The sequence below is a fragment of the Nipponia nippon genome, unplaced genomic scaffold (assembly GCF_047370975.1).
Source record: "Nipponia nippon isolate SJK-2023a ecotype South Korea unplaced genomic scaffold, ASM4737097v1 scaffold_4, whole genome shotgun sequence".
In the NCBI taxonomy this organism is placed as follows: domain Eukaryota; kingdom Metazoa; phylum Chordata; class Aves; order Pelecaniformes; family Threskiornithidae; genus Nipponia; species Nipponia nippon.
Genome location: NW_028262358.1, coordinates 103180249 through 103252337, shown reverse-complemented (window position 1 = coordinate 103252337; position 72089 = coordinate 103180249). Strand labels below are relative to the sequence as shown.

The 72089-nt window shown below is 36.3% G+C and overlaps 1 long non-coding RNA gene across 1 annotated transcript; it reads right to left on the bottom strand.

Moving 5' to 3' along the window:
* Positions 1 to 50703: 50703 nt before the first annotated feature.
* LOC148053459 (uncharacterized) lies at positions 50704 to 63657 on the bottom strand. The gene is made up of 3 exons (XR_015708821.1): positions 63506 to 63657; positions 53069 to 53142; positions 50704 to 52619 (listed from the first exon to the last, which is right to left on the bottom strand). It is a non-coding gene; the product is annotated as an uncharacterized LOC148053459 (long non-coding RNA).
* Positions 63658 to 72089: the final 8432 nt, after the last annotated feature.

The following is a 72089-nucleotide window of genomic DNA, read 5'->3' as shown; positions in this document are numbered from 1 at the left end:
TGATGGCATTTCTAAATGCAAAAAACCCCAACTTTTGTATCTTGTACAACTGCCAGTAGTGTCTAACTTAGAATGCAAGTGATGTAGCATCACAAGGTTACTACAGGAAGGCAAAATAACGCTACATATATTGCAGTATCCTGACTCTGATCATGAACAAGATTTACTTGGAAGAAAGAAGTTACACAGCCACAGACATCAAGTCCAATAATTTTCTACTGAAACAAGTGTTTTCTTAGCTTCTCTACAACAACAAAAAAAAGTGAGTTCTTTGTTTCAAGATATAAATAAATAATCTGGTTTTCTGAGCTGTATGTCTTATGACTGAATAGACTGTGAAAACATGCAAGGCTTCTCTGGATGCAGTTAGAATCAGAACTATTTTGTAATCATTTTTATTAAGTTGTTTTTTTATGGGAAAATTTGAACTTTTGCAAAGTTACATAAGCCTAATGAAATGTTTCTAAAATGTTCCCTAGGCTGGCATTTATGGCAAAGCCAAAACAAAGGAGGAGCTGCGTGACTAGAACCCATCTTAGTGCCATCTGCCTCCGTCACCATGCTGAAAGCTGCTGGAGTCTGTCTTTCTCTGCTTCTCTGGCCTAATCTGTTCCACTTTTTTCAGGGGAATACAATCTGGATCCATCTCCCACATTAAAGGAGTACCTCAGCTACTGAGTATACAGATGATTGTCTCTGATTCATCTGTCACTTCCCTCTCAAGAAAAACAAAAAAAGAAACACTTCAACCAGTCCTTAAAAGAAAGTATTTACAACTTTTGCCTGGTTAGAGTGCAGCAATATTTTAAAAGCATTAAATGTATCATCAGGCAAGGAATACAATTTCCCCTCCAGTCTACTTTTCGTCTGAATTATTCTGTAAGACTATGCACTCCATAATATATAATCATTGTAGTATATATGACCAAAGTTACATTCAGTCACTTCTATCTGTACTACTACTACAAAAATTATTTATATGTATTTAATTTGTGCTTTTTTGAGCCATCTTAACTTCTTGATCTCAAATATATCTTGAAGCAATTAATTCTAAAGTTTAGCTAAGTTCATTAAATACCTTTTGGGTTGTGTTATTAGAAGGTATAAACAGAATGTTTGGTCCTTTAAATCACACTATTCAACATTTTTTCAATATTTGTGTTATAGTCTTTCTCTTTATCATTTTTAAAATAACCTTTTTTTTCAGATTCTTTTCATAGTGAAATCTTTCCAAGCTTTTAGTCTTTCTTATCATCAGGCTTGAAATCTGCTCTTTCCTACTATATATAGTTAAGGAGGATGACAAGAACCGAATATAGCATTCCAAGTAATGGAAAATCATTGTTATAATAATCTCATCATATTTTTACTGGTTGCCTTTTTCTGACTAAAAGAAATTCTCATCATGTCCATAAAAAGGACAGTTCTCTTGAGATAATAATCTAATACAAGATATTAAAAATATATTAAAAAGTGCACAGACTTTGTGAGCGGAGATACTAGCTTATCTAACAGCATAGGAAGTATCCTCACCAAATTTTATTACTGACATTTCTTCTAACCTAATACTTAAAGTATATAAGATCAAGTATATTAATTCCTCTCTTGTACCAAAATATGATGTACTTCTCGTGGAAATGTGCATTCCAAGAGTTCCATTCCTTTCATGATATTTATTGTGCTGAGGTTTCATATATTTTATTTTATTTTACTGTAAACTTTCACTTTCTTTTTGGGCTGAATGCTGCCATCATGTGAAAGGTCATATTTGTATCTGACAGCAGAATTTGACTGCAAGAACAGTAGTTCATGAAAACGAAGTTTAGTTTCCTATTGTTGGTGTCCGAAATGACAATTGTATTTCTTTTTGTCATTCTATTACTCAGGCAGTTTCTGTCAAAACTTTATAACTCTCTGGAGAGAGTTCACTGTAAGCAGGCAGAAAGAATTTACTTCCTCTAACAGTAGCATAGACTTATGCTCTCCAGGCATTTTTCATGACATAAAACATATTCAGCATTATAATTTTATCAAGAACGACTTCCTATTTTGTTATAGTGAGGTTTTTTTCATTGAATATGCCTGCTTTGCTTTTATTTTCTTCTCTTTTACTGTTTTTAGCAATTTAATGCTTCTGATGTGGTATATGACCTTTATTCTCAGAGTTGTATTAGAGCTACTATATCCAATCATATCTCTAAAATAGATGTCTCTTCACTATTCTTTTTATGCTATAATTCTTTTCTCATCTTTCTGTCACACTTATTCCACTTGTCACTTCTTGGATCTCAGTTGTTAACTTTTTGTAACTTCTGCTGTGCACTGCTAGGAATCCAGGTATCTTTGAAAATCTAACCTCAGCCATGTCGGACAATAGGAATTAGGTGGATTTGAGACTTACATACTTAAAAAATATCTAAATAATCTAAAATCTAAATCTAAAATCTAAATCTAAAATCTAAAAAAAAAAATCTGAAAAAATAGATATTTTATTGAAATGTAACAATAAGCCTACTGTTCTATGGAATAACTGACATGTTGTAGGACAAACAAAATGAATAAAAAATATATCTTTTTGTTTTGTCTCATTGTCTTCATACTCTTCCTAGCTCCTTTAATTGATCACAGTAAAAGCCCTCACAGTAAAGCTGGGAAATAACAGGAAACAAAGTTATGAGTAAGAAGATAGTCAGAACTAAACTGGGAATTTGAAATGCAGGAATGTCTGAATGGCAGTGGAAAAATGTCAACACAACTTGACAGAAAAGTAGTCCATGTGCAGCTTTCATTTATACACTTACAGTTTCTCATTAGACTTTATATGTCTATAATAAACAGTAAGGGTTTGTTACTATTGGGCAAAGAACTAGGGTATGCATAGTTTGTAAAATGGCATACAGCTCATTACTCCTGCATAAATTGAATCCCCATTAGTCTGACGATATCAGACCTTTGTGCAATGTTATTCATTATAGGGTTCAAGACCATAAGAAATGATTAAGGATCATCTACTCTGACCCTCTGTGTGTCAAAAATCATTACAGTCACCTAAGCTAGCCAATATTCAGCTTAGTAATTTGGGACTGAGGAAACCTTTTCTTTGACTAAAGTGTATCTACCACGATAGCTTCCATCACTTCTTAACTGCTTGTACAGACTATTTAGACAAGAAGTATTTAAGAGAAACTCTTTCCAGTGTACCAATTTCCTTGTGGTAAGAGAAGATTTTATACAAATAAACCCGTCACTTTCTTGTTCTTAAGAGGAAATTCATACTTGTTTATAGAAGACTAGAACATTGTCAAAAAGTCTAATTCTCTGTTTAAGTACACTGAAGTCTGAAACTGAAATTACAGGGGCAAGGGAGATGAAAAGGCAGTTGCATTCAATATGGTTATTGGCTATTGCCTCATTATTGGCAAATTTGATTGGTTTCCAGGAGGGGGAAGCATCATGTCATTGTACTTCATGTTAAAAAGCAACTGTGGAACACACAGAATATTTTATTTTTATTTCTCTTGAACACTTTAAACAATTTCTGCACTGACAAATTCATTGAATAGTTCTAAAATAAGTGTCATTCTGTTTGATTCCTTTTCTTAAAGATTCTCTCTATGAGCATTGATAGAACAAAAACTTGTTCAATCCATCTTAGCACCTCTTGATTCAGTATTTACAGGCAAGCTTATCCATCCGTGCTTTCCCAGCTTCTCCAAGTATCCAAAATAGAAATGTACAAGACTATGAAACTTGTTTGTAATAAGGAATGAGACAAATAAATAGATTATACTGTCAAATAATAAATGGCTAAGGGTCTATATGGTGTATATGAACTTGCAAAGTGTAATTTGATGATATTTTAAAAGTAAAGCTATGATTACTGTGACAATGTCAAGAAAAGAGCCTTAGGTTGTCAAGAGAATGCTGTAAGATACAAGTTGGAATTGATTGCAGCAGCGTTATACATTTCAGTAACAGGTTATTGACTTGTGCACTGGTTTGTGATGAAGAACATGGAGACTTTCAGCCTGCAATAGTATGTGACCCTCACATGAGAAAGTGTGTATTATTCCTCATGACCAGAATAGCCCTGCCTTAAGGACTTACTTCTTTTAAACATGCATTAGTATTCTTTCTTAGTGACATATTCTGTTTATAATATGAAGTATGCCTGGAAGGTAATTTCTCTGGAAAATATTAACTCTGGAATATCACTGAGATTCCCTGAAATGTGAAAATATATCACTATACAGTATAAGGTTATTCTTTTTTCTGGAATGAACTGGGAAAACTTTTATTCCTAGGAATGTAGCAAACTAAGCAACTCCTTGTTGCACTGTCTGTGGTTAAAAATACCTTGATTTTCATAGTCTACTAATTTCGCTCACCATTAACTGAATCCTGCCCTGTAAAATGCTGTGTATTTTCAGAAATAGCCATGTCATTTGAAAGAGCACTTGCGATCTTTTAAGACTGAAAACTAGTGGAGTGAGTAGCAAGTGAGGTCAAGAGTTACTATGCCTGTCGTGAATAACATGGTATATGCTTGGATCTAGCAAACATTGGCTTCAAAGGGACTACTTTGATGTGTAAAGTTAAACCCTCATCTCAGGTAGGATTGAGTCATTTGGGCAGCTGAGTTTTTTAAAAAGCTTCAACTATCTTCAGTCACTTCCTGGTGATGATTTTTGGTGAAATGAATATAATCTTACTATCTGAATGTGACCAGAATTTTTTCATAGGAAAATCTAGGTCTTTTTTAAAGCTGTGTACTAAGATGCAAGTTTGGAAAGTGAACCAATGTTTTCTGATTCATTGACAAATGAACATGTCCTGGTTTCAGCTGGGATAGAGTTAATTTTCTTCCTAGGAGCTGATATAGTGCTGTGTTTTGGATTTAGGATGAGAATAATGTTGATAACACACTGATGTTTTAGTTGTTGCTAAGTAGTGCTTACACTAGTCAAGGACTTTTCAGCTTCCCATGCTCTGCCAGATGCACAAGAAGCTGGGAGGAGGCACAGCCAGGACAGCTGACCCAGACTGGCCAAAGGGCTATTCCATACCATATGATATCATGCTCAGTATATAAACTGGGGGGAGTTGGCCGGGGGGCAGTGAATGCTGCTCAGGGCTGGGCGGGGCATTGGTTGGTGGGTGGTGAGCAATTGCATTTTGCATCACTTGTTTTGTATATCCTTTTAACATTATTATTTTCTCTTCCTCTGCTGTCCTATTAAACTGTTTTTATCTCAACCTACAGGTTTTACTTTTTTTTTTCTAATTCTTTCCCCCATCCCACCGGAGGGGGTGGGGAGGGTGAGCGAGAGGCTGTGTGTTGCCTAGTTGCTGACTAGGGTTAAACCACAACAGAACACTAACAGTTTTCCATCTCATTGTAGCTAACAATTGCAAAATTCCTTTAACAAAGAAGCCTGTCATAAACATGTCATGTCATGCACAGCAATGTCCATTTTTGTGCTTAACTTCTTTCTCAAATTTTGGGTTTTGTAGGTGTGGTGGATTGACCCCAGACAACACCCACCTACCTTCTTTCTGACTCCCCTCTCCTGTGGAACAGGAATAAAAATGAAGGGAGGTGAAAAGACTCTTGGGTTGAGATAATGACAGTTTAATAAAGAAAGCAAAAGTTGTGCACCAACCATGTGAATGGTTTTGTGAGACTGACATTAAAGAAATTAAATTTTCCTCAGTCTCATGAGCATAACTGTATGCCTGACTACATGAAATTATGTGGAAAAAACTATTGATAACATAAGAACGAAAGACAAGATACTTTGGAATCAACAAAATTAAAGGTTATAAATAAAGAAATGTGTATGTTATTTTGTTAGCCAGACTAGGAAATTTTTCCACATCTAGGTACTAAAATATAGTAACCTGGTTAACACTCCTACTTTTACGAGATGATGAATTTCTTATCAGCTGTGATTAAGAAATATGATCACAAAAGGACCCCAGTGTACAGAGAAAGTGCAGGAGACCCGTTTGCCCTACAGGTCCAAGTGGGAAATACTGGGCTGGGTGGGTCTGTCCCAACCTCCAGATGAAAAGGAGCCTAAGGTGAGACCCTGATGTTTTGATGATTTGCTGTTTGCTGTCTACGTTGTGATAAATCATTACTAATTTTCAAAGGAGCTGTTAAAAGTCCCCTTAAGTACACAGTGTTTTAAGGTCCTTGAGGGAAGCATCTTGCCAGGCTTATATGTTATCATGTAGGTTGCCCATACATGCTTAATAGATAGGAGTCTGCTATCCAGAAATCTGGGTTAACATTTCAAGTAACTGCAAAATGCACCCTCGTGAGGTAAGGAGGAAGTGAAACCCCTTTGCATCTTAGTCACTGACCTTGACACTGTGAAAGAGTAATTCGACTTACCATGAATTAATGGCATTTTTCTGCGGTTTGCTTGTAGCTGTAGTCTCAGGCTGAGAACATTAAGTCCAATTAAGGACTGCAGAAGTATTGACTGGATCCAGGATAAATGTTTGCAACATCTTCTCTACCTACAGGTGGAAAACATCAGCCTGGTCATTTCAGCCATTTGACAGACAAATTGACAGCATCCAAGGTTACAGCTCTACCTGAAGACAATAAACATGACTAACAAAGGGATGACCTATAGAGTTTTGATATGAAAGAAATATCCTTCAGCATATTTTCTGACTACTTGCTTCATTCCTGCCATGTTCAATACTAAATAAACCCTTGTGACATAATGGAGAAGTAGGTCAGCACCTTATAAAAATACAGCCACCTCCCTCAGGTACTGTACAGCAAATTCATCACTCGTGTAACTGTACTCCATGGAATTACTATAGGAATGAACAAGCCAGATAAGCAGTATTTTAGTAGTAGTGTGGTCCAATTGAACCTTTATAAATTGCTAATGAGCTAACAAGGAATTAAAATTTCAGTTTTCAAAACTGAAACAAGAATTACTTTATAGATACTGTGCTAATATGCTGCTGCTCACATCCCTCCCTCAGCAGTGCCCCAATTCTGTTCAAAAATATCAATATATTGCACACTGAAAAAATACATCATTTTTAAGCATGTGGAGCCTAAGACTAAATTTGTGATTTTGTGCTAAAAATAGGCCTATTTCCTATTAAAAATTGGAAACCCATACATTCACCTTGTTCTGATCATATTAAGACAAGGTATTGTTGTTTGATGGTGATAGTAATACTGCAATGGCATTTTCTGTTGGTATGACAAACCAACTGAGGTGGTGTTTTTTTTTCTTCCTTGCTGAATTTATCTGCATATGTGAAAAGTAATCCACCTGTTTAATTACATATGCACATGAATGAGAAAAAAGAAATAACTCAAAGCTAAGGAATTAATACATTTCTGATATGGAATGCTGTGGTGTCTTTTCTGGAACAGGTGTCACGTAAATATCGAGGTTGTCAGTCATTGTCAGAATATTTCAGTCTATTGAATTGCAATCATAAATAACCCCTTTGGGACATATTTACTGATTTTAAGTGCTTTACTCCACAACTACTCTGTGAATTTGGCCCTCCAAAGTACACCAAGTGAATATATGTGACCGTGGTATGCTCTGAAATCAGACAACTTTATTTCTATAATCAGTTACTGCATCATTTTATTGCAAAACACACGTACTAGAAAACTTTCTTTACTGGTTAGAGTTTAAATGTTTCTTATTTTACTCATTTGCCTAATCCTGATGGGTCTCCATTACAGTACAGAAAGATTAAAGGCAGGAAAAGTTACCTCTTCAGGAGCTTGCATGAGTGGAGGAAGAAATCGTGTTCAGTAACACTGTTCTCGTGCTTTTCCATTTTCTTTGCTTGCTAGAGTCATTGATAAATGGTTAAATATGAGCCTAAGAAGGGACAGAACTGCCCTGATGCTCCCAGAAAGCCCTAATTACTTCCCTGTGGATAACATGTGCCAAAATGATGGCTGCCGTGGTTTTAATAATGAGACATGAAAATTGTAAATTATGTACCAGTTTGCATTACTTTACTAGAAATTAATGTCTTTTACAAAGATCTAGTTGTAAAATACAGACCTGAAAGATCTATTGTGAGAAGTTGTATCTTTTCCTCTTTCTGATATTTGTTCACAGACTTCTTTTCCTCCAAAATTAATTAGCTCAGTAATGATCCAGCAATCATTAAAAAAGAATCTGCCTTCTTCAGAAGCTACATTCTCCTCAGTAGCAACAAATACAGGATCTGAGACGTCACTGACCTTTACTCTTCTTCCCCTACCACCCTCATAATTAGTCATAACAAATGACGGAAAGGGTGTAACAAATTACTAGAGAAAATTGTTGAAAAAGGACACATCACATTTGTTAGATCCTAGGCACGTTTTGCTATATTAGCTGCTGTAATTACCAACTCTGAAGCATATTATTATAATGAAAGAGGGAATGAGAAGCAGTGGTTATTGAGCAGTGTATCTGACAGAGTGAATTTATGTACTTTGGGGCCCAATCCAAAATTTATTGAAATAAATACAAGTGTTCTCTGGATTATGTTTGGACAATATTTAAGTAAGACTTACTGACAGACAAATATTGTCCAAGCAGAAATCAACCAGTAATAACTACCATCGTAGTTTTTTTGCCACCATATGAGTAGTTCAATGGATTGCATCTTAGTGGAAGCTGGTTTTGACCTTGTAATCTCCAGATCTTGTTCCTTCTGTTCAGTCACTCGGAATAATCTGTTACTTACATATGACACAGATTTTAAAATTTACTATACTGATCTACTGAAATTAATTTGCATTCTGAGTTTGGTTTAGGATATTTGGATAAATATTAGATTAGATAATTTATAGAATTCCTTGTAATTTCTGTAATATTGATAGATTTATTGTATCCTGACAGAAAAATGTTTTGTTTGCTATCAGATATACCCAATGAGAAAGATTGTACATGTACAGTAAATTTGTTATTTCTTGTGTGAGATGACAGATAAAGAAAGCAAAGTCTATAGAAGGAGATGTAAAGAAGAAAAATGCAAAATGGTCACCATGGAGTAATCAATGTGATATTTTTGTATCCTATTTTTGTCCAAAATATTTTACTTCTTAAAGAAGTACTGATAGATGTATTGACATTCCATTTTAAAATAGTAAATATCCAGTTTATCTGAAGATAATGACTCCCTCAAAGTCCCACAAGGGTCTTTAGTGGTTGTTTATTTTACAAGCAACATTCCAGATTCTGTCTGGATTGTGCCTAAATCAGTAAGGGTACATCCCAGCTTCATTTGGATTAACTTAGATTTGATTTAGACTGTAATAGAATTTTTCTTCATATATATAAATATATATATATATACAGGGAAATTACAGTATGATTTAGTAACAAATAATATCACAAGAATTCTTTGTATTTGCTTTTCCCAAACCAAAATCAATTTAGCTTAATCTGGCACAGAAAACTTGGACTAACTCTTCCTTTTTACATTAATTTAATTTTTAGGAGTATTTCCAGGGACAGTAATTTTGTATTGCTCATTCCTTTTACCTGGAAAAAGACCAAAGTTTGCAATTCTAGAGTTAATATTTTACATTTTTTTTTTACTGATTACGCATCCTCTCCTTAACTGAAATTTAACAAATTATTTGGTGCCTGGTTTTATCCTGGCTTTTAACTAATTTCTAAGAAGCTGCCACATATGTTGGTTTGTATTTTTAACATTTGAGAGCATGAAAATATATGGAAAATATTTTTGCATTGTAGGTTGCACAAGTGTGATATCTTGTTATTCTAATAACTCCTTTTTCATCTAGACCTAGAAGTTCTTCCATAGCCATGTCAAATGTGTTCCTGTTCAAAACAGAAACTAATAGTTTTTCACTCTCAGGTAGAAAATAGGTCACCTCTGTATGAAATGGTAGAAAATTACGCTAAACAGATTTATTCTTCCATTGGTACACAGGGCAGTTAGGGACAGAGCAACATCATGGGGCCCAGGAAACCATGACTCAAACTAAAGAAAATATCAGACTTAAACTTAGATTTTTGGCTGTGTTCCAGATTTCCCTTTCTGCTGCATTACATACTATTTATATCATTGTTTCAGAAAGCAATACTTGCCTCTTCTTTCACTTTGAAATGACATTGGGTCTCTCTGAGCAAAATATGTCATTCTGTAACAAATATACATCTTAAATTTTACTCCCTAATATTTAAGTTCATTTCTCTGCTGTCCACATTTCTGGCTGAGTGCTTCCAAATGTCTATTGGTAGATGGTATTAATATGCTAATGCAAACCTGTTTCTTTGAAGAAAATGGTCATAAAAATCATTAATTCATTCTGAGATAAGAAACAAAACCTCAACAGATGTTCTAGTTAATATTCAGATACGTATTACTTTGATAGAAGTGCTTTATCACTTATAAAAAAACTTACATGGTGAGTGTAAGGAGATTATAAGACATCAGCCACCTAATAATGAAGGTTAGGTCATGGATAACAAAGTTACTATAAGTATTTGGAAAACAGAAATAGTAGTGCAAATTCTCACTATGTAACTTCAGCGATTCCGAAAGTTTAAAGCCAGGACTGTTCAGTCATCTAATCTGTTGTCATATATCTATCACAGTTCATTAAATTTCATTCACTTATTCCTGTGTTGGCCCAGTCATTTGTGAACTTCTGCCAAGTCTTCATTTTGGGAGATGTCTGACTATATTTGTAAGGAAAAGTGGAGTCCCAAACTCCATTTATATCTCTGCACATTATTGCAATATAAATATACAATATTAAAAAGGCTAACGTACTCTTACAAAAGTGGTCTAGCTGTCAGAGTGCAGTGAATAGCAAAAGTAAAAATAAAACATGAAGTACAGTGAACTCTATGGCACCACAGTCACTCTGTATCCTCGGAGAACTCTATCAACAGACTGTAATTTAATCAATCTTTATGTTTCTTTTCCACTGGATCAAAAGCAGCAATACTCATTCCTAGAGGAAATCATATCCTGACTTTTTAGAGAGGAGGGTTGTGTTATTTCTATGACTAATTTATGACTCCATTATTTTATAGAGGTATATATCACTGACACTCCAAAGAAATGAGGTTACAGATACTGAAATGTTCTAAAGCAGTATAATATAAAAATATAGAGAAGTCAGTATTGTAACTAGAGAATAATTTGCTTCCTTAATTGCAATTTCTTTGATCAAGGTCAAAATTGTAATGGACAACATTTAATTTTAGAAGTATATTCTTGAAATCATGCCTTTCTGGGTAGAGATCTTATGCTTCTCTACTAATGAGAAATAAAAACGTAGGGGTGAACCTTTGCCAAAGTCTGATAGATATCCAAAACAAAGCATCCCCAATAATTATAACAGCACCAGTATCAAACTAAGGTATTCATATGTTTGTATGATGTTACATTTCCATGTGTTTTATAGATGATAAATGATGCTTATAGGGCTACAAAGCGAACCAACATCAAAGGTAAGATAGCTGATGTTCCTCAGCATCACTCATCTTTCCTCCTCTGTCTGTACTATGCACCTGAGAAAGAAAAATATGCAGAGCTATCAAAAAAGAAATGTTAAGACAGTTTTAAAAATAAGTCAACTGAAACTTCAAAATAAGCAATCTTTTAAAGGGTTTCTTAAAAGGATCCTATGGAGAATCTCTCAGATGTAAAGCAAAGTTATCACATTAAAGGAATATGTTTTCATATTTTCATAGAATCATAGAATCATTAAGGTTGGAAAGGACCTCTGAGATCATGGAATCCAACCTGTTAACCTAACTGCCTGGTCAACCTCTAAACCACGTCCCTAAGCACTACATCCACACGTTTTTTGACTACTTCCACGGACTCTGATTGTACCACTTCCCTGGGCAGCCTGTTCCAATGCCTGACTACCCTTTCGGTGAAGAAGTTTTTCCTAATAGCCAACCTAAACTTCCCCTGCCGCAGCTTGAGGCCATTTCCTCTCATCCTATCACTTGTTACTAGGGAGAAGAGACCCTCACCTCGCTACAAACTCCTTTCAGGTAGTTGTAGAGACTGATAAGGTCTCCCCTCAGCCTCCTCTTCTCCAAAATAAACAACCCCAGTTCCCTCAGCCGCTCCTCATAAGACTTGTGCTCTAGACCCTTCACCAACTTCGTTGCCCTTCTTTGGACATGCTCTAGTATCTTGATGTCCTTCTTGTAGTGAGGGGCCCAAAACTGAACACAGTACTCGAGGTGCGGCCTCACCAGTGCCGAGTACAGGGGCACTATCACCTCCCTGGTCTTGCTGGCCACAATGTTCCTGACACAAGCCAGGATACTATTGGCCCTCTTGGCCACCTGAGCACACTGCTGGCTCATGTTCAGGCAGCTGTCAACCAACACCCCCAGGTCTTTTTCCACCAGACAGCTCTCCAGCCATGCCTCCCCAAGCCTGTAGCGTTGCATGGGGTTGTTGTGACCCAAGTGCAGGATCCAGCACTGAGCCTTGTTGAACCTCATACGGTTGGCCCCGGCCCATCGATCCAGACTGTCCAGGTTCCTCTGTAGGGCCTTCCTACCATCCAGCAGATTGATACTTCCACCCAACTTGGTGTCATCTGCAAACTTACTGAGGGTGCACTCAATCCCCTCATCCAGATCATCAATGAAGATGTTGAACAGGACTGGCCCCAACACTGAGCCCTGGGGAGCACCACTCGTGGCCAGCTGCCAACTGGATTTGACTCCATTCACCACCACTCTCTGGGCTCGTCCGTCCAGCCAGTTTTTAACCCAGTGCAGAGTGCACCCATCCAAGCTGTGAGCAGCCAACTTCTCCAGGAGCATGCTGTGGGAGACAGTGTCAAAGGCCTTACTAAAGTCCAAGTAGGCAACATCCACAGCCTTTCCCTCATCCACTAAGAGGGTCACCTTGTCATAGAAGAAGATCAGGTTGGTCAAGCAGGACCTTCCCTTCATGAACCCATGCTGGCTGGGCCCAGTTGTCCTGCACGTGCCGTGTAATGGCACTCAAGATGATCTGCTTCATGACCTTCCCCAGCACCAAGGTCAGGCTGACAGGGCTGTAGTTCTCCAGATCCTCCTTCCAACCGTTCTTGTAGATGGGTGTCACATTTGCTAACTTCCAGTCAGCTGGGACCTCTGTGGTTGACCAGGACTGCTGATAAATGATGCAGAGTGGCTTGGCCAGCTCCTCTGCCAGCTCCCTCATTATCCTCGGGTGGATCCCACTTGGCCCAATAGATTTGTGTGCATCCATATGGAGGAGCAGGTCGGTGACTGTTACCTCTTCAATTATTGGGGCTTCATTCTGCTTCCTATCTCCATCTCCCAGTTCAGGGGCTTGAATACCCTGAGGATGATCAGTCTGACTATTAAAGACTGAGGCAAAGAATGCATTAAGTACCTCACTCTCCTCATCATTTGTGGCAATGTTTCCCTCTGCATCCAACAAAGGAGGGAGATTCTCCTTGGCCCTCCTTTTGCCACTGATATATTTTTAAAAACATTTTTTGTTATCTTTGACTGCAGTGGCCTGTTTAAGTTCTAGCTGGGCCTTTGCCTTTCTAATTTTCTCCCTGCATAACCTAACAATATCCTTGTAGTCTTCCTGAGTTGCCTGCCCCTTCTTCCAAAGATGGTAAACTCTCTTTTTTTTCCTGAGTTCCAGCCAAAGCTCTCTGTTCAGCCAAGCTGGTCTACTTCCCCACCTGCTCGTCTTTTGGCACATGGCAACAGCCTGCTCCTGCAACTTTGAGATTTGCTTCTCGAAAAACATCCAGCCTTCCTGGATTCCTTTACCCTTCAGGACTGCCTCCCAAGGGACTCTGTCAACCAGACTCCTAAACAGTCCAAAGTCTGCATTTCTAAAGTTCAGGGAAGCGGTTTTGTTGACTCCCTTCCTTACTTCTCCAAGAATTGAAAACTCTATCATTTCATGATCGTTATGCCCAAGACAGCCTCCAACCGTCACATCGCCCACCAGGCCTTCTCTGTTCATAAACAGCAGGTCCAGCAGGGCACCTCCCCTGGTTGGCTCGCTTACCAGCTGTGTCAGGAAGTTATCTTCCACACACTCCAGGAACGTTCTAGACTGTTCCCTCTCTGCTGTGTTGTATTTCCAGCAGATATCTGGTAAGTTGAAGTCTCCCACGAGAACAAGGGCTAGAAATCGTGAGACTTTAGCCAGCCACTTGTAGAATACTTCAGCTGTTTCTTCATCTTGGTTGGGTGGTCTATAACAGACTCTCACCAGGATATCTGCTTTGTTGGCCTTTCCCCTGATCTTTACCCATAAGCACTCAACTTTATCATTACCTTCATTGAGCTCCATACAGTCAAGACACTATCTAACATATAGAGCTACCACACCACCTCTGCTTCCTTGCCTGCCCCTTCTGAAGAGCTTGCAGCCATCCATTGCAGCAGTCCAGTTGTGCAAGACATCCCACCATGTTTCTGTAGTGGCAACTACGTCATAGTTTTCCTGCCGCGCAATGTCTTCCAGCTGCTCCATTTTGTTATTAATGTAAAATAATTACTTTGTCTTTAGTATAAATATATGAAAAGCTTTAATCACATCACCACTCCAGCTTATGGAGGAAAAAATCACTACAGAGAACAGTCATACTCCTTGTATTTAAACTGCTTTTTTCACTATGAAAGGACACTAGTTTTAGCAGGAAGTGAGTTTAAAGGACAGGTATCAGCGATAACTCTGTCCTTGACCCAAAGAATAGAGGGAGGGTTCAACAAAATGTCTGCCTAATCAATGGTAACTTCTCACTCTCCTGGCCCCTTCTACACATACGTACCTCAAAATCATGCAGCACAATAGCATAGAATATTTTCTCTGGAGTCTCCCAGCTTTGGGTTTAGTTCTTGAGAGGGTTTCTAAACAGAGATGCTTCTATTTATGGATGAAGTTACATTCTAATGTGTTAATAATAACAATAAAAAAATAAAATGAACTGTCAGAGAGATGAACAATATTTTATATTACAACTAAAAATACTATGCAGTTAAAATTGTTAACTACATTTCTAAATTATAGAATGTTTTATTTTGACAGTTTCTAATAACAATTTTCTATTGCTCTTGATGTGATATTTTCAATTTTAGAACTATGGTATTTTTAAGTGAAAAAAATATTTATTTATGAAGAAAAACAAGAACTTTTTTTTGCCTTGGGTCAAAAGATACATTTTTGTCTCTATCAAAAGAAATGTTTTTCAAGTTCTTCTTTAAAAGTCCTAAACATCGTTGGTCCTGTTCTCCCTTGCTTTAATATTCCTGACATCATAGCTTCCAAAGAAATCTTTCTCTTCACCTGTGACATCAGTGTTGCAAGAGGTGTTTGTTTTCCTGGAGAAGAACAGGTTTTTTTCCTAATCGTATGTTGAAAGTTTGCAGTGAGAGATCTCCAGTTTCATCTTTTTTCTGTTTTTTTTTTGAGGACAAAAACTAAAATAAGTCCCCTCCCCCTGTCAAGTTTCTACTGTTGGCAGTTTTCCAAAGTAAGCTACACTCTGAAATGGAGCACACAAACAAAAAACAAACAAACAAACAAACAAAAGCCCTGTGTTGGTTTTTTTTTTCCTCTTTGCTAATTGCTAGTCAGCTCACTATCATAGGTGATTGATATATCCATTGCTATCAATTAAAGTAAACATAAGTTAATTCAGATTTAATTTTCAGATGACTAAAGGAAAGCAAGCAAATGTACTACTGTAATTGCTGTCCCAGCTACGCAGCTTAGGATAATCTTATTCATAAGACTTTCTGAAGTAGCACACTTTGTTTGATGTTGTAACTTGACTTGTACACAGTGTATAAAAAAGGAGAGTTCTCATGCTCTAGTTAATTAATTGGATTATGCCTTCAAAAGGATTGACACTTAATATGCCCTCATTCTAAGCATTTTTAAAGAAAGTTTGCAGAATAGACTTCAGAAGAACAACGTAAAGATGAACTCTCAACTTGTGCTATAAAGCAGTCTTCTTTGGAAAAGGCAGTTCTAGAGTGCAGGAAACAATGTTAAGGAGAAGGTGAAGTGCCATGATTTTATGAAGTGTAGCACCTAAAGAAGAGATAAATCCTTAGTAGCACTACAGAAATCTCACTGTTGTGATTCCTAACTTCCTTGTTTGTGAATGGCTTCTTTTTTTCTTATCAGATAGAATTCAGGCTAAGGGATTGATCAAGTATACCTTGGACATCAGTAAATATGAAGTATTAGACACAGAATCCTAAAACCATTTTTACTAACTAATTATAGATTGATATTCCTTAATACATTAGTCTCCAGTCCTACATAGACTCAGGAATTGTCTAAATATTAATTTAGCACATAGAAGTAGACATTGAATCTAGCTGGACTAGCATAAAGAATTCTGGAAAACTGATAATACTGCCTCATCTTGCATTGTAATTTTCTTTAGAGAAGCTCTATGTTCTCTACTCATAGGCATGAACACTGTGTCCTGAATAACTCTGAAAACAAAATAAAAAGTTTAACTTATTTCCATTTTTTTCAAATTTTTCTGTCACTTCTCTTGACAGAACACATATGAAGGACTAAAAGATAAATAATTTCCAAAGATCTTTGGACCTGTAAAAATTACAAATAAACACTGCAATATTGCTCTGAAATCCCAATGATCAGAAGAATTCTAGCACATTAGGCATTTCATAAAACCTGTTAAAATTTTATTCCTTGGATTAAACTCCCTACCATTAGCCTGAATAATATTTCCCGGCTATGTGTTTCTGGGGGAGGTGACAGCACAGAGTGTTTGTTTAGACCTATACACATCGAGGGGATTGTTGCACATTGTAATATATGTGAAAATGTTCACATATCAATGGAATAAATATCCAGAACGAGATCTAAACTAGCCTGAGGGCAGGAGAATAACATTTTTATTTAACCTTTGTTTATTAATTCTGGTCTGGGGAGGGAAATAAATGGGTTTTGATGTTTCAGGCAGCTGAAGTACTCAAAACCTAGACTTTTACTTAAACTTTGTGGACTATAAAATGCTTGGGGGCAGAAAGAATGGTGCTTTGTAACTCAGAATTGCTGCAGGACAAGAAAACTATAGTTTTATCATGAAAATAATATTTAATGCTACATATTTTATACTGGCACAGCACTTTCCATTTCAAGGGATTGTGAAAGTCTGCATGCACACACACTACTCTGTAACCTGACATTCAGCACAGCCGAGAGGAAGAAAAAGATATCTTCTTGTCTTGACAGCAGAGGCATGACTACCCAATATCAATTTATCTGCAATTCTTAATGAAAAGTAGGGCAACTGAAACACCTGGTATATAAGTCCTTTTTTCAGAACACAGAAAGATCAAAATAAACACCAAGTCACTAAGCCTAAGAACTGCTCCAAAGCTGGGAAAAAAATTAATAAAGTGATTAATATTTAAAACTTGTCTAGAAAGAACTCTGTTCAATATTTATAAGGCATCTTAAAACTGTACCAGAAATGCTAAATACTGCAGAAATGCTTAAAATCCAGAATGCAAGTCTGTGTCACTAACACCCTTTTACTTAGACAGCTTCCTTGCAAATTCTTGTAGGAGATACACTTTTACATATAAAATCCTTGTCTAGCAGAACTCCATCTCAATTGCTTAAATAGCTGTTGAAGCACCAAAGATATTTACTAATCACTATTATGTAAACTCTGCAATGACTATCCTGTCATTTGGTTTACAGAATGACAAAGAATATAAATCCTCTCATTTCACATTCCATTTTTGCCCAACGCTGATATAAAAGAATCAAAAAGTAACCATTTTACAATAGTTCTAAAGGAATTTTAGTTTGGAATTAAGAACAACTGATTTGTTTCATTAAGATAGCCAATGAATGAGAACTATAAAACCCAAGAGATTTATGGATTGATCTTATTTTGTCCTCCCACTTTCTGAATTTTGTGGCTGCTATATAAGAACTGATAATAATAATTTGGTGTTATGACCTCTTTGAACCCTGTAGATATCTCTGTGAACTCACCTCAAGTCAGCATCAGCAAGATGCTCTGAGGGCAAGACATTGTCATAATACCTTCAATACAAGAGCTTTCTGGAAGCTTTAGCTAATAATGGGAATAACCAAATCACTGAGTTGCCACTTCTGGGTGTTAGGCAGGATCCACACAGAATTGATGGCAAATGATGACAACAGGAACTTCTTAAAGCTCTCCATATGGTTACTAATTTTATATTTGAGGACTGTATTGGGAAATACATCTATTCAGTTTATGGGTAAGCAATGTCTAAGACAGTGGGGTTTCTTGAATGTTTCAGTAGGGTGTCTGCTTCTCAACTCTCTGTTCAGTTTCATGAGGAAATCTAAAATTTCTTCACATCATCTGTTGCTGAAACCAGACCAGGATCACCTTACTCTTTATCCGTAAGCAGGTGTTGATGTGGTATGTGGGTTTGCCATTCTATGAAAATAGATATTTTATTTACTTGTAAGCCTTTGGCTTTTGGTGATTATTGCACTATATTCACGCAAAACCTGGTGAAATAATTGTATGATATGTGAGAATGGGGAATTTAGATACAAAAGGATAAAATGCAAAATGACCTCTAATTTTGGGTAGCTGACAATAAGTATCTAAGACCACATTTCCAAAGTTTTTAATTGATATATTTAATAATAATTTCCATTATCTATCCTTTCATATATCTTGTAGGTGAGAAGCCAAAAGGCTATCACTTCAAGCCTCCAGAAAATGAAGCATCCGGTTTCCTGACTACCCTGAAAAAGTTCAAAAAAACCCCATCTTAACTCCAGACCTAGTTCATACTAAGAATAGTGAGGCAGTTATTAAAAAAACCTGTATTCTAGTTCCAGTTCCCAAACTAATCCTTATCACAGTCAAATCACATTTTTCCTAATGTTAGTCTAAATTGCTTTTAAACCCTACCCACTTACTGCAGCATTCCTGTTGGTCCTGAATACCACACACAATTAAACTTTTGATTACAAATAATGTGGTTTTGTAGTGCAGTTAGGTGGTTTCTTTTAGGAAGAGGCTGCCAGACGAACAAGTAATTTAAAAGCTCTCTCTAATGTTCAATTAATAAGGATTGTATTAAATTTTTCAGTGTCCACTACCTAGTGCTCACTTAGAAAATGCTCTAGGAGATATCACTTATCTGACATTCAGAAACTCTCACTTCATTACTTTTCTATACATGTCTCTTTATCAAGGAACTTGCAGTTTAGTCACTAAAAATACTTTTGCTGAAAGTAAACCTCTCTGAATGAATGGCCCACTGATGAGAAATACAGGGTCTGGTATACAGGACAAGAGAAGGTAAAAAGATTGCCAGATCCCCTGTTCTCTCTATTCTTAGCAATATTGCTGTTCTTGGTATTCTTCCCCAATTTTAATTACAAAGTAATTGACACAACAATAATTCCTGAAATTACTAATATACTTCTGATACCTGATGTCACAGTATGCAAAAGCAACTTAAAATGCTTAATTCTTGCCCATTCTTATCAATATAATCCATTTTAATTTAATGACTATAGTTTTAAAAGCCATTTCAGATATGCAAATATATGAAAACTTTATTGTTCGAATCTCAATGAGGTTTAAGTACAAACCATAATCTGACAAAAACAATAGTGTTTAGAATTACAAGCAGATGTGAAAAGAATAAAATAGAAAACAATTTTCCTGCTAGGACACTTTATATTGTTAAAAGTTTGGAATAAATTATGTCTTTTGTCAGAATCAGGACACAAATTTTAAACATAAGCAAACCAAAAATGTAGGTTATAACAAAAAGTAGTTGATATTCTATGCTTTGAAATACTAAATAATCAGTACTTAAAACAGTGAAATCTGCTAAGCTAGGACTTCACTCAAAAACCTGAGATCTTATCATATGAAATTCTAATTTTTCATAAAGTCTGAAAAGGGGAAGAAGAGGAAAAAAAAGCTATCTCTTTGTTAGAATTTTAAGCTACCCATATCTGTTCTGTAGTACATGCACAATGTGCTAGATGTGGCAAATATGTAATTTACCATGTGATCATATCTAACAAATCTATGAATCTACTTTACCATTCATTCCTAATAGAGATGTCAAATGGCCTAAAAAACTTATAGTTGAAACTATTAATAGATATAAAATAGGTATGAAGTAACAATGAAATGTTTGTGTTTCACAATAAACACTTTTATCCTATTGACTGACATACCATTGTTGTTTTATCTTCCAAATATTTAGGTTTGTGTAGGGTCCAATTCTGCAAATATTACACTTGTACAAACATATTATGTATAAAAAAAGAGTATTTGTATAGCAATTGTATTGTCTTAAAGGCTAATATAAAGAGAATAGACTTGAATCATAGAATCACAGAATCATAGAAAGGTTTGGAAGGGACCTTTGAAGATCATCTAGTTCCAATCCCCCTGCCATGGGCAGGAACATATTTCACTACATCAGGTTGCTTAAAGCCCCATCCAGCCTGACCTTCAACACTGCCAATTATTGGGCCTCCACAATTTCTCTGGGCAGCCTGTTTCCGTGTCTCGCTAACCTCATTGTAAAATACTTCTTCCTTATGTTCAATCTAAATCTACCCTCTTTCAGTTTAAAAATGTTGCCCCTTGTCCTGTCACTACAGGCCTCTGTAAAAAGTCTTTCTCTGTCTTATAAGCCCCCTTTATATATTGAAAGGCTGCATTAGGGTCTGCCTGGAGCCTTCTCTTCTCCAGGCTGAACAACCCCAACTCTTTCAGCCTTTCCTCAGAGGAGAGGTGTTCCAGCCATCTGATAATTTTCATGGCCCTCATCTTGGACCCACTCCAACAGGTCCACACCAGTGCTGGGGGCCACAGTGCTGAGGACAGAACTACAGGCATAGTAGAGGGGCAGAATCGCCTTCCTCAGCCTGCTGGCCACACTTCTTTTTATGCAGCTCAAGATACAGTTGGCTTTCTGGTCTGCAAGCACACATTGCTGGCTCATGTGCAGTCTTCCATCCTTCAGTATCCTCAAGTCTTTCTCTGCAGGGCTTCTCTCAAGCTGTTCAGCCTTCAGCCTGTGCTGATATTGGGTATTGCCCTGACCCCGGTGTAGGCCTTGTACTTGGCCTTGTTGAAATCCATGAGGTTCGCCTAGGCCCACTCCTCAAGCCTGTCAAGGTCCCTCTGGATGTCATCCCTTCCCTCTAGAGTATCAACTGAACCACTCAGGTTGCTGAGGGTGTACTCAATCCCACTGTCTATGTTTGACCAGGAGCCCTTACTGAACCATGTCGGTCTTCTGCCTTTCTTGCCCAGTTTCTTACACATGGGAATCAAGAGCCCTTGCACTTTATGAAAAATGTCCTTAAACAGCTGCCAGCTCTGTTTAGCTTCTTTGTCCCTGTGGGCAGTTTCCCAAACCTGAACTCTGATCAACAAAACTGTGTTAAGTCAGCATGACTGGTGCAAACTGTTTGAAACCTAATTTGGATTCACCTGTAAACATAAACAACTACAGTATCTTGAGTACAAGTACACTGATCAGCTATTCCTCTGTCCATAACGTCTGTGAATTTCATAGGTAAGAGATCACTATTTTTCAGACTAAAAAATCTAACTTTTGTATACATTGTATATATAAGATATTTTCAATTATTTAATTAATTCCAAAGGCAACTAAATAGATGTACCATCCCCGTGTGTTGAGTTTACATGTCAAGGTTTTTGTAGCAGAACCGGCTGCAGGAGCAGCTTCTGTGCGAAGATGACAGAAGCTTCCCTCATGTCAGACAGAGCCAATTCCAGCTGGCTCCAAGACAGACCCACCACTGGCCAAAGCTGAGCTGATCAGTGACATTGGTAGTGTCTCTGTGATAACATATTTAAGAAAGGGTAAAAAATGCTGTGCAACAGCAGCTGGGATAGAGGAGTGAGAATATGTGAGAGAAACAACTATGCAGACGCCAAGGTCAGTGAAGAAGGAGGGGGATGAAGTGCTCCAGGCACCGGAGCAGAGATTCTCCTGCAGCCTATGGAGGTCCACAGTGGAGCAGATATCCACCCTGCAGTCCATGGAGGACCCCATGCCACAGCAGGTGGATATGCTGTGAAGGAAGCTGCAGCCCGTGGAAAGCCCATGCACAATCAGGCTCCTGTCAGGAACTATGGCCCAGGGGGGACAGACACTGATGCATTCTTAGAGGACTGCACCCCATGGAAAGAACCCATGCTGAAGCCGTTCTTGAAGAACTGCAGCCTGTGGGAAGGACTCATGGGAGAAATTCGTGAAGGACTGTATCCCATGGGATACACTGCACAGTGCAGTAGAAGAGCATGAAGAGAAAGGAGTGGCAGAGACAAAGTGTTATGAACTGACCACAATGCCCATTCCCCATTCCCCTGCACTGCTCAGGGGAAGGAGGTATAAGAGTTGGGATGGAGTTGAGCTTGGGAAGAATTTTCTTATGAAGGAAGATTTTTTTTTTTTTAAGAAGATTTTCCTATATTTAAAATTTCAAAGGCAGTCATTGTTTTCTGCATAGATTCCTTATTTTCATAAACAAGACCTAATCTGAATAGCGGATGTTTGCGGTCAGCTGTCAGGATGGGGCAGTTATCTGTCTAATCTGAAATAGAGGTAAGGGGAAAGACTAGGTAGGCTTTGTTTTTCCTATGAAATTTCTCACCAATTTACTCCAGGATCTTGGGCCATTGCCTGTCCAGTGCTGTGCACATGTTAGTTTGCTCCCTCACTGATTGCCTTCCTCTAAAAGTAAACCTATGTCTGAATGAATGAATACTTTGCTTTAGGATCCAATTCAGAAATACATTATGCATGTATGCATATTATGGATATGCATTGTGCTGGGTGTGACTCCTAGGGACAATTCTCCAACAGTATCCCAGCAAGCCTTGTGTTTCCATGTGCTTTCATGCATGTGCTTTCATTCTACACTTCAGGACATGCAAAACAGCAACATACCACAAAATATTTTTGCAATTTTTGATCCGAGAGTATCATTTCAGGTACTTTGAAATGGAAATTACATACACAGAGTTATCTTTTGAGGCTCATAGAGCAAAGCATTAGCACGCAGAAAAAATGTGCTAAGTGCTATTCACTGTAGATACAGGCAGTCCACTCCAAAGAGAACTTGCTTTATGCTGAGACAACGTGTGTCAGTTTATGTTAATTGGCTTAGGGGTCAACATCCTCCCTTTTTTGGTCCACAAAACCAGCATAGACAAATCCAAACCTGTGAGATCTTGCATAAGCAGTGCGGAGGAAGATATTACACAGCTCAGTGGTTTAATTACTAACTTTTTTTCAGGAAGTTGTTGATATAGAGGACTTCAAGACAACTTTATGCTGGAACACTTGGAAGACTAAAAGTCAGCAAAGTTCAGTTCAGTTTCTTCATCATGATAACCACATCAAATAAGTATATATCTTCATGATAAAGGCATTTTTTTGTAATATTTTCTGCACTGATTCTAGGCCAAGTGACTTTATATTTAAAGGTCATGCCAGGATTTACTTTCAAGCTGTTGGTGGTTAGTTTGACCTCTGTAAGCCAATGCAGAACACCAAAACAAATGCCAAATGGAAAAGTGTACTTGTGTACTATTGACTGTACCCTGCAATGAGCAAAATGGCAGACCTGGCTACAACTACACATGGAGAAGGCTGAGGTACTCAACAACTTTTTTGCCTTGGTCTTCACCAGCTAGTGCTCTAGCCACACCACCCAGTTCACAGAACCCAAAGGCAGGGACTGGGATAATGAAGTACTGCACACCGCAGGAGAAGATGTAAGGAACCTGAATGTGCACAAGTCTGTGAGAGCTTATGAGATGCATCAAGGGTCCTGAGGGAACTGGCAGATGAAGTTGCTAAGCCACTCCCCATCATATTTGAAAAGTTGTGGCAGAAGTGGTGAAGTTCTCAGTGACGTGAAAAGGGATAAAATAACCCTCATTTTTAAAAAGAGAAAAAAGGAAGACTGGGGGAACTACAAGCCAGTCAGTCTCACCTCTGTGTCTTGCAAGATCATGGAGCAGATCCTCCTGGAAATTATGCTAAGGCACATGGAAAACAGAGAAATGACTGGTGACAGCCAGCATGGCTTCACTAAGGGCAAATCGTGCCTGACAAATTTGGTGGCCTTCTGTGATGGGGTTACAGCATTACATATGAATTTCTTTTTCTGGGGTTCTTTAGTCTGGAGAAGAGGAGGCTGAGGGGAGACCTTATTGCTCTCTACAACTACCTGAAAGGAGCTTGTAGCGAGGTGAGGGTTGGTCTCTTCTCTCTAGTATCAAGCGATAGGACGAGAGGAAATGGCCTCAAGCTGTGCCAGGGGAAGTTTAGGTTGGATATTAGAAAAAACTTCTTCACCGAAAGGGTAGTCAGGCACTGGAACAGGCTGCCCAGGGAAGTGGTTGAGTCTCCATCCCTGGAGGTATTTAAAAGACGGGGTAGACGTGGTGCTTGAGGACATGGTTTAGTGGTGGACTTGGCAGTGCTAGTTAACGGTTGGATCTGATGATCTTAAGGGTCTTTTCCAACCTTAACAATTCTATGATTGTATGATTTGTTGTTCTGATGTCAGCTTTGGGCTAGCTATTAATACAAAGAAAATAAAGTAAATGTGTCAATCAGTTTTGGACAAAGACTGTAAATGTACTGTACTTGTACAGAGACTGCCTTACATACTGATTGGCAGAATTGAACTTTCATTTTTTTTCTGAGTTGATTATCATGGTCTTGGAAGACTTAAATAACGAATGTGAACATTAAGTGAATCAAGTTCTATTTCTAACTGAAGTTATAAAAAACAGTTGAAGGTATAAAAGGAGCTAAACTATGATAGATGTGGACATACGGAAAAGGCTCATCTATCAGCTGAGCAGATTCTCCAGGCCATACCTTTTTACCTTTCTCCAGTTTAATCTAACCAATGACAAAATGTTGCGATACTGCATGTATGAACATACAGAGTTCACATTCAAAAAGATATGTTTTATTCAAATAAGTATGCATTTAGTTTATAGACTTGAGCAATTAATTTACCACTACACTTATTCAGCAAAACACAGTGTGAAAAAAACTATGATTGCTTATGAAACTGTGTGAAGACACCTTAAAAACTCACATACCTATGTGCTACTTATCAGCCCTCACTTTGGAACACTTATCTGCAAATTAGCAGCCATGGTTTCTCATGATGAGGGAACGTGGGGGTCTTTCTGATCAGAAATATAACCTTGCAGGAGAAAAGCCTCCACCACTGCTTTTGTATCAGCAGTATGAATAGCAGACAACTTCAATTAATGATGCTGTGGAAAGTGCAATATTTTTTGTATTAGCTAGGCCTGATCCATCATCTAAGATTTTCTCACCTCACCCTAATTTGCAATCATTAGTTTCTACTCTCAGCAATTAACCACAATGAAAAGTACCGAGAGTCCGTAAATTACGTAAATGCTGAATAGTATTAGGCCTGTCCAGTAAAGAGAGATAGTGCAAGCAAAATTCTCAGAAAAGGCTAAGAAACAGGAAATGCTATTATCCTTCAATTGCAGATGGGGATGAAACACAGAAAAATTAAGTGATTTGATGGAAGTCATTTAAGGTGTTGGGTTTTAACGGAGAATTGAACACAGATTACTAAGCTAACAACTTAAAATCAGCCATTGCTTCTCCAATGGGCTGAAGACATTGCTTCCACTTAAAAAATTGTTAATTTTTTACTTAGTAAAAGAACTTTTGGTAAAGACATGAAATGTGTTTCACAAAGCCATGTATAACCATATCTTAGTCACACACATGTGGGCAAAAAGCGAATGGTAAAAGGAATAGAAGCATAGAAAATCAAAATCCCAAATCCTTTCACATAATAAGTAAGCTTAATTAATTACCCGGCAATAATGTTGCACCTTTCTGGTCTTGGTCTAAGTAGACAATAAGAGATTGTGCCTAAAATAATATTTTCTTTCCTTTATGCGGAGTCTGACTGAATATGTACTTGTTCTTCCTGTAATCAAGTGTCTGTCTTGTAGCCAAGAACTCTCTCAGCTCACTTCCCACCTCCTTCCATTTTCTTTCTCTGGTCTCTAATCCAGACTGCTTACCTAGTTTTGCTGTCCTTCATATCTCTGACATTTTACATAGTCATCATCCTCTTTGAAATATACGATCTATGATTAGATATTTTTGTTCTATTTTGCTAGAAAGTTGCCTTCTGATTTCATTAAGATGAATAGAAATTTACAAATAAGAAAAAGAATTTTTAATTTTATTTTTTTTTTTACCAATGCAATGACATGAGAACTTAAACTACTGGTTTATATGCCCTGGAAAAGGAGAAAGGTTTTTTAGATTAAGTCTAAAGTTTCTTTCCTAAAGTCTGGTGTAATTTTCAAAGCTTCTGACTTCTGATAGTATCATCTCATGGGATGGTGAGAAATAAGTAATCTGAAATCTGGAACAGATCCTCTGAATGGCTCATTTCTAGATACCATTTCAGGTACTCCCGGACAATATTGTCATTAGCAAATCCATTTGTCTTTCAATTTGCTATGGATTTTTGAGTGCTGACATTTTTCCCCACTTGGTATTAATATAGCATTCTTTTTTAATTAGGTGTTAGTTTTTAGAAAGAAAACAACATGAAGTACATAGCAGGAATATTTAATACTCCTCCCAAATTACTTTCTGCTGTTTTAGTGCATAATTTTTTCCTTCATCCTCTGAAACATTAGACTTGTTCTATGAAATGATGCAATCTTACCAAATTATCTTGAAACATAATGGCTTATGTTCTCACATACTGATTTATTCAAATATATTTGTCTGTCTGTCAGGGTCCTTACATACTACGTCTCTATTTTAAGAGAATAGTATAAGTATACAAAAGGTCTAATCCAATGTCAATGAAGTCAACAGAAAGAACCCAATTGACTTCAGAGGTCTTTGGATCAAGCCATAGCTCATTACAGACATCTAATGTTTTATTGTTGATGCAAATCTTAATCAGACAAATTAAGATATTTATGCTTTAGCTTCAGTTGCAAGGCATAAGAGACAACTTAATGACATGGTGTTTAGGTTTTCAATAAAAAAAGTGTATCTAGCAACTTGAATTTTAATAACTGTCAGCTTAAATTAAACTGGCAATAAGCTTCAAAGAAGTTGTCTACTTACTGGATTGTTAAAGTGTGTTATAACTCTAAAATTTCACACAGGTAGTGTGGCATTTCTCAAAGCTTTACACGGATAAATAAGTTCCATTATCCTCTTTTCCACTGAGGCATTGGCTTGTAAGATAGAAACATAGAAATTACATCTCCCAAATATTAGAAAGGTGGTTTTGTGAAAGTGTCCTTCTATTGATCTCTTAGCTGTACATTGGAAACACTTAGCAGTGACTTCAGTGGCACAAGGATTTCAAATACTACTAGTAGATCATTCTCAGACATGTTTCCTTTTAAAACTTCTAACTAATAGCAGACAGGGAATACAGAGAATGTTCAAACATCACTTTCAATGTACAGCATTCTTCACTCCTTTGTGTTTGAAGACACATCTGAAGCAACCAGAATGCGTTAAAGACTGCTGAGTCTGCATTAAGAACTGTTGAATGTCCATAAATATCTAGTGATATCAAGGCCATTCTTTGCCCCAAGATTATTTTCTATCTTAATTATCTGTGCAGGATAAGCACATTAGGGAATGACAATGAACTAAGGACAGAGGAAGAGGGTAAAAGGTTTGTAAAGAAATCATAAACAGCAAACATAATGAAACTGAGATGGAAATGTGGCCAACCCTTCTCTGCCCTCAGAAATATTTACCTATGAGGTAAAAAACATGCTTGGAAGACAGCTACATTTTTAAAAGGTGCACAGAAAATGAACAGTGCAGTATCTGAGAACTCTAGTCACACATTACAAGAAAAAATTCAATTTTTTTCTGCATATGCATGGAAACTGCATCATAAAACACTGAAGTTTATAACCCTATTTTCTAGAGGGTTCTGATGGTGCAACATTCATAAAGTCATAGAATCATAGAATGGTTTGGGCAGAAAGGGACCTTTGAAGATGGATCATCTAGTCCAACCTCCCTGTCAAAGACAGGGAAATCTTTCACTAGATCAAGTTGCCCCATGCAGCCTGACCTTGAAGACTGCCAATGGTGGGGCATCCACAACTTCTCTGGGCAACCTGTTCCAGTGTCTCACCACCCTCATTGTAAAAAATTTCTTCCTTATGTCCACTTTAAATCTACCCTCTTTCAGTTTAAAATTGTTGCCCCTAGTCCTGTCACTACAGGCCTTGGTAAAAAGTATTTTTCTGACTTTCTTATACCCCTCCTTTATATGTTGAAAGGCCATCACAGATCAAAGTCTCCTTAATCTGAACTACACTGATACCTAACCTACCACAATCAATGATGGTTGTTTCTCTGGGCTACCAGGGGGAAAAAACTGTCCCACTGTCTTTCAAGAGATGTCCAGATATGAAACCAGGAAGAGAAAAAATGCTCAAATCTTCTCCACTCTCCTCAATTCCTCTATGAAGGGAGTGTGATGAGCATGTATGGAAAAAAGTGATATTTCTGAAAGAATGGTAGAATTAAGACAATATGTTCTACAGTGGCACAGAATGAAAGACCAAGGATAGCATGTGCTGGGCTATTTCTAGCTATACATCTCTCTCTAATGTTACTTAACAGTACAGTGCACATTGCTGATTTTCTGTCTTTCTTTTTCTAGTGCCAGGCTAATGGCTCACTGGAAAGGACTGAGGGAGCAACAGCAGAACTGATAAATGGTTTGAAAGACTTAGTTTACGGTAATAGCTAAGCAGCTTGCAGCCTATTTTTTAAACCACCAACTTATAGATCAAGGGCAGAAGTAAACGATAAAATTAACCATCCCTTTTGGACTGATTGTGGGAATCTCAGTGCATCCTGCACAAGAGAGAGAATGCAGACATGCATGCGTACTAGATTAAGCAGTAACATTTTAGGGAAAGGAAAGGAAATATTCAATATGTCTCACTATGTAAGCTTTTTCCCCACCCTAATATCAGTGATCTCTACAAACCTTCACTAGTGTACAATTAGAACCTAGAAGATGTAGGTATGCAGCTAAATAGACACAAGATATATCCTAGATAGATAGATAGTTTCATCTATCATATATACCAGGGACCATGTATCATATATGGTAGGTATCTATCTACCTGCATACTTATCTACATATATATATATGACATATACATATATTTAAATCTAACATATACATATGTTAGTTATATAAAGAGATAGGTAGATGTATATCTACCACAGAATCATAGAATAATTCAGGCTCGAAGGGACCTTAGGAGGTCTACAGTCCAAACACCTATTGGAATATTATCAGTAATGAAATCAGACCAGGTTGCTCAGGGCTTCATCCAAGTGAGTCTTAACAACCTCTAAGGCCAGAGACTAAATGGTGTCACTAGACAACATGTTCCAATGCTTGACTGTCTACAAGATGAAAAAAAAATTTCCTTATAGTAAGTCTGAACATCTCCTGTTTCAATTATGCCTCTTGCCTTCCCATGCACTGCTGTGAAAAGACTGGCCTGCCTGGAACAGAGATTCCCCTGCAGTCCATGGAGAAGACCATGGTGATGCAGGTTGTCCCTCTGCAGCCCATGGACAATGACAGTGGAGCAGACATCCACCCTGCAGCTCATGGAGAACCCCACACCACACCAGGTGGATATGCCCTGAAGGAAGCTGCAGCCCATGGAAAGCCCATGCACAACCAGACTTCTGGCAGAAACTGTCCCCTGTGCAGAGAAGCCCACACAGGAGCGTGTTTTCTGGCATGAACTGTGGCGTGTGAGGGATCCACACTGAAACAGTCTGTTTCTGATAGGTCGTACACCATGGCAAGGATTCATGCTGGAGCAGTTCTTGAAGAACTGCAGCCCATAGGAACGACCCATTCTGGAGAAGTTCATCAAGGACTGTCTCCCATGGCAGGGACCCCTTGCTGGAGCAAGGGAACAGTGTGAGGAAGAAGGAGCAGCTTGGGGATATGGAGAAGGTATTTTTAGGTTTGTCTTTTTTCTCACTATACTTCTCTGTTTTTATTTGACAGTAAATTAAATTAATCTTCCCCAAGTTGAGCCTGTTCTGCCCATGACGGTAATTGGTAAGTGATCTTCCTGTCTTTATCTCAACCTATGAGCTTTTTCATCTTATTTTCCCCCTCCATCATGTTGTGGAGGGGGAGTGAGAGAGCAGCAGCTGGGTCTGGCAGGCAGCCACGGTCAAACCCACCATGTTATCACAGAAGGCAATCAATCAAGTTGATCAGGTATGATTTACCCTTAATTAATATTTCTGATAAATTTCCTCTCTTTCATGTTCCCAGATATGTTCTAGGGGGACTCGCTCTATGCCTTTCCCAGAGATCCTAGGATCCTAGGCTGTACTAGTAGAGATATACGTGGCAGAAAAATGATTAAGATTAGAGAAAGAGGAGTTTTAGGAAGATAGCAATTTGCAGATAAAGCATTTAACACAGATCGATCTGTAAAAGAAAAGATATTTACCATACTTATAGTTAAGGTTAACATTATTTGTTTGCCCTACAAATACCATTAATTAACCATCATTATGTCTCTAATTTCACAAACATGTTGCAAGAAGATATATTAGGTGAAATCACTTGCTGAAATGAAATGCGACTCAGTAAAATAGGTTATAAATCTTAGCAAGTGTTATTTTAAGTTTTCTGAGATCTCATCAGGCAATGTCATGTCACATCACACAGTAAAACATAAATTTGCTTCTTGTTCTAATATAGTGAATACATTTGATGGTATACAGTGTTGAGGACCTCTTCCTTTAAAAAAAAAAAAAGCAATCCCACATTCTGTTGTTACTGAAAGAGGAAAAAAACCCCAACAATTTAATCTCCCTTGCATGCTAAAAGGGAAAAATAACCACTCCCCACCCAACATATTTTTAATCTTCCTATTTTCCAACCACCTGAAGAGAAGGAAAATGCGGGAAACTGGCATAGCCTATAGTTCCTATAGCTCAGCTTTCCACAATTCCACAAGCCTAGTAAGATTGAAAAATTTGCACTCCCACCAAGTAAGGACAGGTGACATACTCCTTATCTCAGTAGTTCTGTGTTTATGGGAAGTGGCTGCTTAACCCTGAGTATGCCAAGGAGGGAGGGACTTGGGAGCTACTAGAGCACCGGCCCTTTCAACCATCCCTCAAGCACAGTAGATCAGAGATGAAAAAAAATCTATAAACCATATATACTGCATTCTAAATCCCACACCTGCATACTCAACTCTGTCTTGTAGTCAGTAATACTTAACAATTTACCAGAATCCTGCAGGTCTGATTTTCAGTATGGGCTTTAGCACGTTACAGTATCACCTTGAGATCTGAACTCCTTAGCTGCTCTGTTAGAAGTCTAGTTCCCTTGATGACTCTCTTCACACTCCAACACCCACATGAAAGTTGCTTCTGCAGAAGCTTTCTCCTTGAAATACCTTGATTTTGTGTTCGGTGTGAGCAATTTGATTATAGATCTCTCCAGTGTTACCCTGTATTGTTCTGTTCTTCTCAGTGGATAAGACAGGCCAAGAACAAAAATATTATGTCCTTTCATGTATTTTTAGAACCATTTCAAAAAGTGCACATTCCACAGAGATGGGAGTATATTTTGATTCTGAAAAAAAGACAAAAATAATCTTTGTTCTCAAGAAAAGGTCATATTTTTAATCTTCCCTCCAAAAAGGAAAGAAACTCATTACTTTTAAGGACTTAATAGAGAACAATTGTTAAGTTTTCTTAAGGTGTATACTCAAAAGGAAATAAAAAAAAACCCAAACCAAAGCATACAAGCAGGAAGCATATATACAAAGAGAAAAAAAGGTGGATAAAAAAGAGAAGAACGAATGTTAACCTTGTGAAAGCTCAAGACAGAACAAATTAGGAACATTTTCTAAAAGGCTGCTGACCATCCCCTAAGAAACTGCTGAACTGAAACACCTGCAGCAGTTATAAGACATTTTGCCTTTCTTTCTGAGAACCTATTAGATTGACCCTTCCCTCTAACTGGACTCTGAAAACTTTTGTGTTTCTGCAATATTTTTCCGAAAGAACACTAGCTCCCACTGTCTATAGAGATAGTTTGGAAGGCAAAATGGCTTAGACAAACAAGACACAGTAGGAATATATTGGGAATCCTCTAAATACACTTCATTAAGTGGAGAAGTGATGAATTTAGTGAAATATTAGAAAAATTCAAGTACATATTCTGGCATTTGTGACATGTATGCACTAAATCTAATCTAAAGTTCTATCTTAATGAGACAAGGGCATTATCCATTAATTGTCAAAGGGTATATTAACTTAGTTAATGATCCCACCTTTGATAGATGTTCTTAGAAATCAAATTCACTTCTTGTTAAGTTAGACTCAGTAACTCATGTTATGGAAAATCTGTATTTTGAAGTTCTACAGCAGAGTATTACATTTATATACAGAGAACTTATTTTTAATCAGCCTTTTTTTTTTTAACTTATAAGTTACACAAGATAGGCTGTGGAGTTGCTGCTAGAAAATAATCTCTTCACAGTAAAGTACATATAAAAATTTAAATAAGGCTGAACTTCGCTGTACATAGTTTAGGCAATAATTCAGCAAGGCTGAGTTCTGAAAAATAGGTATCTTCTTTTATACTACTGCCTACAGTAAAAATTGAGTTAAAATACCAAGGGTAGATTTTCAGAATTAAATACAACAGTAAATGTCCATTAAATGCTGTCTGAATTCTAGCTTACCCAACTTTTCTATCACTTGCTGCTTTCACATTCACAAACAATTTGGTTTCATCTGGCTAACAGAAGCAGTGGTCTGAGTTTCAGAGCCTCTTCTGTCTTACATAGCTAAGACCCTCAGCTTGTACCTGAAGAATTTTGAAACATTATGTTCAAAAGCTGTGATATTTTACCAAAGTCTGTGCCCACAAAAGGATCTGTAGACGCATTAATGCTCTGTCTTACATTTTAGTGCCTAATTCCCAGAATTCTGAAACTGAGGTGGGACACCTAACTTTACTGTCCTATATCATAGAATCATAGAATTGTTTAGGTTGGAAAAGACCTTTAAGATCACAAAGTCCAGCCATTAACTTAACACTGCCAAGTCCACCACTAAACCATGTCCCTAAGAACCACAATTACCCATCTTTTAAATACTGCCAGGGATAGGGACTTGAGCACTTCCCTAGGCAGCCTGTTCCAGTGCCTGACTACACTTTCGGTGAAGAAGTTTTTCCTAATATCCAACCTAAACCTCCCCTGGTGAAACTTGCAGCTATATGGAGAGTATAGAGGCCAGCAGAGTAGTCAACAGCACACACAGCCAACAGCACACACAGCCAACGTGAATGACCAAGGAAAGAATCATGAAAAAAATTTTCTGTGACAGTGGGAAACACATCGGAAACTCTCCACAGCATGTGTGTTCATAAACATTCTGGGCAATGTGAGAAATTGTCTTGATATTTTTTACTTTAAGATGAGGAAAGAGGTGGGAGTTAGAAAAGGAACACAAGTACCTTCCTCTCTTTTCCAGCCTCTGAAATTTACTGCTGTATGCATTGGTTTCAGTCTTACATTCCTTCATATCAGTCTGGGTTTTTTTTGTTGTTTTTTGTTTATTTGGGTTTTTTTTGTAGAAAAAAGTAGACTTTTTTGTGATTTAATTTAATGTAATAATTCTTTCAAATTTGAAAGTAAATCAGGATTACTTAAAAATCCAGAACTCAGATATACCATTGCTATGTGTGAGAAATAAAAATGGAAAAAAAGGGGGGGGGGAAGGGAATGAGGAAGAGAAGGGATATAAAAATATGTTGAGAAAGAAAATGGAGACATGAAGGAATAAAGAAGGATAAAGATGAAAGTATGAAGAAGGAGAATGGAACAGAAAATTTTATTACACAGAAAAGCTCATTTTGAGGAAATTACAGCTAAAGGATCAGAAATGCCTATTCTTTCACTTTGGATTAGAACTGAAAATATACTAATATCTTCTTTCATTTATTTATCTTAAATGTTCAAATCTCTATTTTTGTATTTAATATTAACATTTCTTCACAAGGAGTAATTGCAGAGAGAAAAATAAAGATTTTCTTTGAGCAACAACATGATTGTGTTATAGGTAAGTTATAGTCTTACATCTGTTCTGTTTCACCACTAATAAACAGGAATTTATCTTGCCAATGATATGCATGATAACTCCTGGTACAAGTTTATAAAACCACCTTGATCTCAAGTATACCTACCAGGAGAGCTTAGTGATATAACCGAAGTTTTAAAACATTCTCTCCTATGTGGTATTAAGTAGCAGGAAACTAACCAAGAAAAAGAGGCTATTGTGATGGAGGCTTTGTTACAAAACACCTTAATAAATCCTATTAAATTTATGCTTGTGTAGAAGTGTCATGGTTTAACCCCAGCCAGCAACTAAGCCCCACACAGCCACTCTCTCACTCCTCCACCAGTGGGATGGGGGAGAGAATCAGAAGGGTAAAAGTGAGAAAACTCATGGGTTGAGATAAAGACAGTTTAATAGGGAAAGCAAAAGCCATGGACACAAGCAAAACAAAACAAGGAATTCATTCACTGCTTCCCATAGGCAAGCAGGTGTTCAGCCATCTCCAGGAAAGCAAAAGTCCATCACCCGTAAGGGTTACTTGGGAAGACAAACGCCATCACTCTGAACGTTCCCCCCTTCCTTCTTCTTCCCCCAGCTTTATATGCTGAGCACGACATCATATGGTATGGAATATCCCTTTGGTCAGTTGGGGTCAGCTGTCCCAGCTGTGTCCCCTCCCAGCTTCTTGTGCACCCCCAGCCTACTTGCTGGTGGGGTAGTGTGAGAAGCAGAAAAGGCCTTGACTCTGTGTAAGCACTCAGCAATAACAAAAACATCCCTGTGTTATCAACACTGTTTTCAGCACAAATCCAAAACATAGCCCCATACTAGCTACTATGAAGAAAATTAATTCTATCCCAGCCAAAACCAGCACAAGAAGATATCATGACCCTGTGCTGCCTCAATATCTATATTCCATTATGCCAATGGGTGGAACATGTAGGTTATTCCAGCCGATGCCTAATTCATTCAATGCAGTCGTGGCTCTAAAAGTGATGGAGGTTGTTGTTATGTGGGCATAGTGTGCTTCCCATCCTGGTCTGTCATGGCACCGTGTTCGAAGGTAGCATGTGTGCCATCCATGCTTAGCTTTGTGGGGAAGGGCAACTCCCATGGTCAGAGGGTTATAGATGACTTGTGGGAATGGACCCCACTGCCTCCATGGCAAGTGCCACCCCTGTACGAATGTACAACAAAACCAGATACAGGCTCTATTATGTGTGATAAAATACATTAGGGCTAGTTCAGATTTTATTTGCGGAGGGCACTTTAAAAATTGGTCTGAGAGAAAATAAAATCCTATAGAGCTATTAAATCCTTTGTCTTTTACAAACAACTAAAAAGGATATAGTTTTACCATCTCCTAACTCATTATGAAGTATTTCAGTCTAACATTGAAAATTATATTCCATGCATACAAACATTATCAATGACTATAAATGATTGATAACACCTTCTAGCAATCCTCTTTCCACAGAAAACACAGTATTCTGAAGGTCAAAAAAGTATTTTTGAAACTATTGTCAGACTCATATTTAGTCAGTAATTTCAGCTCTGCAGATTATACCTAAGAAATCTGATCTGTGTAGAAAAGACAAATCTGATTAACATATGATGAAAGGGCACTATTTGTCTTTTTCAACTTTTGTATGCTTTATCTACTTTGTATTTTTCATTTTAGACTAAAAATCATTGACCATAAACAGATTTTCCTTTAATTTTTTTCATCTGAAACCCTGTCCTCAGTTTTGTATACATCAGACTCTCATAATAATATCTTTTTCAAGTTTCACGCATTTTGTAGCCAATGCTTTCTGCAAGGAAACATTTCACTTCACTTTACCCTTAAATATATACCAGGGACAATTCTAGCTGCAGTAAATGAGCTGCTGCTACAAAATGAATGTCCATATTAATGAATTCAGTGCTAACATTGGGATCATTTGCACTCACAGTATATGAGATCATAATTATTAACATCTCCTCATTCTCTGACCTCAGATAATCCTCCTTCTTCTCTGAAAGGAATCAAAGGAGGAATTAAAAATACCTTATAAATTTATGATGTTTGCCCATTTGAATCTAGGATTTATTTCTTCATTTTTTTTTGTGCTTCCCTATAATCTATCACTATGTGATTGAGCAATACTTTTACAGCTTTTGGAACACAACTGAGCATTTGAAGTTTTTGCAATGAGTTTGAGAAAGTGTTAAGAAATTCTGGATTAATTCCTGTTTTCTGTGAATTCCAGTAGAAATTATTTCCCTATATGTTACAGAAATTTCCAGAAGTTTTCAAAATCTTCTTTGTAACTGTTGAGTGCTTTAAAAAGTGATTCATTTTTTCACATGCTCAAGAAATTAAAGTCTTGAAACCTTATATACTGATTTCTCTCTGATCATTTTCATTAACTTTTTTTCACTGAATGCTGTATTTGGGTATCTTGCAAATACTTCCTCACTCTGCAAGTATATGAGTTGTATTGCTACTACTTGGTTTCCTACAACAGACAAGGCAAACAATATTTTTCAGCTATCTGCCTCCTCTAATTCATATAAACTATTTACCAGTTTGAAGCATTAGTACATAGAATGCATTCATTCATATTTATTCTATGAATCTGAGAACAGTACACACTCTAATACAAGTCGCAAATGTCTGGATTTTTCACATAACTTTTCCCATATTTTCAGACTGCTGAGCCTATACAATAACTACAATACCAAGATTTCTTAAAAAAGATTATAAAGTTTTTGGAATTTCTTTTAAATAAACACTGCTCACCTTTTTTTTTTTTTTTTTTTTTTTTTGGCATGGACTTACTGATTAGAATAATCCACTTACCTTTTAGAATTATTATACCTTTTTGTGACCGTAAAGAGAAATACTTCTTTTGGAATTCCTTGGGTTTTTTTCTCATTTGTGATAACTGATTTCCCTCTGTGTCTTGAAACAATCTCTTAAAGGTTGAACAATGTGAATCAAATCCTCTTATACAATAGGGATCTCATACATAGGGACTCAACAGGGACCTCATAGATAATCAGTTTTACAAAGATGAGACTTATCAGAGTGACAGAGTGAAAAAGAAGCTAAATTATACACAGTTCATCACTGTTCTTTTGCCATGAGTATCATTAATGATTACATTTGCTTGTGACTGGGAAATTTTACCTAGGACAAATAATTGTTGACACTTTGAAGCTTTAAAAATTCTGTCCATCTATTTTAATATTAACACATTATACAAAATAAGTGGTAGTAAAATTCCAAGGTCTACTGTTAATTTCCAAATTATCCATTAAAGATAAACAAAGGTTCATAAAGAGAAACACTGATTTTGATTTCTTACTAGTTTTGCACTTTCATAGTGAAATTCTTTTTCATGGAATGAACATCTTTTATGTTGTATAAATCAGACAAGAATCATACTCACCAATGCTTTAAAATACATACAACTAAGTATAATGTAATGAAATATATATATATACATGTTTTTGGTACGTTGTTCTGCACAGCTGGCATGACAGTGTGTGATGAAAAGTGCTGTCACACAGAGAAGAATTCAGACACTAGAGAGTATCTGAGTTGTCTTTGCAATCCTTTCAGATGGGTGATCTGTTGTTCCCTACCATGACTCAGTGTTTCCAGAAGAGTTTACATCAGCTTACATTTGTACAGCTTTGAATTTTATCTCTGATTGTCACACGTTGCATGCTCCTGTGAAGTGGCATAAAGTTTATTGTCACTCTTAGCGCAGTGCATGTCAATGTCATCTTCACACTGTGTGAGATCCCATACACATTGACACAAAAATGTTACAGTTTTTAACTGTAATAGCATTGATAAGTCATTTGCAAAACTTCCTCAATGTTTGTACTATGTGCCCACTGTTCACAGAAAATTATGGAGACATTGCTTTATGGTAATATAGTGACCATTTGAACAATAATAGACAGAAAAACTCTTCAATATGTTAGGCAAAGGGTGAGAATTGGATGTGCTAATATTAAAAATTTTCCAAAGCCCTACAGTTAAGTTCTATACAATTTTAGAAGACTTTACTGGAAATAAAAATGATTTTTATAAGTTTTTCATAACGGCTAGTCACTGAAGAATGTACAATAAGACCATAATCCTTTTTTGGCAGTATTAGCTTCCTGCTATGGCATAACACATGCTCAAACAGCTTTTTTCCTGCTATCATAGCTGTTTCAAGAGATACTAAATCCCATTTTAGATAGTATCAAAGTTGGAATAGGAGTGGACACTACCTTTAGTCTTATATATATATAGGACTTATATATATACAGGAAACATAATTTCCTTTTTTTCCTTGAAATATTAACTTTGAGGCAGAAGTCCATCATTGTGGTACAGAGTATGCAACAGAATTATAGTGTTAAAAGACACCTTCAGAATGTATTTAATCCTTTTCCTACTACAATTAGCTATAATTACTGTTGTAGAATCATCCTGATAATGCACCAGTGATAATTCCTGTAACTACTAGATATCGGTGGCAAGCAGTTACTAGATCATTGTGTCTGCCCATATAAGTGTCTGTATGTATATGTGCTTTCCAGTACATCATTGTTTTCATAGAAATAACTGTTAATGAAATATTTATTTCTGACAATGCTGTTCTAAGAAATGTTAGCTGTATTATAAGGAAACCACAGGTTGAGTGCTGTTAAGAAAAAAAAAGGGATTTATCAGGGTTCCCCAAAAGTACAAGCACAAAATGGTGGCAATGGCCTTGAAAATACAAGGTAATGGATGAAACTGGAGGGCCCAGCCCTCTCACCATTGGTCAGTTATTGGTCATTAAAGAAAACCAACCTTGGGAGTTGGGTATAATTTGCTTTAAGGATAACAAAGAGAAGAAGGAAAACATATCCAACATGAATAAACCACACCATATATAGTCTATTTGGATTTAAAATGGAGTGGTGAACCCATGAAGAAGGAGGTTAAGGTCTAATGCACATTACAAAACATAAAAAAAATGACCCTAAGCAGACTCTAGAGTGAGGAGTAAGAAACCATCAACATCAACATTAAACTCCTTTGGCAAATAACTTGGGATGCTAATGACTTGCTCTAACCCCCTGTATTTCTGCATCAGTCTTTGAACCCAGAAGAATATGGGAAAGGTGAGCATAACACCAGAGAAAATGGAAAACTGTACATCAGTTTTAACTGTATCATTATTGGGAATGAGCTGTAATAATGGGATAATTTGGACTATAACATTGTAACAGGACTAATAATAATTCTTTAATTGGATTGTTAAGACTTTAAATACACTAGCTATAAATCCTTGGCTATTCACATAAGGTGTATTTCTTCAGCCTACATAAAGTGCACAGGGTGTTTTTTTCTGATAACCTACCCTAGATGACTGGCTGTTAAACCTGCATTTGGTGCTATGTCATTCCTAGGATTTCTGTCATTCCATCCTCGAAAACATATGGGGGAAAAGAAGCCACAAGTCTCTACATTATCCACAGGTTCATTTCCCTAGCATTTTCTACCTGTTTGGTGTGCTTCCCCTTTGAAGCAGCAAAATATGCTTTTCCTGTTAATCTTGAAGACTATTGTGGTACGCCCTAACAACAAAATTAATCTGCTTTTCTTCAATGGCAACCCAATATTTCTTCTCAAACACACAGTGGAAGGGAAAACCAGTCATTTTATTCTTTCTTGAAAGTATGTTTCATGTATTTGAAAACAAGCAAGAGTCCCACTAGTTTGTAGTTTTTTAGAGTATTTAAAGTGATTCTGGTCGGTCTTTCCTCAAACAACAAAATTTCTAGAACTGTGATCATGTGCATTCTCTCCTCTGGACTTTTAAAAATTGGTTTACATCTTAGAAATGCACAAACTGTAAGAGATTTCCCAAATGTAACACAGTAGCTCAGTGGAAGTTTTATCACTGCTGAAGATTATCTTTAGGTTCCACACTTACACACCCCACAATGGCATTTGCATTCTCTGCAAGAGCGTAACATTGCTGATTCAAGTGTCTTCTGATACATAGCACCCACCACAAACTTTTTCTTCACTCTGTCTTGCTCTTCTTCCTGCATTGTTATAGATGGCTGTTCTTGTACCTTGCAGTTAGAATTATAACTCAGTCTTTAACTTATGTGTTGTCCTTTCTGGCTGGGAATTATTTGAAGCTTCTTATAACATTAAGTATTTAATGAATAGTAATGAATCCAGAAGTCATTCCTGTGTTGCCTTCTTACATCTTCCCATTAACAGTGAATATGATCTCCAAACTAGTTTTCTGCTAATTTTACAGCAGTTTTGTGTCAAAAATGTTCAGATAGTTTCATGCATCACCTTACCTATAAAACTGCAGTATGAGACATATAAATAAACAAAAAATGTGTCTTAGTTCTAAACTGACAAAAAGAGGCAAATGATCATGTTCGTTTATTTCAGCTGCAATAACAACATTACTGTAGGTCATGATATCCAAGATTTAGAATAAACTCAAAGTTCACAATCTGACAAAAGCCAGGAGCTTTTCAGAAAGAACATGAAAAGGTACATTAGCAAATCTAATGAAGTCATCAGTATGCACTGGCTTAGTAAGAAGTCTTTTAAAATCATTAATCAGTGATCTATAATTCATATCTTAGTTGACATCTACACACACATTTCACTGAAGGAATGCATAAGTATAAATCTCTGCATATGGAAAGATGGCAAATATTTTCTCGCACCAGCTGCTTAAATGCAATACTGCAATTTGGTAAAGAGTATTCAAAATATAATGTTAGGGGTGTTTTCTTATATCAACATCTGTAGCAATGAAGAAAACAAAATCTTTAACTATTTCCTTGAGTCAGCTGTTTGAACTGAATCTTATTACTTCATCCTCTACTACTACTAGAGGTAATAATGACAATGAAGTGAGATAAGTTGAGGCTCTGGGCACAATATTGATAAGACTACTTTAAGGTCTTTACAAATTTTGGAAATCAAGACACACAAGAGGTGAAATTGCTACAACTACTGCATTTCAGAGAAGGACAAAAAATGATTCCAGATCTGGAGAAATGTGAAATAAGCAAAACAAGACTTGGTATGACAGTAGAAGACTTAATTCAATTGTCTAAACACAGACATGTCTGTGATGCTCCCAAGTAACTAAGATAGCACATGTGGCTGGCAGATATAGCAGCAGATCTACAGGAAATCTGCAGCTATGCACAGGCTGACCAAGTTATCTAAGAGTGTTACAAGTGGGATTAAGAGTCTATGAATAGGCAAGAAGATCCAGCACCTTGATCTTTCTTGATTATAATTGGAATTTAAACACAGTAAACATGCAGACATCTATATTTGTGTTTTACTCTGTGATCTGAATCCCTCCCATATTGCACCTGGGAGCTCCATTTACTCACAAATGACAAGCTTGAGAGGAGACCCAGCTCGTATATTTAGACCTATTGTGGATTTCTACCCTGTTCTGTAGTAGGTGAAAGGATTTATCTGCTCTGCCTGGGATCATCTGACATACTTCACCTTATCTGCTTTTTGTGATTGAAGAGATTTTCTCCTCCAGTATGTTGTTATCTATTTTTCCCTGCTTCTGACTTCATTTATGTATGCCAGTAACTGAAAAGCTTTGTTTTGCCCAGTATTTGGATTTGATAGTGTATACAGACCTCATGATCCCTGTGAAGCACAAGGTTAATTTAGACCATCGCATATTCCTTTCTGGTCTTACATTCATGGAAATTTGCAATGTTTTCAGTGGCCCCAACCCAAATTGAACTGAGTGCACTTGCTATTTCAGGAAATTTCTGATTCAGTCGTTGTCCACAGTATCTTGCTGTAGGAGAATTTGGAAGACAGTTCTCTATTAAAGCCATACTACATACCTTAACACAGCTCATGCTGCTGAATGGAGGCATGTTGTTGGTCTTGTGGTGCTCACAAGAAATCTAGGAGCACTGTGATACTGGTTTGTATACTGGGATTATTCCCTGCATGGAATTAAATGTCTACTGCATTCAGTTTACTCAGATCCAGTATGATCAGTAAAAAGACATGCCAGTCTTGCCTTGTAAGGAATCATAAGATAAATCAAAGTAAAAAACATTTTTTAAAAAACTCTTTCTGCCTTCTCTCAAACATCATCTTCATTGTCTCTAGACAACTGTTTCAACAGGCTTACTTGGTGGAATTAAAATACCTGTATCTTTTTACTGAAACTAGAGATCTTTCATTTGCTTTACACCAGCTACACAATGTTGACTATCACAGCCAGAGGCCAACTGAAATATCTAAGAATGATTGTGTACTGTAGATGATAGGAAAGTTTTTGGAAAATAATCTAGGCTTTTAATGAAAAAAATATCACAGAATCACAGTCTGGTTAAGGACCTCTGATGGTCATGTGGTCCAATGCCCCTGCTCAAGCAGGGCCACCTAGAGCCAGTTGCCCAGGACAATCTTCAGACAGCTTTTCAATATCTCCAAGAAATGAGATATATTCAAAATGGGGAGATAGGCAAGCTGATGCCAGTGCTTGGTCACCCCCACAGGAAAAAAGTATTTCCTGGTGTTCAGACAGAACCTCCAGTATTTCAGTTTGTGCCCATTGTATCTGGTCCTGTCACTGGGCACCACTGAAAAGAGACTGGCTCCATTTTTCTGCAGACCATCCCTTCATATATTTGAACTGATTGATGAGATCCCCCGAACCTTCTCTTCTCCAGGATGAGCAGTCCCAGCTCTCTCAGGCTTTCCTCATAAGAGAGATACTCCAGTGTCTTCATCATCTTTGTGGCTCTTTGCTGGACTCTTTCCAGTATGTCCATGACTCTCGTGTACTGAGGAGCCCAGAACTGTATCCAACACTCCAGATACTGCTTCACCAGTCCTGAATAAAGGGGAAGGATCACCTCCCTCAACCGGCTGGCAATGTTTTGCCTAATGCAGCCTTGGATACCATTAGCTTTCTTGGCCTTTCTAACTACTAGACTTCCATTACTAGGGAAACAAACACTGACTCCACAGCAACAAATTATTAATTTGTATTCTCTAAAAATATCTGATATTGTCAACAGCTGCCATGTCACCTTAGCTTTAAAAACAAATCTTCACTGGTCTGAAACACAGAACTCAAAGGAAATGAAAGCCCACCAAAAAAAAACCCTCCTGAGAGTAGTCTAAGCTGTCAAACAGTATGATTTGTAAAAAAGCTGCAAGAAGTTATAAGCTAGAGATATCAGATCAGCAGAACAAACCTTTATAAGCTTACTTGGGAAAACTTAAAGACCCTATGACATTCGTCTAATACATTTGGGTTAAAAAGTAAGTCTGAAAGCTTCAAATATTTATAAAATTAAATTTGAAGATGTGGTTGTCTTATCAGAGAACTAGTTAAGGAGGATGCTTGACATTCTGGAAGAAAGGCTGCATTTTGTACTGTTGCTGAGGTGCTGTATGTTGCCTCACTGTGGGAGTGGTAGATGGGCTTTTCTATCCAGGCTCCTTCACTTTGGGATGTAAACACCTCTGAAAGCACTTTAGCTGATGAGAGGAGTATTTCATATGCAGACTTTTCTTATCTTCTGTTCCCCCCAAAACATTAAAGTGATATGAGAATAAAACAAAAAATGTCTGCTCTCCTATTTGCTTGTGATTACTGAAAGAAAGGTAAATTATATGACCTTATACTTGGAACAAAGATTGTGATGAGCTTTGAAGTGACTTTTTAAGATTTGATCTATGGTTTTCTTTCAAAAACTAGCTGGTGGAAGGAACAAGGATTTTATTTTCCTTAACTAATACTTCATGATAATATAATTAAGCTGGTTTAGCTGTAATTTCTAATTAGCATATGCCTTTTATTAGCCCAGACCAGATAAGAGAAGAATCAAAAGTCTACCTAGTTAGTTATTCTAGTATGGAGAAAGAAGGGACATCTTATTAGTGAGAGAGGAATGATGGGTTATCTAGACCATCAGGAAGGATCAATGGTTTAAAACCCTGGGATGATAAAAATGAAAATTCTTTACCTGGAAAAAGAAAATAAATTTTTTCTTCCTGGACTCCAGATTAAATTTATGAGTACTTTCTACTTTCATTCCAGAACTATTGTTCAGCAAGACAGTTTAAAAGGCAAAAATCCCTGTCTCAATGATAGCAATAGGCAAAAAAGACATACAAATTAAAAATCTACAAGGTGAGATCCATTCCACGTATTTCAGACAGTGCTTGTCTTGAATTTATGTTTTCAGCACTGGGAAGAAACTAATTTCTCCCAAAGTAAATGCCTAATTTTCACTAAAATCAACAGAGAACCTGCAGATGAGAAGCCAGTCTGGTTAACTGGGCTGGTTTTTTCTATCTATGAATGGTACAGCACGTGTTCAAGAACTTTTAGGCATCCATTGGGACTCATGTTCTACTACACCTAGCCTTCTTTTGAAGGTAGATAGGTAGACAGCTAATGAATTACAAGCAGAGGCTCCCCCTTGCGTGTTTTGTTTTGGTTTTTTTTTGCTTAAGTATCTAGTATTTTAAGCATTCACCCAAGTTTTGCCACAGCCTGATGGAATTTAAAGCACTACAAAATAGAAATGCATGGGACATATGCAGTAACATGGGACATTTTACCATGCCTTTTGAAACTGAGACAATCAGAGTGAAGAATGAAAAGGTCATGGGATCAGAAAGATCTTTAGTCTGACCTATCTGTGACTCACAAAACCAGAGTCCCAGTCTGCTCCTTTCAACATCTGTATGCTTTGCACTAGATCATGAATGGCTACTGGCAAAAAAGAGGAGTATCTACCTGAACACAAATTCTCCCAAGAGACACTAACTGATGTGAAAAACAGTAAAAAAGTTACTTATGAAGTAAAAAACATACAGTGATGTTTAAATAAATTCTCACAACAATTGGATAGGAATGGTAGCTTAACATTGGTGTTTTAATTCTTAATAATGTTTAGTATTGGGTAGGAAGGCAATGCATGTCTATTTTAACATTCAAGCTTTAGAGATTTATTAAATAAATATCTAATAATTTAATCTAAATAAATCATCAGATTAGTAGAAAAGAAATTCTTAATATAAGCAATGAACTCAAAACTTTTTCATTGTTTTAATGTAGTATAATAATGCTATATATTCTCCAATTAAAGCACACTGGATGTGTTGAGGGCACTAAGGACCTCAAAAGTAGGTTTAATGTCATCTAACTTCATGTATCTACATGGTATATATATCGATTTGAGCAAGCCATCCTGCAGTTCTTCGGTAGTTAGAGGAGGGAAGTAGACACTTCTAAGGTACCATCCATAGTGCATGATGTCGCTGTCAGGAAAACATGTATCACACCACCTAAAAGTGGCTAATGTATTCTAATAATTATAACAGAACCTACTACAACTACTTTTAAAGTGAACAGTTACAAGATGTGTAGTTCTAACATCTTAATTTCCCTCCTACTAGTTCTCCATATCCCTATTCAGATATTGTCCTTGCTATTCTTCATTCAACCTTTATAGGGCTTTGCTGACAGTCTGCACAACTTTATGCATTTGAGTCTATTTGAGTCTTTTTTTTTTTTTTTTTTAAAGTGTATGCATTAGAGAGAATTGCCACAATTAAATTTTGGGTGCTCAAGATCCCATTGCATGTTCAAATTAGCTTTGGTTTTACAGTAGCAATTATTTTAACTTACCAGGACGAGTTCAAATTTCATGGACTGCCTTCATTTATCTGTTGGATAGTTACAAATATCATTTTGTTGGAAGCTGCCTGGGGTGAGTTTCATTCTTTTTGGCCCAAAAGGGTTAAAAATGGTACAACATGGCAATTGCGCTTTTAATCGTAATTAGATAGCACATTCTTTTCTGCAACGTCTGAAAGAGAAGCAATGAAAGCAGTCATGCTTATCCAAACTAAGAAGAATTTTCCATACATAACTAGATACATTATATCTTGGGTCATGACATTTATCAGTCAACAATAAAATTAATGCATCAGCTGAAGAGTTTAAATCTTTTTTATGTCCAATGAAAACCTATGACCAAACTAAATATATTTGTAAAACCCCTTCTGAAGCTATTTGATTAATTTTGATGTTCAACTTTTCAACGTTAACTTCAGTGACCTTGGTGGTCAGACCTTAGAATATCCTTATTTCTGAAATAAAAACAGTATTTAAATGTGTTACTTTGAAAAAAAAATTCTTTGTGCATACCTTTCTTTGGATTTGGATCATATCGCAGGGGGAAAAAAAAAATCTGCAGAAGCAAAGAACTCTGAAAACCTCCTAACCTAGTTTTTCTTGACTCAAACACAAATTTACAGGAACATGTATATGAAGAAACATAATGACAACAAGACCCTTTATAAGCAAACAAGTTTCACTATCTTATTCTTTTCCTCTTGGAAAAGATCTATAGACCTAGTATAAGACAATTAATAGACGCTTTGTTAGACCAAATATAAGACAATGAATGGCTAGTTTTTTCTCTGAATGACTGGCAGGTTTTGGAGAACAGAGTTGTGGGAGTGCAGTAGAAATGAAATTAAGACGACCAATAATTCTGATATTAAGTGTGCACATTTTTTATAGGTAATAGATAATGGGGTGGGGAAAGAGTTTATGTAACTGATTTATGAATTAGATTTATTTCACCAAACTAAATGCAGAATTTTTACATTGCTTAAGTTACATAAACTCATTACCATTCCAACTCTGAAATAGTATGTGGCAAAAATAATGTTTTAGTTAGTGCTATATGTTTATTTTATTACATCATTGAACAATATGGTAAATTACTGTTTTGCTTTAACATCTTACAATCTGGTTTCATCTTCAGTTTTCCTCTTACAGCTTCTTAAGCAGTTGCATGACTAAGAGAAGAACACTAGTGAAATGGGATACACATCAAATGAATGACCTCTCCAACAGGCAAGGTCAAAATCCAGTAGTTCTACTAAGACTTCTGCTCATTTGCTTGCTGTATATAAAATTATTAACATTTCTAACAAATATGTTTGTCTTCTATAATAGACACTCAGTTTCATATTCGATGTATGATAACATTATTTAGAGTACCTTACCTTGCTTTTAAGGCTGTTATGTAATACAGTGTCAAAACATTACCAATGTTAAGATGTAATAGATATGGCATATGAAAGGCATCTCTGTGGAGTACTTCTTCCATAATCTTAAGGTCTATGACTCTTCTATAATACAGTGGTTTAATGCAATCCATTTCTGAGAATTCCATGTTGCCTCATGTTCATCTCATCGTTATTGTTCAAATGCCTACTAATAATACCTCTTATTCTTCTTGTCACATATCTTCTAATAATAAAAGCTGTCTGGTTTATAATTACCTCCAGCCTTTTTCCCTATTTTTCTAGAGACAGATATTATGTCTGCCTTTCTCCAAGCATAGGTGCTTAATTCATAGGCTACTTAAGTTAGATAGCTTAGACAAAGCAATATTGCATTTAGATACTTTCTCAATAAATGGATTATTTTCATGATCAGATTACTAGATTTGTCTTCTTACTGGTTGTTCTTGGATTTTTTGCTAACACATGTAACATGTAGATGCTGTTTTCATGATTGTGTCCACTAACTCTTTAAAGATCTTGCTGTAGTACAATGGTGATAGTACTGCCCTTAAGGTCTTTTAACTGTACTTTCGGGTTAGTAGCATTTATCTGTTTCTGGGATATTTACATTCCTGTCTTATCAATGATTTTTCTAAAACCTCTGCTGTACGTCCACCAGTCTTACTTTCATTCTGAATAAGAACATTTCATTCCTGTTTATATTTCATTGTCTGAATTTGATAACATAATTACTGCTGAGCTTTTCTCAGTTTAATATCTGTGATTGTTAAGGCAAAAAGAAAATGAGCATTAATACTTACTCCTTTTAAAAATGTTCCCTTTCCTGTAAGGCACACTGGTTCTTTTAGCAGAGTTAACTGCCTGCATGTCTGGACCTCACAGTACTTATTTTCCTATTTTCGGAGATTTGAGGGGAGGTGTATTGTTTTCATTTCCTGGTAATGAACATGCTATTTTTTATTCAACATTTTTTTTAAATAAGAAAGTAATTTTAATTAAGGAAAAGATTATTGCAGTGCATACAATATAATTTTTATCATTTCTTTTTGCCTAACAACATTTTATCAGAGAAGGGAACTACATTTCATGCACAAAAATATCACTTTGTTCTCACTGTTCCTTCCCTTGTCTCTCCATATCTGTCAGTACTCTCAATCTGGAGAGTATTATTTCCATGGCACTTAAAGATCTCTTCCATTTCACACTACAGTTAGGGAATATGAAACAGGACATCATGTCCAAGCAGTTGCTAAAGAGAAAGAATAAAAAAATCAAGAAGTTGAGACTTGTGGATCAAAATTTCTAGAAATTAAGAAGAAACCAGTGTTTCCTTCACAGATCTGCCTATCTATTCTGATCAAAATGAATGAATGGAAAAGTAGAAAGCGATCTTATCTCCTGGGTCACTGAATGCTGTTTAATGCTAAAAGAACAAGTTTACTACCCAACAGTAAAACCTGAAGAGTAGATATGTGGAGGAGAAGTGTGAAGGATGTTTGAAAGTCTCAGATGAAAGTGAACAATTCATTAGTTGTAGAGTCCTATACCCTTTCTGTTCCAGCTGTCCACAGCTGACACTGGGATTGGAAATACAAAAAGTAGATAACATGATAAGAGAAGGGAAAAAGTAAATTTCATACAAATAAAAGTCTTAGAAAAATAAATGTTAACAATGCTACATTTGAGTATAGTTTTCATACAGATGTATGACTTGGTAAAAAAAAATCAATGTCAAATGGTACCCAAAGTAAAAGAAAATCTATGTGAGCTTATCCAAGAAAATTGCAGTAGATAGAAAACTGATGAAGTGACACTTAGACGTAGCTTGAAAGAAAAGTTTCCAAGATCAAAAAATTTCCATTATCCTTTGAGGATTATATACAAAATATTTGATCTACTCGTCGTGCATGGTATTGACATCCTATCTTTTAACTCACAGCATAGGGTATGTCTAGTTACTTTCAACATCATGCTATTTAGAATATTTGTACAAGTTTCATTTCATTTAAAAAGTAACAATGTGAAATCTATTTATTATAAAATAGCTTAAAATAACTCTCTGTGTGAAAGTCTGTATTAAAAAAAAAACCAACAAACTCTGTCAGTGTTACCACATGATCCCCCAAAAGGAAATAAAATTAACCTGAAGATTAAAAAAAAGAAAAAGAGAAGATACCTCTGGATCATTCTTAGCCTTTGTAAAACATTCTACTACCAGCACAAGTACACCTTACTGCATGTAACTGCTAAAATACATAGTGAGAGTTTTGTTAAACGATATTAATTAACTGTACATGACTTTTGCCAACAATTAATCTTTAAAAGCAGCAAACTAACTTACATCTGCATGGATGACAAACACTGAGTAAATATTACTGTGGATGACATTGGATATCAGTGTGTACAAATATAACATATTGAGTGGGATGATTTCCCAAGTGAATAGTCTCTTTGTTTCACTGTGTTAAACAGTGGCTATCAATTCTTAACATTCTTCTTTAGTAGATTTTCCTTGTTTCACAACAGGAAAATAATCTCTATATACCTAATTGATACAAACACCACTTTATTAATTTCTGTTATTAACTGCTTAGTAGATATAGAGAGACACAGTGTCAACCAAAGACAAGACAACAAGATGAAAAGTAAGAAGATGAAGAGTAAAAATATGATGTTCCTGTCCATTTCTTTTAGTAGAGAGCAAAAGAGGTAATAGTAATATAAGAATTATCCCACAGATATGTGGATCAAGCCAATAAGACAATTCAAAGACATTATTTCATTGTTACTAAAAATGTAAAAATATTATAAACTTAAAATAAATGAGAATCAGTTGTTACCATAGATTTCTGACACCAGTATGAATTTTCAAAACCTATCTCTGTTTACAAGCTTTCCTAGTCCCTGTAGGGTGGAACTAAAACCCAGAGAAGCCAAGGAATATGTTGCCAGTGAAGTTTAACTCGTCTAGAGAAATGCAGAACACAAATGAATGCTACTAATCCACAAAGGTAAAAAATATCATTCTGTTTCACATCAGCCGAAGTATATGGTTGAAAGTATATCCAAGATGCATTTAATGATAAATGAAAAAGCCACACAGGAATTTGTACTATGCCTTAATTTCTAGAAGGACAAGAAAGGCTCCACTACCAATATCTTTCCTTATCACATGTGAAATAGTGGATCTCACTATATGGTCATGTCCACTACAAGCAGATATCAGTATAATTGGAATTCACTTAATATTCTAACAATCTCATATTGTGTATTCGGGGTCCTCACTAAAGGCTCTGCTATAAATTTTTTCTTGTTTAAATTTCTAAGAATATGATTTCTTCAGAGGGCCATAAATAGTGTTTTTTAGTTCTGTTTTTTGTTGTTACTTTGGGAGGTGTGTGTGAAGAACCTTCATCCTTAAATATTTATGATTATGATGACATTATTGAGGACAAAATTCACAATGTTGACTGGAACAACAATTTTACATATATTTTATGCAAGACATGTATTCAGTATCAGATAAAGCAGTAAGCAAGCCAGTCACATATTGGCAAATCAAAAGATTGCTTTAAAAAAACAGATGGATACATTTGTCCAAGGAGGAAAGTCCCTAATAGTTTTCCTTTTCTTTTAATCTAATTTTTCTTCAATAAACAAATGAAGTGAAAACCAAATTACACGTGGCTCAGAGAAAAGGTCAAGAAGAACTGTATCCTGTGGGAGGGACCCCACGCTGTAGCAGGGGAACAGCATGAGGAAGAAAGAGCAGCAGAGGTGAAGTGTTATGAACTGACTGCGACCCCTGTTCCCCATGCCCCTGCGCCACTCAGCAGTGGGGAGGAGGTAGAAAAATCAAGAATGAAGGACTGAAATTGAGGTTGGGGAGAAGTGGGAAGTAGAGGGAAGGTACTTTTAGTTTTGTCTTTGTTTCTTGCTATCCTACTCTGTTATTAATTGGGAATAAATGAAATGAATCATCCCTAGGCTAAGTCTGTTTTGCTTATGACAGTAATTGATGAGTGCTCTCCTTGTTCTTATCTCAACCCATGAGATTTTCCATCTTATTTTCCCCCTCCATGTTGTTAAGGAGGCAGAATGAGAGAGTGGCTGGGTGGGGGTCTGTCAGCCAGCCAAGGTTAACCCACCACAGGTCCCCTTGGTTCCTCCAGCACCCAATGCTCAGACCTGCTGATCTCTCTGATACCCAGCCCAGGCTTATGGCCTCCCCAGCACTTGGCTCCCAAAGCTCTTATTCTACTCACTGGTGAGCCTGACTTGCTTGCAGTGATTGCCGACACTGACCTACACAACTAAACGGTATGCACGCTCTACTGAGTGTATAAGTGGTCACTTAAAAATACTCAAATTTCAATAGATTTATGCAAGGACTTCAGTTCTCTAAGGGAATTCACACATGAAATTCAACTATATGAGATATTTTTCAACTGACACAAATGACATTCTTAGTATTATTCATTTAGTGTATTTTTAATCAATATTTGTCCTTTTTATTTCTATCAGCTAGTTTACCATGACTCCCTTTAGGCAGAAATATAATTCTCTTTTCTCTCTAAAAAATAAACTTGCTGATAAATTTGGAGAGGTGTACAAAATGTTACACTCTAACTCCCTGATGGTTAGTGAAAGAATACAAATGTGGTTTTTCTTCTGTATTATCTATAACATATCTATATGTTATAGGAAGTTATATTAGTTTAATATGCTAGTTACAGTTATGTCATATTATTTTAATAAATGTATTTTCATCAGCAGAGTAACATTGAACAAGAACTAGCTTGTTATAAAATGCATAAATATGGTTGTTAAAAGGTGAACTTCCTAACAAAAAGCATCACAACTTTTCTTTTCCCTAAAGCATTCCACTGTTTTAGAACTTATCTCTTAAAATAAATTAAATGTTTCTGACTTGGATTTATAAGTCAGATAATGGTGATTACAAGTAACAGTTACATAACCTTCTATCCAGAAATCTTAAAGTATTCAACAACCTTACAAACCAGTTTACCAGTTCTTAAGAAATCACTAACATTTGCCTATTAAAAATTGTACAATGGGTTTTTACATATTTTCCATAACTTCCATATTAAATGCAATCAGTTTAAAAGGGAAAAGATTAAAGTTCTTGATAGCCGTATTCAACTGTTCTGAATTATCCACAGGGATTCTTGAAGTTAACCCTTAAAAAAGAAAAAAATCTTCATGTTATCCACACTGCAGTAACAAGGAAATACTTGAATCAGAATCGAAAACTGATATATGTTATGTATGGTACAAATACTTTACAAATCAATATTACCCATCATTCATACAGTTATCTGAAGCTCAGCTTCTTTGAGAATCTCATGTTGGTTTGTAGACATAAAACCTTAATTTGGACTGACTGGCTTGCATTGGAATGCAATAAATTTGACAAATGACTCAACAACTAGAATTTGTTTAATAATCTTATGATAATATGCAGCCTTGAAGCAAATCCAAAGTATTGATCTCACAGTTGAAAATACAAAGAAGTAACACAAAATAAACAGCTTCCTTTTTTTCATTAAAATAAGCAAATACAATGGAAGAAGACTGTGAAATTCAACCTTGCATAAAGAATACGCCAAAAAAGGTGGACATCACTTACCCACATCTTCAAATCTTATTTAAGCCTAGGTCTATGAGGTTTTCTCCAGATTCTCTAAATGGTGGTGATTTCATCTATGAGCAAAGTCATAAGAATAAATTGATGAAAAAAGTAATGAATATGCCCTTATTTCAGTCTAAGTGAAATATTTGGAACCATTTTGATTCTCTTAAAGAGTTCTTCCCTTGGAACTAATCATCATAATAATCACATTCTGGTTAATGGTGAAACTGATGTCAGAAACATCGACACTTAAGAACAAATCTGGAAACAAAGAAAACCTGGCAGAGAAAATTTTCAGTAGAACATTTAGCAAATATGTACATGCCTTTAAACATTTGTGGTCAGTCTATGCATAGCTGTGTTTTCATCTTGGCTAGTACTGGCATGTCTAGAACTACCAAAAAAGAGAACAGTTTGACTGTACACAGGTTTTCAAACATGTACATCAAGCTTATAAAAGACTGTTCCCAAAGTTTATGCTGTCAGATGTCAGAGATGTCTTTTTAATGCCCTTTCCCTTGCAACTCTTACACTTTTTTTTTTTTTTTATTTTACAGTACAGGTGTATGAATGAAAGTCAGGATAAACAGTTTATCCCTATCACATTAGCTTTAGTCTCCATAATATTGTTCACATTGATGGTTTCTTTTGCTGTCTTTATATGCCTTTTAAAAACTATTACCCTGATTCTGTATTGCATGGCATTTTGAGTAGCCATTTATACCTGTGCAATGTGAATGCAATCTGAATGTAATTTTATTAAGTTCTGATTAAAACATTGTTTTGTTCAGGAGTAACTCCTTAGGGAAGGGGCAGGACTGTGAATTATCATGACAATCATCTTTATGAGAAGGATAGAAAAGGTGAATGAACTTGTAATGGGATTATCATCATGTCCTGTGCTTTATACATTTTTCTCAAAGTCTCAGTTTCAAATGGTTTTAGCCATCTGATTTCCATTAAAGACAGTTGGAGTCACGTGGCTTAAGTACCGCATGGCACTATGTAATGCAGGGGAAATAATTATGGACAGTATAATTACATAAAACTAAACTCATATTGCTTCCAGTAGATGTCCCAGCTGTGTTATCTGTGTAGAATTCTGTATATTTAAAATCTGATTTCTCTCTGGTATGAAACAAATTAAAAATAGCAAGTTTTGGAAACACTTTTATAGCAAGTGTGAACACTTTTTTGATGCTGGAAGGCTAGTAGTTACAGGAGAAGTCTAATAAAGCTACAATAAACAGGTACACTGGAATGTCTGGTTTTCTAATTAAGTGATAATAGTACTATTGTGCTATTTTATGAGGTCATAATCCTGCTCCTAAGCTATGAGGCTGAAGGATGAACACTTTATTCCAAGACTGGAACTGCATTATTGCCTCATAAAACAGTGCAGCAGCATATTATGGGTATGATGTGACTAGGATTAGTGCTACTGTAACTTTTTGTACTTTTTAACTGTTTAGACAGTCTAGTGAAACTCTGATTGGAGTTATATGTCATTTATGAATACATAGGGTGAGATGATAATAAGTTTGGAACTGGATACGTAGGTAAAACCACAAAAGACTGCATGAAACTGAGTTTTAGCAATTACTACTTTGCAAATGTATTCATATCGCTTTGAAAAGAAAGTAAAAAACACGTGAGTAATAATGATGTTTTTCTCTTTGCATACAACTGTGGGACTATTGACTTACACTATGCCTTTACTCACTCAGTGAAGTAAAATGCATAATGCAGAAAATGTTGCCTTAGGGTTGATCTGCAAGCATCTATATTTTTCATTACTCATGTGAATAGTCATAATGAAGTCAATGCAGCTACTCAGATATGTAAATTACCCACATATATTAGAAGATTCAGGATCAGAATCATAAATCCTTGTTGATCTTACTTTCAGCATTTTGCTATTAGAAAATAAGAATAAACCCTTCTCATTACCAATGTAAAGCAAAAAGAATATATGTGGAAGGCAGTCACAGGCTGCAGATTATCCACTGAAGTGGGGGAGAGTTACCTAACTAACAGTCAATGGACAAAGCATGTCACATATGTAGAACGATGTGATATATGTTGCTTGTCAGCTGTAGGCAGGCTACATGTCATACTTAGTCCAAACCTTTTCTATTTCCTTATTTAGAATGTGACAAAACTCTGTCATTCTTCTCTATGCTAGAAGGCTTCTTCGTTATACCCCATATGTGCTAGCACCTTCATTGTTACTCTTTTAATCAGATTTCTTCAGTTGCCCAGTGGAATGTCTTTGGCAATTAAATGTCCTAGAAATTTCCAGTTTCTTCTCTAGCTACTTTTCAAAAAGTGGTGAATACCTAACTGGTTGAAGACGAATGGTAAAAAATCTATTCCTAGCTATGGTGAAATGTAAATAATAACTCAATGGAGCACAAAAATGAGTAGTAGAATCCAGTAAAGGAAGCTGGAAATGAAACTAGGAAGACACATGTTCTCCTTTCTGTTTGATTATGGCTTTGTCCAGTTATGACCCAGTCCAACTAAACAATCAACCAACCAAATCACCTTACGTTTTTGAATGTCTCATTCCTGAGTTCTCAACTACCCCTGAAGTACGACTCTCATCTTTTCAGAAGACTTTACACAATGATGAATGGAATAAATTTGGTGGATTTTTTTAACTAATTTAAATGTTTGCACACAGAGTAGAAACACTATTAAAAATTAATAACTTTAATCAGGCTTTTTTACTATTTTAGATGTTAGAAGTACTAGTATTAATCTTCCTACAGTTTAACTCAAGAGCACGTTGATGCCTATTGCAATGTTGCATTCCTCTTTTTAACTAAATTTCCAACACTTATCTTAATGTTAAAACAATTTATTTGTTTTTTTTTCAAATTCCAAATAATTTCTTCCAAAACACAAAAACTTCCAAATAGCACTAAAGGGAAATATGAGAAAGAGAAAGGAAAAATAATTACAAAATATATATTTCAAAATGGCTAGAAATTCTATAAATTAATATAGTCTATACCTATATAATTTATCAAGATTATATTGTACAATTTAAAAATTAAAATCAAAAAAGTTCTTGAAAGATGAGGCTACAAGGCACCTTTATAATCATCACATGAAGTGCAGAGCAGGACTTTTTTCCTATTGTTACAGATAAAAGTGGAATGGAAGCTTGGCTACTGTGCTCATCTGCTGGTAAAAGCATCTTGTTCAACATCCCATTTTCTCATGGATATGCTTAGCTATATATTCAATTATCGGAGTATGGCGCAAAACCGTGTCATCGATGAAAGTCTCTCCTTTTTGCAGTCTACCTCATTATTTCCTTTTTCTGCTTCACAGATTTCTTTAGTGTAAAATGAATTATTATGATTTAATAGACCAATCAATTTAGAATTTGAAAATTTGATGCTTGTTGATGTTCAAAGTCAGTACATGCTAACATATTTTGCACCGCATAAGGTAGCAATGCCATTTTGACTTTCGCAAAATGGCCAAAATAAAAACAATTACTTAGAACAAGTTGCTTTAAGAATGTATCATTTTCTTTAATATTTCCAGTGTTCAAATGATGCAGAGGCAAAAGATTATAGTCTTTTACATGATAGGACTTGAGAATTTATTTCATTATTTCGAGCATGGATATTAACTGTCAGTTCCTCATTTACCAGAAGAAACACACAGTAAGTTTCTGAACTTAAATATGTATTTTGTGCATTATGGAATCTGTCCAGTTCTAGAAAGATTTCACTATAAAAAGATTTCAGTATAAAAATTATTGAAGGACAAGCTTCATTTTAGGACTTTTTTCAATATTCAGATCAAGCGGAGAAAAATTAGACAACCAGTTGGTTCGACCAACTAACATATCCTTGTTGTATGTCTGCCACAGAAATGTCTCTCTGAGAGCAATGTCAAATCTGTGACTCTCCCAAATTTATTTATTTATTTTTGCTTGTGTCTGACCTGCACTGCATTTCCTACTATTTAATATTTTTCAGTCTTTTTCCTGTGATCAGCTTACTCAAACTGCACACAGGGTATAAAATTTGCTCAGAAGTGGAGCTAAGCTACTGCTATGGAAACCTATTTTTTTCTTCAGCAAGCACAAAACGCTGCAGTTTTTCATGCAAGTTACTACTGACACAATAGACACTGTCTCCACCTTCAACTAGATACAACAAGCTGACAGTGTCATATTTCAGTATTTGTGAAGGCAATAGCAATGCTTTGCCTTTTACATCACTGTGTAACTATTAAATAATTAATCCTATACCATCCCTGTGAGGTTGATAAGTATTATCCTTCTCTTATAGATGAGGCAGTAAACACCAAAGACTAAATTCTATTGACGTCAGCAGAGGGTTATTAAGGATTTTGTAGAAGGTCACAAAGTTAAAGAGTCTCTAGCTCCTAATTCTGTGGCCAGTCTAACGGTCTAAACTATCTAATAATAAACACATTTTAGTGCTTCTCTTACAGAACCACAGATCATCCCCAAATATACTGTATACAAAAGGGTACAATTTATCCACTGCATCTGATGTTCTCCAGGAGGCTATAAAGACATGAACTGCAGAATAGTTTCCTCTCTTACAGTTATATTTTCCAGTTCCTTCCTTTTGCCATTGAGAGCAAAAGCAACACAGTCTCAAGTCCATTTATTATTTAGGAAAAGTGAAAAGCTATTTTAGTCTCCTTCTGATTAATCCTTTTTAGGATTTACCATTCAATTACTTTTGTGCTATGCAGCAATTGCCTATGATAAGATGTAATACATGCAGTTTGGCACAGAGTAAATGCAGGAAAACAATAGAATTCTTAGTATTTTAGCATGTTATTCAAAAATCAACACTGCAAGCTGCATGCCAGCTGCTAAACATATCATAACAGCTGATAAGACAATGATATGTAGGAACAAGGTGATGAAGATCTGTAGAAATCTGATTCAACGTGTAACAATTTTAATGGGTCATCATTCTAATAGAACACTGATCAAAAAGGTGACCTATCCTCTTCTTTACCATGCACTTCCAGAATATTTCTATTCACTTGCTACCTCTAGGAAATGCTTCTTACTAGCAAATACTACTTTACTAGCAAATTAAACAAAGCAGAGTACTAAGGCCAGCTGACACAGAGTGCTTTCATGCAAATTCTTAACCTACCAAATAAAGGGGCCACACAGAAACTGCTTATTGGGAATTGTCCCTGGTCTAGAATTGTTTGGGAGATTTCTAATTGGCAGAGATCAAAAAAATGACAAAGTCAATTCTGAATACTTTTAGAATAATCAGTTGATATCCAGCACCCAGCAACGTTCCCAACAGCTTTAACCTACCAGCATAAACACAGCCAAAGAAACCCGTGATAGGTGTCACCATACTGTCAGATAAGATTCTGTCCTCATTTTGCCTGCCTAACTTAACTGCATGAGGAAATGCAAGATGAAATAGGAAGATCTCTGTTTAAAAGATGTTACGGCAGGTGGTGAGTGGATCTGCATCTCTGAATGTGTGTCTTATTAACATAAAACCAAACATTGATAATTACTCAGGTGATTACTCAGTTTTTGGGTGCCATTTTCTTACAATTGTTGACCATTTTTGCTGATATCTTAAGTTTTTAGTGTAAGGGTGGGTGTTTCCTCCCACCTCACTCTAGATGTCTACAGACTAAGTATTCATACTGGTCATCTAGATTCCTTGTAAAAAAACAAAGGGGGGAGGAAAAAAAGAAAAGGAATTTCTAGACCATGAGTCATTTTGTCCTCAATGGACTGCTAAAATCAAGCAAAATCAGCCATGCCTGGAAGTGCCTATTTGTCCTCAAAGGCTATGGAGAAGGTCTTTATACAGGATAATTAGATGGTTGTAGACAGCTAAAGGAAAATGAAATTAATTTTACTCAAGGAGTCTAGGCTGCTAGACGTGATTAGCAGAGTACTTTGGACAGTAGAGGGCACTGCTCTGACTGTGAAATGAGCTAAGGGCTTCCCCTGCTCCTCCTCCTCCTCCCCCCACCCCTTACTTAAAGTTCATTTGTTTTGTTTGGAAAAGGTATTGGCTCATGCTTTCAAGATTTGTAACTGGATCCATTTTAAAGAAAACATTGTGGCAAGATATTTGCAGAGTTAAGACAATTTATTTGTCCAGTTTATAAAGCTACTAAAAGCAGACATGCCTTTCAGCAGAGTGCTTTCATCAGGCCTTTCTGCTTTACCTAAGTATAACAGTTGATCTAACAAATGATATTACCTTTTCTTGGTTTGTCTCATTTACATAAACACTTCTATTATGGAATTTGTTTTGCCTGAATATTTTCCCACAACCAGATTTTATATATCTTCAGAATTATTTCTGAGAATTTTGTAACAGAGATTTTGATTTATTTTCAACACAGGTGTGTGTATTCTGTAGATAATAAAAGAAAAGTCAGTCCATTGAAGCACATAAAATATTCTAGTGTGTGGGGCACCATGATGAGATTCACAAACAATAAATTTAGTTTCTGACTTTAGGCAAGTCAGATGATCTGCCCTGCAGGGGAAGGTGGGGGAATGAAATAAATTCAGTATTTTGAGGTACTTAAGGTAAAAATCTTTAAAAGTACATTCATGATTATGAATTGAAAGGCAATTTTCCAAATAATCTTAGTCACCTAGCTATGCATTGTGGGGGTTGGACTAGATGATCTTTAAAGGTCCCTTCCAACCCAAACTATTTTATGATTCTATGATAGGTGGAGTCCACGTCATCAGTTACAGCATTCTGCAGTGCACCCAGAAACTTGGAAAACAGAGAATTTCCTGGAGCACACTCTAATCCTCCTCTGCCAATGTGACCTGATCAGCTTTGGAAAAAACCCAAAATCACATCAGTTGATCTACTGTGAGACTGGGATCAGGTGCAAGGACTGCAGGGTAGACTATGACCAGCCAGATTATGTCTCAATTCCATTTTCTGGTAAAGTTTTACTGTAACAGCCTCTGGGAACTGAATATTTCTTACAGCTCAGACACTTGAGGCATTACCACATGTGAACATAGCCATAGTGACAGAGTGTGTGAACACACTTATCTCATGGCAAATGTAAGGCAAAATGAAGTACTTCAGTCTCAAGAAAATGTTTTAACCAGCTTGTTTTTCTGTGGATTTTCTGCAGTTAGGAATATACACACAGTTAAGTTACTGCAGCTCTATGGACACACAACAAATTTTTAAACTGCAGTAATTCCGTTGCACATCTATGGCCCCAGACACTGAATTACAAGAGGGATAATCTTTATTACATGGTAAGCTGGGAGATGGGTTCCTGAGTATAGGCTTCCAAAAGAGAATATATTGCAGAATTTCATTTAAAAAAGCACTAGATTCCTCCTCAGGGAAAAAAAAAAAAAAAAAAAAAAAAAAAAAGAAAAACACAGAATTGCTTAATACATGTGAGAAAGAGCTCTCTGACATGGACAGAACATACATTTAAATTCTACAAACTTGCCTGTAAGTTCCTGCTTATAGCAGGCATCAGTTACCACTTTAGGAAATATTTATTATACATGCTGTACTCCACACACAAATAATTTTTGAATGATCCTGACCAAATCATGACAATAAATACTAGGAAGGAAATCAACATACGGAGTATTTCAGGGAAGAAGCTAGTATTATGAAGTTAAATTCAAGGAGACAAAACGCAAAAGTGATTTTGACTGAAGAGGTGCTAAGTGAAGAAGCACTAATAGATAGAAAGGAGCACACACCTTCAGATCTGGTACATTTTACAGAGATAATACAACAACCAGACTTGAATTACAGTAGGTTAGGATTCAGTCTACAAATACCCAGGCTAAAAGGCTGAAGTCTCAATTTGTTTAATGCTAATCTAGTCATTACAGTCAATGGAGCCCAGGGAGAGATTCAGTTTACCTTAAAGCAGATGTTCTTATACCTGGTGAACTGAATCATGCTACAGGCATCCATCTATTTATTGATCAGACTTTCATTAACTACAATGGTGGAAAGACACTTAGTGCCACAGTAAACATCCAAAAGAAGGTATCAGTCTCATGATGAATTCCACCCTGTCATGCCAAGGGGCAACATTTACATCAAGGTCTGATCCAGACCAAGGCACTTACTAATACTCATCTTGGCCCCACTCTTCCCTAAACTCTTGCCTTGCATTCATAGGATGTCAAGGTATGTTAAGGGATGGCACACACTCAACATACAAGACTATAGGACTTCCCAGAGAAGACACCTGTCCCAAAGTTTGCCACAACAGCAAGACTGAAAAGGTTCTGCTTCATCTAGATAAAAGACAATGGTGATAGCAGGAGGCTCATCCATGGGACCAAGCCGCCACTGAATTTCTACAGATATACTTAGTCTCTTATCTGGGGAAAAAAGAATAGTCTTGTTCCCCGTTTGCTGGCTACTGAAACAGGCAGTGCTGGAGATACAGGCAGACTTTAATGTAGTAGTCCTGATGCAACCCTCAGCACAGGAAAGCATCACAACAATGGGAAAAAAATATAAAGCTGAAGCATTGGTAGATAGACATAAATTTTTGAATGGTTTAATTAAAATCTGTAGAGTTACTTCATATTTAACTGCTAGATGGCAATGACTTAACTTCACCTTTTCCTGACCTGTCCCTCAATTTAGGAAATTCTTCATGAAGACTATGGGAGTTAACTGAAAATACTAAGTAACTATTTTCTATAATGAAAGACTTCTTCCCAAATATGTGAACAAGAATAATGTCAAGGTTCTATTTTAAATAAAATTTGCATGATCTTTCAGCTAACAAGGTTTAGTTTTCATGAATACTTCAAAAATATACAACTAATGAAGTTTTTTGACCATATATTATTCTAATCCAAGTGGCATAAAGCAAGGTTGAAAGTTTTCTAAAAAGTTTCAAGAAAGTAGTCTCAGTAAGGACCAGATCAATGGCTACAAGCAATATGAAGAGGAGCTCACTTAATCATTTATTCTCAATAAAATCAGGAGATAGAAATTATTGGAAAAATACCAAATTAAATATTTAAACATAAGGAAATTAAAAATGGGTTTTCATACAACTTAATAATTTTACTTATTTTATTTATCTATCATCCTTTAACTTCAAATTTTCTTAAAATTCCAGTAATTTCTTCTGAAAATGAGGTTTAGTTCAGGGAAAGGCACAGATGAGCCATGCCTTTATCATTGCTTGTGCTACATTATTCAATTTTCTGCTTACTTGGGAGCTGGTGTATGGAACAACAGAAGAAGAAGCAATACTAGGAAATAAACATGAAACATCAGAATGCTTGAAAGGTGTTAAGGTTATACCTGCTTAGAAAACAGAGGTAGTGTAAATATTACCTCAATCATAGAGCCTGTGAAACTGAGAAATAGCATATTTCCTTTCGTCACACAAGGACAACTCCCTCCTAGGTTTCAACTATTTCTATTTTTAAATCACAAAGTGATGAAAACTTGCACAGATATATTAAATTAACTCATAAAAAATATCAGCCAGATGGTTTAATCACAGAAAAAAAACCCCAAACCTAAGGTTCATTGTACCATCTGACCAAATTTTTCATTTTTTTATTATAATTTTTTAAAGACTATTTAAAACTAAGTGAAACTACCTGGCGCCTTGAAGGGATTCTGCATAATTATTAGTAATCTATTTGTGGGTTTAATCACTTTTTGATCAAATGCATAGCCTAAAGACTGGCCAGATGGTGTGAAAGCAAAAGCATTTTAAAGAGGAGGGAGATGGCCATTTGGCCAAACAGGAAACTGAGAGGACAAAGAGTTGGGTTTAGGTGAGCCCTAATATAGACTTCAATTCAAATTATTCTGCATCTTTGTGTTACATGTAAGGAGTGACACAGGCAACATCTTGAAGCCCTTTGTAGTTACAGAATTAAGAACAGATGCACTGATTTGTAACTAATAGAAATGTTAAGGGAAAAGCTTGTTTCTCAAATCATCTCTTTCTTGGGAAAAGTTGTTCATGCGGAGCTGCAAGAAGGTTCTTACTCCTACGTGAGCTGTAGTTCTCTGGATTACTTTCAGAGTCTAGCCTTTTTTTGTTTTTCTTTTTAGTTCCCCAAACATTGTTTTTAATCCAGCATGGGTGAGTCCAGAGCTTCATTTAACCCAGTGTCCTTTCCCTGATGTGGTCAGCAACAGATCTTTAAGCTATATCAAAACTAGACAGCTGCATGATGATACTTCCCAGAAACATTTTCTCATTCTTGAAGTTTTGTGGTTCAGGTTCACCTAAGGATTGAAATCCATCGTCACAGATTCACATTGAATTAAACATCAGGTTTTGCTAATGATTTAGGAATGGGCCAAAATACACCAGTGTTTCTATTGCAATAATGCAGATGATTAATTAAATGTTAAGAGGGACGAAGATATCACGTACCACAAGTCTAAGTCACTGAGTTGGTATTCTGAGTTCCAGTACTTGTGCAAATCACCAGTTCACTGCTAAAGATTCAGTAGTATGTGTCCAAATCTCTGCTCCTCACAGTGGGTACTCACTAAATGATATCTTCTTCTGAACTCATACATGCCCTCAACTCCTGTAGGCGGTCACCTCATAAACAATGAATAAATAGATAAATAAAAAATGTAGTTTTCTATTAGGAGAACAAACCATCAAGATCAATAGCAAATTAGCCTTCTTTTACAGCACAGAACAAGCAAACTCTGTTATTGCTGATACTGTCAGTTTTCCCTAAAAAGTAATATTAAAATGTTTCTGGGTTTGTTAAAGCATCATAAAGAAAAAATTATATAATTGCCTCTTTTTCAAGTCATGTAAATAGTAAACTACTTAATTGTTGTTTCTTATATGTACACAGTACAAGGAAGATTTCTACATAAAACCAAAAATATGCATAAATCAAAAGCAAGACACATTGAGATCATTGTTATCTTAGGTATTTGACATATCCCTATTAAAAAAAAGGAACTTAAAATAATTTAATTTAAGGTTTTCAAGATTATCAGAAGTGAAACCAATTAATATTATGCATGATAAACAAGACATCCTTAAATCTTGTATGGTGACCTTCTAAAATAAAAGAGAAATGTAAGCTGAACAAAAGAAGTAATACTACACATATTATTTACACTGAATATGAGAGCACTCACTTGAAGTACCAGTATATCTTTACTTAACATTTTAACTGTTGCATCCCTCATCTCAGCAGTAATTGCTTCCATGCAAGAGAATTGTGGGGTTCTGAAGGAACAGAGTAGAGGGATTTTTATTGTTGTTGCTGTTGCACAAAGTAAGAGTATAAAGACATATAAATGGAAGAATTTTTATTTACTAATTAGAAATCAATTAAAAGCAGGAAATAGGCATAGAAAAAATGTTAATTTGATTACCGTGTTACACAATGCTATCACTTATGATCCTGTTTTTCTTTTTTTCCAGTTCTACATGTAGAGACAAAACATTATAAACTACCAAAATAACCAATAAGCAAGAAGTCAACAAAAACAGTCAATAAAATATATCTATATTACTAGCATCAAAAGAGTCTGAATCCCTGGGAAACTAATACTTGGAGGTGTTTTGATGTGTGGGGAGAAAGAATGTTTTCAGTCATGGAACATTAGTGATAAAAAGATTATTATCCAGCAATCCATAGTTCAAATTCTAACATTCTTTGGCCCTGATCCACACATACAAACTCCTACTTAAAAATGAATATACTTACACTTAACAATGAAGTACATTCATTCACAGCCTTGTTGAAGTGTGGAAATAAATTTATTAAACTCGTTCTTGCAGGATAAGGGCCTTAGTAGGAGTAACAAGACACAGAGAGAGATTCAGAGAAGGTAGAATTTTGGTACTGAAAAGGTTGGATGTTCTAGAAAATAAATACAAATTCTGACTTGGAGTTCTCTAAACTAGTGAAGATTAGAGTATTTTTTATTTTAAAAATTATTTCTAAATTGCTTAAAATACACATACTTTTTCTATTTACACATTTATTTATTTATTTATTTATTTATTTGTTATATATACACATATAAAAATATATATACATATATATATATAACAAATATAAGTTCCAATCTGTGGAATACATTCCTTCCTACTCATAAAAACATGGTAAATTAGAATGTAAAATTATAAATAAACCAAATTTTCACAAGATTTTAATTTCTATTTATCATTTGTAGTTATATAAATGTGAAAATTCCTGGGTTTAGTTTTGAATGTAATTAGATCTCAAACTAAACTAGAAATTTTGCACAGTGATCAGTTTTTTCTTTACAGGTGCACCATAATGAACCACACTTTTTTATTCCCCACTAATTGCAATTAGAGTTCATAATTCTACTATGATTAGCCTTTGATTATCACAATACTTTGTGAATAACAAAATAACCACTTAATTGGTGATAGCAAACCATACATAAAAGCATCACTTTTTTAAACATGCAAAATATGTAGAATAATAAACTAAAAGACAAATCATGCTTACCTTTATATGCCTTTTTACTTTCACTCAGTAAAGCTTGAATATACTTTCATTTGAATCAAAAGTCCATTCTGGAAAACAGTCTAGTTATATTTGGCCCTAATGACTGTCACAAACTTTATTTGGAACTGCACTGTATGTGTTAATATCATGGATAATATGATTTCAAATCCGTCAATGAAAATTATCAACACACTTTTCATTTAGTTGCAGACATTCTGCTTAAAGGATTGTCAGAGGGAACTCTTGTTACTGTACCTGCTAGTGCTACTTAACTGTAAACACTGCAGGAATCAACAAGCTCAACAGACATGGACAAAGCAATACAGACCATTATCAAAAGCCAGATATTTTACATTTTAGGGATTTCTAGTGTTCAGTGCAAGCCATCCTTTCCTTCTCCAGAATGATAAAAAAGGCTCTTTCAGTGATTTAAAGGCCATTTTTGTGATTGTCTTAAGAGCAAAACTATTGCTTTTCAAAGAACATACATACAAGCAGGCATTCTCTGAGCCAGGTTTCATAGAATCATAGAATCAAGGAACTGTTTGGGTTGGAAGGGATCTTCAAAGATTGTCTAGTCCAACCCCTCTGCCATGGGCAGGGACATCTTCCACTAGATCAGGTTGCTCAAAGCCCCATCCAGCCTGACTTTGAATACTGCCTGTGATGGGGCATCCACAACTTCTCTGGGCAACCTGTTCCAATGCCTCACCACCCTCATAGCAAAACACATCTTCCTTATGTTCAAGCTAAATCTACCCTCTTTCAGTTTAAAACTGTTGTCCCTTGTCCTGTCACTACAGGCCTTGGTAAAAAGTCTCTCTGTCTTTCTTATAAGCTCCCTTTATATATTGAAAGGCCACAATAAGGTCTACTTGAAGCCTTCTCTTCTCCAGGCTGAACAACCCCAACTCTCTCAGCCTTTCCTCAGAGGAGAGGTATTCCAGCCCTCTGATAACTTTTGTGGCCCTCCTCTGGACCAGCTTTAATAGCTCCATGTCTTTCTCATGCTGAGGGCTCCAGAGCTGGATGCAGTATTCCAGGCAGGGTCTCGCCAGAGCAGAGTAGAGGGGCAGAATCACCTCCCTCAACCTGCTTTTATGCAGCCCAGGATATGGCTGGCTTTCTGGTCTGCAAGTGCACATTGCTGACTCATGTCCAGTTTTTCATCCTTCAGTATCCTCAAGTCCTTCTCTGCAGGGTTGTTCTCGATTAATTCATCCTCCAGTCTGTGCTGATTTTGGGGATTGCCCCAACTCAGGTGCAGGGCCTCGCACTTGGCCTTGTTGAATTTCATGAGGTTCACGTAGGCTGCCCTCTCTAGCCTGTCAAGGTCCTCTGGATGAGGTCTGTTCCCTCTAGCAAACCAACTGCACCACTCAGCTTGGTGTCACCTGGAAATTTGCTGAGTGCACTTAAACCCACTATGTCATTAATGAAGATATTAAATAGTATTGGTCCCAAAACAGACCCTTGAGGTACATCACTCATTATTGGTTTCCATTTGGACATTGGGTCATTGACTCTTTCGATGTAGCTATCCAGGCAATTCCTTATCCTTCTAATAGTCCGTCCATCAAATCCATGTATCTCCCATTTAGAGGTAAGAATGTTGCGGAGGACTGTATCAAAGGCCTTACAGAAGCCCAAGTAGATGACATCCATTGCTCTTCCTTTGTCCACTGATGCAGTCACTCCATCGTAGAAGGCCATTGCATGAGTCAAGCCAACTTGCCCTTGGTGAAGCTACGTTGGCTGCCTCTATTCACCTCCTTGTCTTCTATATGCTTCAACATATCTTCCATCAGGACCTGTTCTATGATCTTACCAGGCACTGACATGAGCCTGACTGGATGGTAGTTCCCAGGGTCCTCCTTTTTACCCTTTTCAGAAATGTGTATGATTTTCCCTCTTCTCCAGTCACAACGGACTGCACCTGACTGCTGTGACTTTTCAAATGTGATGGAGAGTGGCTTAGGAACTAAATATGCTAATTCCCTCAGGATCCTGGCATGCATCCCTTTGGGTCCCGTGGACTTGTGCATGTTTGGTTTCCTCAGGTGGTCTCAAACATGATCTCCTCCTAAGATAGGGGATAGTTGGTTTCCCCAGCCTTGAGGTTCAGGGATTTGTGAGATCTGGGAAGAGTGATTACCAGTGAAAACTGAGGCAAAAAAATTGTTAAGTACCTCAGCATTCTCATGTTAGTTCTTACTCTTCTCCATGTCACTTGTCACTAGTTCCCCCGTTTTATTTCTCAAGATGGGTACATTTTCTTTAATCTTCCTTTCTGACCAATGTACTTGTAGATACCCTTATTATTCTTGACTTTCTTTTCCAAATTGAGCTCCAACTGTGCCTTAGCTTTCCTGATGTCATCCCTACACACCTGGGCAGCATCCCTGTGTTCTTCCCAGGATACATGTCCCTGATTCCACTGTCTATGCATTTCCTTCTTATACTTTAGTTCAATCAGGAGGTCCTTACTCATCCATGCTGGTCTCCTGCCTTCCTTGCCTGATTTCTTACACATGCTAATCAAGAGTTCTTGTGGTCTAAGAAAGATTTCCTTAAAGAACTGCCAGCTTTGTTCAACTGTTTTGTCCCTGAGGACAGTTTCCCAGGCAGTCCCATCCACTAATTCCTTAAACAACTGAGTTCACTCTCCTAAAGTTCAGGGTCTTGACTCTACTCTTCCCCTGGCCCATATCCCTCAAGATCATGAACTCCACCAGGGCATGATCACTGCAGCCCAGGCTGCCAGAAGTCTTGACATCTCTAATTAGTTTGTCTGTGTTGGTAAGGAACAGGTTCAGTAATACTTCTGTTCAAAACCTTAAGTATGGCACCAGCCATGCAGCCTGAACCCCTTCCTCTGACTGGGAGGATAGAGGAGAACACCACCTGTGCTTCAGATCCTTTTAACATTGCTCCAAGGGACATATAGTCTCTTTTGATGGTTCTAAGCTGCCTTGTCGCTGTATCTTTAGACTCTACATGGTATAGTAGGAGTGGATGAAAATCTGCAGGGTTCACCAGGCTCGGAAGTCTCTCAGAGATATGAGTGCTTTGGTGCCTCTCAATTTAATACACTACCATTGATTTCTGCAGAGAAATGTTATCTATGCAGCACTTCATGTGGCCTGACAACTGCTGAAAATAAAATGACACATTTGGGAACAGATATTAGATATCTACCATGCTTCAAAAGTACTTCTGATTTCCATGCTTAAATATCCTGTATTACAATACAGTCATGAAACTCACCAAATATTTTGATGTTCCTTTTCCCAACGAGAAGGTACAGTGGTGCTGTCCACGGTGCTGATGAGGTCCTATCAAGAATCCTGTGTACAGTCTGGGCACAAACTGTCAAGAGGCTGAGTTTAACCTGTAAAATTTAAGAAGTTGATCAGAGCATAAAGAGGTTTTCTTAAAAGAGATGACTAAATAAAAGTTTGTTTATTTCCCTTAATAAAATGAAAGGTAAGAAGTGATAGGGTTACTTTCTGTAATTACCTCGGTGGAAGAGAGTGAAAAATTATACAGGATAATGAACAATATTGTCATAGGAAGAAATTATAGCCATTAATAAACATGGGCTGAGAATTATAAGTTCATAAATACAAGACTAGCAAATTCTAGAATAACATAACAATAGGAATGCTTTTTGTGTGTGTAGGAGGAGCACTTTAATTGCTTTCAGTAGGATCTAATATTTTAGGATTACATGTGTTGATCCTTTCTGTCCCATATTAAAATTCAGGCATCCTTTCTCTTTCAGTTGTTGTTTTGCACTTAGGCCCTTTATTGCTTCCTTACTCCTCCTCCTTCTGCAACTCTTTCTACCTTATACATCTTTACTTAATCAGACCAGCTAGTCTTTATCTTTCCACATATGCAACTCTACTTATCATGTAACTGGTTGGAAGCTTTTTTTGGTTCTATTTCTCTGGCCAAGTATATCCCAGTCACAGACCTATTATTACCTACTATACGTTTTTCTTTTTTTTCATGTCCTCTACTTTCTTTATCCTCATTTCTCCCTACATACTAACAAGTTCATCCTGGAACAGAGTGGAGGTTTGGATTGTGACTGTGTGTGTTAATGCTTTCTGAGACTATTCCATACATATTCTAGTTCTGCATTTTATGAGACAGAGAAGGTAGTCACTGTCCTGGTATTTCTCTATTCCTTAACTGAACTGTATGCTATAGTTCAATATTGTTTTCCTCACTTGCTAGAGAGATGAAAAAGAATTAGTTTTGTGAAAAATGTTTACCAAAAGAAAAAAGGGATTAACTGATATTGTGCAATACCATTAACATGTCCTTAATGGGCATCATCTTCGTTGCAAATATATGTCTTCACTCAGAAAAACTCCTTGGCATTACTATATAGTGTTGCAAGTTATCTAAATTTTTCATAGTGTATTGTTATTTAGAAAGGCATATATGTTTGAATCATCACATTTATCAACTGACCAAAATATTTTATTACAATCTGACCTCAAATCCCCAAATTACAGTTTATTTTAAATTTTCATTTTTAAGTAATCTCTTACCAAAGATATCAGGACATAAATTAAATTAATACAGTCAGTTGTTCAGTCAATGAAATTTAAAATAGTTTTATGAATGGTGGTTGCAGTCAATTCCTTAGCTGATAATAATTTTACCTCAGAGAACTCCTGAGATTACTTTGTGTGTGTTGACATGTAAGAAATTTTGTTTAACTCTATTTGATTTCACAAAGAAAATGACAGATACTTTTTCTCTTCAGAGAAATGAATACAATTTTCTAGTAGAGTCACAACCAGGTTGCAATATTTCCAGCTACTAACAGATTAGAACCAAGATAGTAAATACTTGTAAGCTCTAGTTTGGTAGGTGTGCTGTTTCAGTTTCAGGTGCAGCTTTCTTTGCCTGTTTGTTTTTCTTTGACTAGCACGTACAAAAAGGCAAAATATTAATCTTTAATGTGTTCTGTTTATCAGCCTTACTCCCTTTATTAAGATGAAAGGTTCACGGAATCACATACCCTGATGCAGTCAGTATGATTCTTCCAATTTGCCTTTAATCTTCTGTTTCATGACTAAAGTTCTTTTGCTTCAGAATTAAAACATCATTAAGGTGGAGGATGAAAGAAAAATAAACAAGTCAGTGAAGATAGTATTCTTGTAAAATCTTCATTCTTAAAGAATATATAAATGGCAAAGATCTTGGATCTACTTAGTATTTGAGAGAAGAGTAAAAACAGGCAGATGTTCATAAGAAAAAAAAATAAACAGAAAACAAGTTGAACATGAGGAATGGATAGTTTTCTGTTATGGTCCAGTGCTGGGTATCAAAATACTGTCCTTCCTCTGTTTCACACAAATACAGCTATTGTGACATGCTGAGATTACAAGTTAGTAAATTCTAAACTGATAAAAAGGAAATGTTCTTATGCAGCATGTGGTTAGACTGTAGAACTCAATGTCACAGAAAATCATTGAGGCTAAAGATGTAGTCAGATTCAGATAGATATTTATAATGATAAAAATGGTAGAGTTTGAAATATTGAATGAAAATGAAAGTTTTCACAAAATGAAAATTTTTAGAATAAAACTAAATGTCCTACTTTAGTTTACAGTATTTCCTAATCACAGTAAATTAGGAAAAAAAAAAAGAATGAGGAAAGAGCTGTCTCACATCTGTCTGTTGAAGGATTCTTACTACAACTACTAAGATAGTAGTCATTGTCAAACATATTAATGGACTAACTGAATTTGAGTTTTATTTGATCATCAGTGGCTTAACTTTTAGAGTGTACATCAGTGTTGATTAGCATCAGTGGAGGGTTGGTATTTTCAGTGTTTCTACAAACCAGCTGTTGACTGAACAACAAAAATTCAAATAATACACAACTGACTTTATGTAACTTGCATACATGCAGACACACACATACATAAATTGGTAATTTCAGATATGGTCCTTGTACTCAGTATCTCAGTTCAGTCACAGGAAAAGTTGGAATAATATATAATCACAAAACTACCTTGATGTTTGTAAAGTGAGCTAAAATTCTTTGATGTAAATTCATAGAAGACTGAAAGGCATAAATATGGATCTAGAGAGAGATGTTAAGGATTAACTCATAAAGTATTGTATTATCAAGTTAATGCATATTAAGGCTAATTCACCCCCCCACCCCCCCACTGTTGTAAAGACATTTCCTGTAGACCATATAAGAGAGATTTTACTCAGTTCTGATAATTTTAATTGTGCATGGCTACACTAGAATAAATGCCCTGAAAGTATCTTAATTATGTACCTGTGTCAGAGTTTTCCTATCTAATCTCAGACAAAAATCTCTCTTGATTACAAATTTTTCAAAGGTTAGAATTCAAGAATCATCTTACAAAATTCTTTAATCTACATGACATCCTTTTTGTTATTTGCAAAAGCTATTGACCTGCCTGGAATATATTCATGTTTTGCAACAATTGAAAGAGC